General features: G+C 44.2%; 3 protein-coding genes and 1 pseudogene across 3 annotated transcripts in view; 2 read left to right on the top strand and 2 right to left on the bottom strand.

Annotated features, from left to right (window-relative positions):
• Positions 1-816, top strand: part of LOC123441269 — a 6,327-nt gene extending 5,511 nt beyond the window's left edge. The window contains exon 13 of the mRNA XM_045117754.1: positions 1-816. This exon is cut by the window's left edge and continues 980 nt beyond it. Within this exon, the coding sequence (XP_044973689.1) occupies positions 1-439 (439 nt within the window). The 3' untranslated portion in view covers positions 440-816.
• Positions 817-4,133: 3,317 nt separating this feature from the next.
• Positions 4,134-8,056, bottom strand: LOC123441267 (probable glucomannan 4-beta-mannosyltransferase 11). Its single transcript, XM_045117753.1, has 9 exons — positions 7,673-8,056; positions 7,442-7,540; positions 6,143-6,395; positions 5,942-6,052; positions 5,690-5,826; positions 5,473-5,586; positions 5,192-5,391; positions 4,859-5,107; positions 4,134-4,725 (listed from the first exon to the last, which is right to left on the bottom strand). Exons 1-9 carry the CDS (start codon positions 8,054-8,056, stop codon positions 4,560-4,562), a joined length of 1,713 nt encoding a protein of 570 aa, XP_044973688.1. The 3' UTR covers positions 4,134-4,559.
• Positions 8,057-35,945: 27,889 nt separating this feature from the next.
• On the top strand, positions 35,946-48,890 carry LOC123441266 (transcription factor NAI1-like). Its single transcript, XM_045117752.1, has 6 exons — positions 35,946-35,978; positions 36,124-36,198; positions 38,348-38,621; positions 45,711-46,267; positions 46,410-46,802; positions 48,795-48,890. The coding sequence occupies exons 1-6, from the start codon at positions 35,946-35,948 to the stop codon at positions 48,888-48,890; spliced, it is 1,428 nt and encodes a 475-aa protein (XP_044973687.1).
• Positions 48,891-50,353: 1,463 nt separating this feature from the next.
• On the bottom strand, positions 50,354-51,051 carry LOC123441265 (annotated as a pseudogene).
• Between the last annotated feature and the right edge of the window lie 21,038 nt (positions 51,052-72,089).

Raw genomic sequence — 72,089 nt, 5'->3', positions numbered from 1 at the left:
CAACAGAGTCTTCCAACAAGACCAGAGGTGGCCACCATTTTCGGGTGGGACGTGCTCAACGAATCAGCACCAGCACCAGCACCACCACTATCCCCAAAGCAGACAGGATACACCAAGAGGGTCCGACGAGAGATACGCTGCGACCACAAGCATGGGCGCCGGCAGCTATGGCCAGCGGCACCACCAAGCTCCTCACCGACAGAAGCGCGGCGGCAGGAGGACGTACCCGTGGGGTTTCCAGGATTCCAGCAGGCAGGTGCAGATCAACAACCTGCCTCCAATGCAGGCCGGGAGGAGCGTGGTGCTGTCGACGCTGCGTCCCGCTGGAGGCACACAGACGAGCTCCCCGACCACCGGTTCGGATGGCTGCGTCACAAGCACGTTCCTGGCGTGTCCCAGTGGTTACGACCAGCACCCGCCGCCGCACGGGATATGCTGAAGGGTGATGTTATCCAGCGTGGTTTCGTTGGCGCGCTTTTGGTTCAGATTGAAAGTACGGGAAGTAATTTGCAGGCATCATATAGATTACCGATCTTTTGTAGAGATGAATGAAGTTCCTTCTTTTGTTTCGCGCTTCGCCGGTGGATAGCAGGTGCACGGTGGTTTGTCTATGCTCTGGTAGCCTTAGCGTGATGGCTACATTTCTGTCAAGTACCAAGGGTTTAGGGTTTAGGGTTAGGATGGGCTACTGATGTTTTTTGCTTGCAGCATTCTGTTGTCATTGGCAGTTTGGTTGCTTGAGGCTCCTCCTGGGCAGTATCACTGAAATTTGGTGTGGCATTGCATATGGAAAAGATGATGAAAACTCTCTGGTTATCTGGGCAGAGACCTACAACGTATCATTTTGAACTTGAGTATATATATAAGAACTATTTAAAATCCCAGTAAAACTTCAGTTTTGCAAATTTGGCTTCTACGTGTACATGAAAAAGACGACAACTTTCTATGACAGTTTGGGTGAAGATGAAACGAGCATTCTCGATTACGCCTAAAAGTTGTAATATAAGCTGACGCAAATTATTGTAACTCACGGCAGGAAGACCCTATGTCTCCCCTGCCGTTCGTTAAGGTCATGGAGGGCCTTCACCATTTGCTAGGAGCATTAGTCCCGGTTTGAACTGAGACTAGTGTAACTCACGAACTCAGACTAATACGAGCATTAGTCCCGGTTTCAACGGCTAGGAGCGGACGGACGGTACTGTCATTTTTAGTCCCGGTTGGTGTCACCCTTTAGTCTCGAATGATGTCACCAATCGGGATTAAATGTCTGTCTTCAGTATCATCAGTTTTAGACACCAATCTAGACTAAAAAGTAGCCTATATATATCCCCTGTCCGACCTTTTCTTTGTTTTTTTTTCATTGAAGGTGGAAGGTGTGTGTTAGTTTGTTTTTCCTTTCCATGCACAAGACGTTCTTGATGAAATGCCTAAGAGTATGATGCCTTATGAGGTGTCCAAGCTACACTTAGGATGTGTTTGGTACAGTGTATGAGCTTAAAAGTTTTTTTTAACCCACTTTTTGATGTTTGGTAGCTTACATGGAGCCTTCTCAGCATGTATGAGCTCAGCCCAAATATCCTTTTAACATGCACGAAGAGAAAACACCCAATAGTCGTTCGCTGGTCAGCATGCATGAACGAAGTGGGCGATAATGTATTCAAAAAATATTCAGAATATCTAAAAAATAATTTAAATTTCAGAAAATGTTTAGAGTAACATTTTTTTTTTCAAAATTTCCTCAAATTTTCAAAAAATGTCCAGGTTTTCGAAATTTGTTTAAGTTTGCAAAAGTTGTCCAGATATTAATTTTTTGTTAAAATTTTCAAAAGTTGTCCAGGTTTATATTTTTTTTAAAAATGGAGTTATTTAGAATTTTGAATTTTAACAAAAATAAGTTTTCAAAATTTGTTATTTTTTTTTAAAAAAGATCAAACTTTCAAAAATAACTTTAGAAACTAAAAAAATGTTTAAATTTTCATTTTTTTTCCATGTTTCAACTTTTTTGAGGAAATAGATGCAAGCTGCCAAACCGAGTCTCAACTCAGCATGTCTCAACACATACACCGCTATCAAATAATAATAAATGCATGTACTCAGCGATGTCTACACTCAACATGTATCAAAGAAGAACAACCATGCTAGATTGAGAATGCTACCAAATATACCCTTAAGCTTTCTCCTTTTTTCCGCACATGTGTAAGTGTGGTTTAATTTAGGATGCCGTCCTGTTCCTCTCCCCGTTCTCACCGCCGTCGATCGCCCGTGCCGTTCTCGTCGTTGCTACTGGTTGTTGTAGATCATGTGAGTAGAAGGGACGTCACTACTGTTGGTTGTTGTAGTAGCATCGATTGCTGTTGGTGGTGTTGTTGTAGTAGCATCGATTGCTGTTGGTGGTGTTGTTATTAGCAACATGCTAGTAGCCGCTGCTACCACCACTGCCGCCACCTCCATAGTTGCTCGCACCCCCGTTGTAGCCGATGTTGTGACCACTGCTGTAGCCATCGCCGCTGCCTTGGTTTCCACGGGAGCCGCCACCTACGCCGCTGCCTTTTTGCTGGTTGTCGCGGTAGCCTTTTTGAGGGCAGCGAGTAGCAGAATTCGCCGAGGATTTGTTCATAGTCAAGATTTAAACCGGCTATGATGTAGGAGATTAACTCCTCTTCTGATATGGGTTTTCCAGCGACAGCAACATCATCCGAGAGAAATCTCATGTAGCAGAAATCGGTGGCTGCAGATTGTGTTCCCTTTTGGGCATTGGCGAGGGAGGATGTGATATTGTTGGCACGGGATATGGAAGGGCAGAAACATTTTGGTAAGCGTTGTCCAAATAGCATGTGATTTCTCAATCGAGGCTACTTGGATCAACACTTCATTGGATAGGTTTTGGATTAGGTATGCTATAATATGTTGGTGGGAGCGCTTGCCGTTATTTGGTCGCTTTGGCTATGTAAGAAATGATAAGGTTTTTCACGATAAAAGTAATTCTCTTATGCAGGTTATCTACAGATGTACCGGGACTCTTCGTTTATGGTCCTCTCTACAACGCGTGGAGAATCGAGACCTATTTACGGAGGTGTGTACACGATTGGAGGTTACGGCGAGGGATACTTTTATCCAACATGGATGGCAGCATGATCTTAGGATTGGCCCCCCTCCGCTTTAGGCATTATACAGATTCTACATGTTTCATTGTATTTCGCCTTTTTATTTTTCGTTTTAGAGGGAGAGGACATTGATTGGCTGTGTGCATTTTAACTATGCAGATGCCGGGTGTACTTAAATCTTTTAAGTAATAAAGCCCCCCTTTTAAAAAAAATGCTATAATATGTTGGTCTTGGACAAGCCATGGGTTGTAGGCAGGATTGGGAAAAATTTAATCCTTGCCTTCGGAGTTCTTGGTGACAATGATTTTGGTAGGCTCGACAATGGTTTGATCTATGTATCCGAAGAGGCCAGCCCCCAAGATCTGGGAGCGAGATTGGGTGCGCCATAGGATGAAGTTGGTGTGGGTATAGGGTTCCGAGGTGTTGTTGTTTAGGCCGGCCGAGGAGACAGAGCTGGAGGAGCTAGACATGGCGGCTATGGTGGCTTGGAGGGATAATGAGGAAGGTAGCTAGATGAGATGGAAGGGGAAGGATCTGTATACCATGTGAGACTTCTATGAAGCGTCTCAACATCCAAACAAGGTGCCCGCATTGTATTTATTGATTGGTTTGTTGTGGCTTACAAGGCATCGGTAGGGAGAGCCTAACCGAGAGGAGAGATTCTCTCTCTCGAGAGAGGGAGAGATAAGATTACAACAGATGTTTAAACCTCCTCTATCTATTCCCTGACGTGACATATGAGGATGTAAATAAATATCTAATAGGTCTATGTTTACTGGGTTTGCACTAACAAATAAGGGAAATCTTCTTGCCTTTTTTATTTTTATAAATACAGAATTTCAGGGGTCACGTTGATGCCGAGCTACCATTGATTTTCGTTTTGGCAAAGAGACCTAGCAGGCGGGCTATTGAACGGTTGAGCTTCCTGTGCCAGGTTCCGAAGTTGGCAAAGCACTGACCCGTCGTCTATCCCGCGCATATAAACGTGGACGTGCATCTCCCTCCTCCTCCTCACATTAAAGTCAAAACATATACCACAAATATTCCTTATCTGGCTGAATTTGACTGCATTCCAACCAACATTTGTCGGAATTTTTATTACTGCATTCTAAGGTCTGTACGAATTTGACAGAGTTACAAATGGTGCTGAGCAAATGTACATTTACATGTTTTGGCCTACTACATAACACAACTGCACAAAATGCTGATCATCCCCTATTCTTAATAACCTACATCAGCAAGTACATTGTCATATTTTTTTTGGAGAATCTACTGTAAGTAATTGACGGAGCATGTTATTTCATTGGCATATCAAAGAATTAAAGGTTGGATCAGACTGACAAAGAAAGATCTTTGTATAGTTATCTTCTGAGATCGATATGTGCAGAAGTGGTGCTTTACTTGCACACTGTTTGTCGTAATCACGTGTATCAGCTCCATGAATAGCATGGTAGCTTATTCGGCGCTGGGAGGGCGTGTGCCGATGTACTCAAAACCGACGATGAGGAATGCTAGGCCTTGAATGAAGAGGTAGATGTAGTACCCTTTGTTTGCGTAAAGCACGTCGTAGCAACCACATATAATTATGCAGGTTCCAACAAAAATCTCTGAGCAGTTGTACCTGATAAAAAGAACAGATAAATCAGGCATTATTTGACAAAACTAGAAAACATTTAAATCGGTAGTTTATATAGAGTAAACCAAAGTAGTATATCTCATAATGTATTAGCTTCGAGACAATAGACTTTGCTTACTTGTCCCATAATCGTGTTTGCCTCTTCTCTAGTTTTGGTACTAGGGGCGTCGTTAGCTCGACATCTATCACTTCCACAACATCTAATCCTTCCATATCTTGGTTTGCCTTGTTGGCATCTCCCAATTTCTCAGTGACAATCCACTCATTGACTCGTCCAGTCTCGAGAAGGCCAGTTATTGTGGCTTTTATCCGGTGCAACGACATCACATTCTCAAAGAGAACCCAGAGGATCACCAGATGAAATGAACTGAAAGATTTGTTTTATGGTGTTAACTGTTAACTGAATGTAATAAACATTACAACTCTCATTCGATCTTGGGATGCGTGTTACCTTGGTGATCCAAGAGCCTTGCAGAGGGTGATAACAGTTGGAACGTAGACCACGCCCCAGAGAGGTATCTGAATCTCAGGGAAGAAAACGGACACCGGGATCACAAAGCAATAGTAGATGAATGTAACCGTATGAGCAGCGATCTTCCCAACGAAGAAGAAGTCATACAACATGTGGAGTTTGCTCCAAAATGACACTCTCTGCACAAAGGTAACGAAATTTCAGGCAACAAGATGGTGTGTGTGTGGTGATGCATCCTCCCATATCAAATAAATACATACCTTGTTCTCTAGAATCTCTACCAACATTTTCTTGAAAAGGTTTGCTGGTCCACATGACCACCTGTGCTGCTGAAATCGGTATGCCTTGAATGTGCTTGGCAGCTCACTCCTGACCTAACAAAACACAGGTCCGAGCATCGTTAGGTTTGTTTCTCGGTGGCTTTGATTATTACTGACAGAGAAGCAAGTAAACAAAAAAGAATTATTTCTGGCTTACTTTTACCGTGCCGACATACACGAACTTCAAGCCCAGCAGCGCCGTGCGAACAGCCAGGTCCATGTCCTCCACCGTAGTCCGGTCCTTCCAACCCCCGGAATCATTGATCGCCGAGATCCTCCAAACACCGGCTGTCCCTGGAAAATGCAAAAATCTCCAACAAATCACTCACTCAACATGGTTGTGTGCATCACAATTATGCAGAACCCTAGGGTGCATCACAATGATGACGATGAAACCGAATTTACATACCATTGAAGCCAAAAAACGAGTACACTAAGGACCCAGCCTCCTGCTCAAACTTGAAATGGTAGTCCAGTGACATCTCCTGGAATCTTGTCAACAAACACTCATCCGAATTAACTGCACAACAAGCAGTACAAAATAAGCCTTAGATCCAGCTTATTGAGTAAAACAGTAGTTTTAAAACATAGTGCACGAGGGCTGACTGACCGAATTTCCAGCGAGTCTGGACGAGGGCGATGTCGGGGTTGTGCACGAGGAAGGGTACGGTCCGAAGGAGGAAGTCGGACTCGGGCTGGAAGTCGGCGTCGAACATGGCGACGAACTCGCACTCCTGCACGTAGTCATGCGTCATCCCTCTCTTGAGCGCGCCGGCCTTGTACCCCTTGCGGTTCCCTCTGACCTCGTACCTGATGTTCACGCCCTTGCCCTTCCATCTCTGGCACTCGGTCTTCACCATGTCCTGATAAAAATGAAGCAGAAAGCACGGTCGGTTTTTATCTGGCATTGTGCTGCTGGGTCATCTGTTGTCCAAAACTCTGCAGCAGAAACACTGAGCATGCCTTTCGAAACTGCATCTACCACTGGCAATTTGTCTCAAATTATAGCATTAAATCTCTTTGAAAAAACAAGGGTGTAACTACCTCTCAGAATTAACCAAGTCTCATATAACTCCTATACTATTTGAATTTAGATGGAGATCTGAAGAATTGTTTTTGACTAATTTTCATGGTAACCGGGCTAGTTCTAGATTTGTGCTAAGTCAAAACTTGCTTCACTTTTCCCAAATCTGTATTGAAAAATGTGCTAAGATCTAGTACAACGGAAAATGTACATTGTAGGAAAATAAATTTCACAAAGAATACTTTTCCCAAATCTGTATTGAAAAATGTGGTAAGATCTAGTACAACGGGAAATGTGCATTGTAGGAAAATAAATTTCACAAAGAATAGCATGAGACACATACTTTGATACTCTAATAATTTTTACTATAAACTTAGTCAAACTTAAACAAGTTTAACTCGAACTAACGTACTAGTGTGTAAAGTTGTAAAGTTTTTCTTCCTTTTGCTTTTCTGTTAGGCTCCAAATTAAAGATAAGTGAAGCGTTGACTAGGGAGATCCAGCCACCTAACCCACTGCCACGCCTCCTCACGTTCCTTGTTGGTCACATGAACGCCAGGTATTCTGCTTAGTTAATATGCCAAAGAATCGGGGAACATGTTGTGGCGACGCAGGGTATTATCAGATCATGCCAAAGAAGTAGAACCCGTCATGGATCCCAGATTGATTGTGTGCACTGCACATGCATGTGGTTGGCCACCGCTTGCCTACGATCGATCGACGTCTATGTCCAAGACTTCATTTCCACTTATCACGGCTGGCAAGAAACTAGTAGTACGGCCAGCAAATTGCATGCAAAAAACCGACCCATAAGGCCATAACACATGAATAACCTGCACTGCATTGCCCATGGTTAATTGATTGATTGATCGATCGATAGATTACCTTTACGACGGGGTCGGTAGAGTCGTCAAGCACCTGGATCACCATGCGGCCCGACGGCCACTCCAGCGCACATGCCGCTCCGATTGACACCTTGTACACCTTCATTCGTTCATTCCACCCATCGATCGATCCAACCCATCGATCGTACAAGGCATCAGTAAAGCAAATCGCCACGACACAAAATGGGATCAACATTTTCCTATTGAGCACTAGGGAGGAAGAGGAGCTCACCTCGCGCTCGTTGTACATGGGGATCTGGACCAGCACCATGGGGAATTCCTCGCTGCCACTGCTGCTGCCGACGACGACAATGCCGTCCTCCTCGTCGTCACCGCCAGTCTTGCAGGCAGATGTGGCGATCGGCCGCCACCGGTACCGGCGCTCGGGCCTGTGCCCGAAGGCCTTGGCGGCGTAGCACACAGCAGCGACGAAGAGCTTCTCCAGCAGGATCATCACTGTCATGGCCAGGGACAGGAGCACCAGCAGCCGCACGGCCGGCACCACCAGGAACACCCGCGCTTGCTCCCCGGCCAACGCGCATTGCGAGGCCATGGCCGCCCAGTCCACCCGCACCCGCACCGGCACCTGCGCCCACAGCCCCGCTGTCGCTGCCATGACCTCCTCGCCGGCGCCGGATCTAGCTAGGAGGACTGGGTGCAGATGCTAGCACGACTGGCTAGGCGCAGGCTCTTATATAGATAGTGTGGATGGATGGAGGATGCACATGGCAAGGTGGTGATGCACCTCCATATGGCTGCACGCGTATGCGATGTGGTCAATTACTGGTTCATTGGAAGTTCTTGGTCTAGCTGAACTTTTATTTTTCTTCCCACATCGACCGACATGATCTAGATGCATATCATATGTGCATGATGAGTTTTGATCATCTGGTTTGTTGGCGAGATGCATGGGAATGTGGCCACGAGGCCATGGGGTCGGGTGACCTGTCACGGGTGAGTGTGGAAGTAGTAGGAGCAGTACTCCCCCAATCCACATAGAAGCCAAGTAGTCGTCATCTATTATTGGTGTAGAACTTTAGATAGATAGATGTAAAGTATAAGGGGTGAGTGACATGGATGGCAACATATCCTTCCTCGACATGGTGTGCGGCGATCATCCCGGCCCCTCGAAGACAGATTGGCTGGCCGTGTGATGTGGGGGTCAGTAAGATGGGTAGATGTCGGATGCAGGGCGGGATGCGGAGAGGGTGAGCAGTAGGAGATGTAGGGTGGCCTCGCCGGAAGAGCGCGGGATGACCGGGTTGTGGCATACACCGTCAAGACGATGCTGTCGGGGAAGCTGATCTTGTCGCCGGTCACCAGGCTCGCGGCGATGCTGCTGGGGACGCGATGCAAGCGGTGGTGATAGTTCGATAGATAGATAAAATTGCACAGGAATTTGTTTTTTGTATTCTTTAGGAATTAAGAATAGATCCAGGGGACAGAGCTAGGTTCACTACGAACATCTTTTTCAATCATACAACTGTGATGTGTCTAACAAATTACAGTTCGGTGGTGATTAGATTACAATATTTATATTTATGGGTATAATCATCCATGGTATAATTTCATATAGTATTCCGTCTGTGATAAGTAGACCGGTATCCAACTACATCTGGTAGTAAGGCTCCACTTAAAGACCATTATCCAGCATGCATCCTAAAGTATTAAGTTTACAAGAATATATAAAGGATCACAATAAGCATGATGACATAATATAAACAATAAAACATCATGCAATATAACGGGACACATTCGTCTTAACCTTAGTAGTAGCAACAATACGATATGTGGCTTGTCATTTTCTATCACTAGGATATAGAACACCACATGATTAAAACCCATTACAACTTGGACATAGGTTGGTTTATCTACCTTGCACAAGATGTCCTGTGCACTGATCCACTGTCCATTGTTGCTTTGCAATTCATGCTACTTTTTTGGTTGTTTACAAAATCTGCCGCGTTTCAAAATATTTCGTTCACTTTTCCTCTTTCATGTGTATCATCGTGTTTCATTGTGTATAAATAAATAGAAATGCACTTAATTTGAATCGGGCTGGCTGATACACAAGTTCACAGCGAGGCTTCAAGATACACTTTAGAACAAGAAGAAAAACTCAATGTACCACTTTGAAGCAAGGCAAATTCTGAAAACAGTAAAAAATAGCACAAATTTGAAACCAACGATAAGGGTAAGGCCGAACCATGTACCGGGTAGAATTGCTTTTTTTTTTTTTTAACGAAAGGGGTTTCCCCCCTGTCCCATTTTATAAATGAAGCAGACAGCCCGCAATCCAGCTACAAAGCAATTCACAAAAAGCAAACAAGGAACGAAACTAAACACATGCAGAACCCATGGGGCACTGTCCTGGATAGTGCAAAGTAACTACTTATTACAAGACCAAAGTATAGACTACACCATAGGAAGAAGGAACTAGGAATCTAAATCTTCAGATCATCGCCAGACAATCCTCAGAACCTCCCCTCGACGTTTGTCCAGCAGGCGAATGAACTGCTTCAGCTCGGCTAGCTGAGCAGTGCCGCAGAGAACTTCCCAGTGCAGCAAAATCCCTCTTAACTTGACAAGGTTGCAGTCCAGACTTTCCCATTTGCGCCCCTGGAAACAAAATTCGTTTCTCAATTTTCATATACTCCACAAGGAGGCAGCAACCACCAAATTAAGAACATGTTTCTGCTTATTAAATTTCCAAAAGGAAGCAACCTCACTAATGCATTTAATTCTGCAGATTTTAAAGAACTCAGAAATGATATCCCAGATCAGGGTAGAATTCACACAGTCAAAGAACACATGTTGGATAGATTCATCTTCACTACAAAATAAGCAGGTTTTGCCCTCAATTGTTTTCCTTTTAGCCACATTATCTCTAGTCAAAGCCTTATTATACAGACAAAGCCACAAAAACACATGTATTTTTTGAGGACACGGTGTTTTTCATAAAGAATCTCCAAAAGGAGATACCACACCTCCAAAATTGATACACCTATAGAAGGATTTAACAGTGTAAATACCTTTAGCTTCCAAATTCCTGTTGGAATTATGCCCTAGAGGCAATAATAAATATAGTTATTATTATAATTCCTGTATCAAGATGATCGTTTATTATCCATGCTATAATTGTATTGAATGAAGACTCATTTACATGTGTGGATACATAGACAAAACACTGTCCCTAGCAAGCCTCTAGTTGGCTAGCCAGTTGGTCAAAGATAGTCAGTGTCTTCTGATTATGAACAAGGTGTTGTTACTTGATAACTGGATCACGTCATTAGGGGAATCACGTGATGGACTAGACCCAAACTAATAAACGTAGCATGTTGATCGTGTCATTTTGTTGCTACTGTTTTCTGCGTGTCAAGTATTTATTCCTATGACCATGAGATCATATAACTCACTGACACCGGAGGAATGCTTTGTGTGTATCAAACGTCGCAACGTAACTGGGTGACTATGAAGATGCTCTACAGGTATCTCCGAAGGTGTTAGTTGAGTTAGTATGGATCAAGACTGGGATTTGTCACTCCGTGTAACGGAGAGGTATCTCGGGGCCCACTCGGTAATACAACATCACACACAAGCCTTGCAAGCAATGTAACTTAGTGTAAGTTGCGGGATCTTGTATTACGGAACGAGTAAAGAGACTTGTCGGTAAACGAGATTGAAATAGGTATACGGATACTGACGATCGAATCTCGGGCAAGTAACATACCGAAGGACAAAGGGAATGACATACGGGATTATATGAATCCTTGGCACTGAGGTTCAAACGATAAGATCTTCGTAGAATATGTAGGATCCAATATGGGCATCCAGGTCCCGCTATTGGATATTGACCGAGGAGTCTCTCGGGTCATGTCTACATAGTTCTCGAACCCGCAGGGTCTGCACACTTAAGGTTCGACGTTGTTTTATGTGTATTTGAGTTATATGGTTGGTTACCGAATGTTGTTCGGAGTCCCGGATGAGATCACGGACATCACGAGGGTTTCCGGAATGGTCCGGAAACGAAGATTGATATATAGGATGACCTCATTTGATTACCGGAAGGTTTTCGGAGTTACCGGGAATGTGCCGGGAATGACGAATGGGTTCCGGGAGTTCACCGGGGGGGGGGGGGACCCACCCCGGGGAAGCCCATAGGCCATGAGGGTGGCGCACCAGCCCTTAGTGGGCTGGTGGGACAGCCCAAAAGGGCCCTATGCGCCTAGGAAAGAAAATCAAAGAGAAAAGAAAAAAAAAGGGAGGTGGGAAGGGAAGGAAGGACTCCCACCCACCAAACCAAGTCCAACTCGGTTTGGGGGGGAGCCTTCCCCCTTGGGGCTCCTTGAGCCCCAAGGCAAGGTCCCCTCCCTCCCACCTATATATACGGAGGTTTTAGGCCTGATTTGAGACGACTTTTCCATGGCAGCCCGACCACATACCTCCACGGTTTTCCCTCTAGATCGCGTTTCTGCGGAGCTCGGGCGGAGCCCTGCTGAGACAAGGTCATCACCAACCTCCGGAGCGCCGTCATGCTGCCGGAGAACTCTTCTACCTCTCCGTCTCTCTTGCTGGATCAAGAAGACCGAGATCATCGTCAAGCTGTACGTGTGCTGAACGCGGAGGTGCCGTCCGTTCGGTACTAGATCGTGGGACTGATCGCGGGATTGTTCGCGGGGCGGATCGAGGGACGTGAGGACGTTCCACTACATCAACCGCGTTCACTAACGCTTCTGCTGTACGATCTACAAGGGTACGTAGATCACTCATCCCCTCTCGTAGATGGACATCACCATGATAGGTCTTCGTGCGCGTAGGAAATTTTTTGTTTCCCATGCGACGTTCCCCAACAGTGGCATCATGAGCTAGGTTCATGCGTAGATGTCTTCTCGAGTAGAACACAAAAGTTTTTGTGGGCGGTGATGTGCGTTTTGCTGCCCTCCTTAGTCTTTTCTTGATTTCGCGGTATTGTTGGATTGAAGCGGCTTGGACCGACATTACTCGTACGCTTACGAGAGACTGGTTTCATCGCTACGAGTAACCCCGTTGCTCAAAGATGACTGGCAAGTGTCGGTTTCTCCAACTTTAGTTGAATCGGATTTGACCGAGGAGGTCCTTGCATGAGGTTAAATAGCAACTCATATATCTCCGTTGTGGTGTTTGCGTAAGTAAGATGCGATCCTACTAGATACCCATGGTCACCACGTAAAACATGCAACAACAAAATTAGAGGACGTCTAACTTGTTTTTGCAGGGTATGCTTGTGATGTGATATGGCCAACGATGTGATGTGATATATTGGATGTATGAGATGATCATGTTGTAATAGAAAATATTGACTTGCACGTCGATGGTACGGCAACCGGCAGGAGCCATAGGGTTGTCTTTATACTAACGTTTGTGCTTGCAGATGCGTTTACTATTTTGCTAGGATGTAGCTTTAGTAGTAATAGCATGAGTAGCACGACAACCCCGATGGCAACACGTTGATGGAGATCATGGTGTGGCACCGGTGACAAGAAGATCGTGCCGGTGCTTTGGTGATGGAGATCAAGAAGCACGTGATGATGGCCATATCATGTCACTTATGAATTGCATGTGATGTTAATCCTTTTATGCACCTTATTTTGCTTAGAATGACGGTAGCATTATGAGGTGATCTCTCACTAAAATTTCAAGACGAAATTGTGTTCTCCCCGACTGTGCACCGTTGCTACAGTTCGTCGTTTCGAGACACCACGTGATGATCGGGTGTGATAGACTCAACGTTCACATACAACGGGTGCAAAACAGTTGCGCACGCGGAACACTCGGGTTAAGCTTGACGAGCCTAGCATGTGCAGACATGGCCTCGGAACACATGAGACCGAAAGGTCGATCATGAATCATATAGATGATATGATTAGCATAGGGATGCTTACCACTGAAACTATACTCAACTCACGTGATGATCGGACTTGAGCTAGTGTAAGTGGATCATGAACCACTCAAATGACTAGAGAGATGTACTTTTTGAGTGGGAGTTTAGCGAATAATTTGATTAAGTTAAACTCTAATTATCTTGAACATAGTCTAAGTCCACTTTGAATCTATTTATGTTGTAGATCATGGCTCACGCGACAGTCACCCTGAATTTTAATACGTTCCTAGAGAAAGCTAAGTTGAAAGATGATGGAAGCAACTTTGTAGACTGGGCTCGTAATCTTAAGCTAATCTTACAAGCTGGGAAGAAGGATTATGTCCTTAATGCTGCGCTAGGAGATGAACCACCCGCTACGGCTGATCAGGATGTTAAGAACGCTTGGTTAGCACGTAAGGAGGACTACTCAGTAGTTCAATGTGCAGTCTTGTATGGCTTAGAACCGGGACTTCAACGTCGCTTTGAGCGTCATGGAGCATTTGAGATGTTCCAGGAGTTGAAGTTTATCTTTCAGAAGAACGCCCGGATCGAGAGGTATGAGACCTCCGATAAATTCTATGCTTGCAAGATGGAGGAGAACTCGTCTGTCAATGAACATGTGCTCAAAATGTCTGGGTACTCAAACCGTCTAGCTGAGCTGGGGATTGAACTCCCGCAAGAGGCTATCACTGACATAATCCTTCAATCACTGCCGCCAAGCTATAAAGGCTTTGTGTTGAACTACAACATGCAAGGGATGAACAAGTCACCCGGCGAGTTGGTTGCGATGCTGAAAGTCGCAGAGTCTGAACTCCGTAAAGAACATAAAGTGTTGATGGTGAATAAGACCACTAGTTTCAAGAGAAACGACAAAGGCAAGAAGGGTAATTCGAAGAAGAGCGGCAAGCCTGTTGTCAATCCGACGAAGAAACCCAAAGCTGGACCTAAGCCTGAAACGGAGTGTTACTATTGCAAGGGTATGGGTCACTGGAAGCGCAATTGCCCCAAGTATCTCGCAGATAAGAAGGCGGCCAAAGAAAAATCAGGTATATTTGATATACATGTTATTGATGTGTACTTAACCGGCTCTCGTAGTAGTGCCTGGGTATTCGATACCGGTTCTGTTGCTCATATTTGCAACTCAAAACAGGAACTGCGGAATAGACGAAGGCTGGCGAAAGATGAAGTGACGATGCGCGTAGGAAATGGTTCCAAGGTTGATGCAATCGCCGTCGGCACAGTTTCACTTCAGTTACCATCAGGATTAGTGATGAACTTAAATCATTGTTATTTAGTGCCTGCGTTGAGCATGAACATTATATCTGGATCTTGTTTATTGCGAGACGGTTACTCTTTTAAGTCAGAGAATAATGGTTGTTCTATTTCTATGAGTAACATCTTTTATGGTCATGCACCTAATGTGAGAGGATTGTTCATATTGAATCTTGATAGCGATACGCATATACATAACATTGAGACCAAAAGAGTTAGAGTTAACAATGATAGCGCCATATTTTTGTGGCACTGCCGCTTAGGTCATATTGGTGTAAAGCGCATGAAGAAACTCCATGCTGATGGACTTTTGGAGTCACTTGACTTTGATTCACTTGACACGTGTGAACCATGCCTCATGGGCAAGATGACTAAGACTCCGTTCTCCGGAACTATGGAGCGTGCAAGTGACTTGTTGGAAATCATACATACCGATGTGTGTGGTCCGATGAGCGTAGAGGCGCGCGGCGGATATCATTATTTTCTCACCTTCACTGATGATTTGAGTAGATATGGTTATGTCTACTTGATGAAGCACAAGTCTGAAACATTTGAAAAGTTCAAGCAATTTCAGAGTGAAGTGGAAAATCATCGTAACAAGAAGATCAAGTTCCTACGGTCTGATCGTGGGGGTGAATATCTGAGTTTCGAGTTTGGTGCTCACTTAAGACAATGTGGAATTGTTTCACAGTTAACACCGCCTGGAACACCACAGCGTAATGGTGTGTCCGAACGTCGTAATCGTACTTTATTAGAGATGGTGCGATCTATGATGTCTCTTACTGATTTGCCGTTATCGTTTTGGGGTTATGCATTAGAAACAGCTGCATCCACTTTAAATAGGGCACCATCAAAATCCGTTGAGACGACGAACTGTGGTATGGCAAAAGGCCAAAGTTGTCGTTTCTTAAAGTTTGGGGATGTGATGCTTATGTCAAAAAGCTTCAGCCTGAAAAGCTGGAACCCAAAGCGGAAAAGTGCGTCTTCATAGGTTACCCAAAGGAGACAGTTGGGTACACCTTCTATCTCAAATCCGAGGGCAAAGTGTTTGTTGCTAAAAACGGAGCTTTTCTCGAGAAGGAGTTTCTCTCGAGAGAATTGAGTGGGAGGAAGATAGAACTTGACGAGGTTGTCGAACCTCTCATCCCTCTAGATGGTGGCGCAGGGCAAGGGGAAACCTCTGTCGTTGCAACACCGGTTGAGGAGGAAGTTAATGATGATGATCATGAAACTCCGGTTCAAGTTTCTGTCGAACCACGCAGGTCGACGAGACCATGTGCTGCTCCAGAGTGGTACGGTAATCCCGTCTTATCGATCATGTTGTTGGACAACAATGAACCTGCAAATTATGAAGAAGCAATGGTGGGCCCAGATTCCAACAAATGGCTAGAAGCCATGAAGTCCGAGATAGGATCCATGTATGAGAACAAAGTGTGGACTTTGGAGGTACTACCTGAGGGCCGCAAGGCTATTCAGAACAAATGGATTTTTAAGAGGAAGACAGACGCTGACGGCAATGTGACCGTTTATAAAGCTCGACTTGTGGCAAAGGGGTTTTCACAAGTTCAAGGAGTTGACTACGATGAGACTTTCTCACCCATAGTGATGCTTAAGTCCGTCAGAATCATGTTAGCAATAACTGCATTTTTCGATTATGAAATCTGGCAGATGGATGTCAAAACGGCGTTCCTTAACGGTTTCCTTAAGGAAGAATTGTATATGATGCAACCCGAAGGTTTTGTCGATCCTAAGAATGCTAACAAGGTGTGCAAGCTCCAGCGATCCATTTATGGACTGGTGCAAGCATCTCGGAGTTGGAACAAACGCTTTGATGAGGTGATCAAAGCATTTGGGTTTATACAAGTGGTTGGAGAATCTTGTATTTACAAGAAAGTGAATGGGAGCTCTGTGGCGTTTCTAATATTATATGTGGATGACATATTGCTGATTGGAAACAACGTGGAGTTTTTAGAGAGCATAAAGGATTACTTCAATAAAAGTTTCTCTATGAAGGACCTAGGAGAAGCTGCTTACATTCTAGGTATTAAGATCTATGGGGATAGATCAAAACGCCTGATAGGACTTTCACAAAGCACATACCTTGATAAAGTTTTAAAGAGGTTCAAAATGGAACAGTCCAAGAAAGGGTTCTTGCCAGTTTTACAAGGTACGAGATTGAGTAAGACTCAGTGCCCAGCAACTGATGAAGATAGAGAGCATATGCGCTCCGTCCCCTATGCTTCAGCCATAGGTTCTATCATGTATGCAATGTTGTGCACTAGACCGGATGTTAGCCTGGCCATAAGCATGACAGGTAGGTTCCAGAGTAATCCAGGAGTGGATCACTGGACAGCGGTCAAGAATATCCTGAAGTATCTGAAAAGGACTAAGGAGATGTTTCTCGTGTATGGAGGTGACGAAGAGCTCGTCGTAAAAGGTTACGTCGATGCAAGCTTTGACACAGATCCGGACGACTCTAAGTCGCAAACCGGATACGTATTTATTCTTAATGGGGGTGCAGTAAGCTGGTGCAGTTCCAAGCAAAGCGTCGTAGCAGATTCTACATGTGAAGCGGAGTACATGGCTGCCTCAGAGGCGGCTAAGGAGGGTGTCTGGATGAAGCAGTTCATGACGGATCTTGGAGTGGTGCCAAGCGCACTGAATCCAATAACCTTGTTCTGTAACAACACGGGTGCCATTGCCTTAGCAAAGGAACCACGGTTTCACAAGAAGACCAGACACATCAAACGACGCTTCAACCTCATCCGCGACTACGTCGAGGGAGAGGACGTAAATATATGCAAAGTGCACACGGATCTGAATGTAGCAGACCCGCTGACTAAACCTCTTCCACGGCCAAAGCATGATCAACACCAGAACTGTATGGGTGTTAGATTTATTACAATGTAATTCGCATGATGATGTGAGGGCTAGATTATTGACTCTAGTGCAAGTGGGAGACTGTTGGAATTATGCCCTAGAGGCAATAATAAATATAGTTATTATTATAATTCCTGTATCAAGATGATCGTTTATTATCCATGCTATAATTGTATTGAATGAAGACTCATTTACATGTGTGGATACATAGACAAAACACTGTCCCTAGCAAGCCTCTAGTTGGCTAGCCAGTTGATCAAAGATAGTCAGTGTCTTCTGATTATGAACAAGGTGTTGTTACTTGATAACTGGATCACGTCATTAGGGGAATCACGTGATGGACTAGACCCAAACTAATAAACGTAGCATGTTGATCGTGTCATTTTGTTGCTACTGTTTTCTGCGTGTCAAGTATTTATTCCTATGACCATGAGATCATATAACTCACTGACACCGGAGGATTGCTTTGTGTGTATCAAACATCGCAACGTAACTGGGTGACTATGAAGATGCTCTACAGGTATCTCCGAAGGTGTTAGTTGAGTTAGTATGGATCAAGACTGGGATTTGTCACTCCGTGTAACGGAGAGGTATCTCGGGGCCCACTCGGTAATACAACATCACACACAAGCCTTGCAAGCAATGTAACTTAGTGTAAGTTGCGGGATCTTGTATTACGGAACGAGTAAAGAGACTTGCCGGTAAACGAGATTGAAATAGGTATACGGATACTGACGATCGAATCTTGGGCAAGTAACATACCGAAGGACAAAGGGAATGACATACGGGATTATATGAATCCTTTGCACTGAGGTTCAAACGATAAGATCTTCGTAGAATATGTAGGATCCAATATGGGCATCCAGGTCCCGCTATTGGATATTGACCGAGGAGTCTCTCGGGTCATGTCTACATAGTTCTCGAACCCGCAGGGTCTGCACACTTAAGGTTCGACGTTGTTTTATGCGTATTTGAGTTATATGGTTGGTTACCGAATGTTGTTCGGAGTCCCGGATGAGATCATGGACGTCACGAGGGTTTCTGGAATGGTCCGGAAACGAAGATTGATATATAGGATGACCTCATTTGATTACCGGAAGGTTTTCGGAGTTACCGGGAATGTACCGGGAATGACGAATGGGTTCCGGGAGTTCACCGGGGGGGGGGGGCAACCCACCCCGGGGAAGCCCATAGGCCATAAGGGTGGCGCACCAGCCCTTAGTGGGCTGGTGGGACAGCCCAAAAGGGCCCTATGCGCCTAGGAAAGAAAATCAAAGAGAAAAGAAAAAAAAGGGAGGTGGGAAGGGAAGGAAGGACTCCCACCCACCAAACCAAGTCCAACTCGGTTTGGGGGGGAGCCTTCCCCCTTGGACTCAGCCGACCCCCTTGGGGCTCCTTGAGCCCCAAGGCAAGGTCCCCTCCCTCCCACCTATATATACGGAGGTTTTAGGCCTGATTTGAGACGACTTTTCCACGGCAGCCCGACCACATACCTCCACGGTTTTCCCTCTAGATCGCGTTTCTGCGGAGCTCGGGCGGAGCCCTGCTGAGACAAGGTCATCACCAACCTCCAGAGCGCCGTCACGCTGCCGGAGAACTCTTATACCTCTCTATCTCTCTTGCTGGATCAAGAAGACCGAGATCATCGTCAAGCTGTACGTGTGCTGAACGCGGAGGTGCCGTCCGTTCGGTACTAGATCGTGGGACTGATCGCGGGATTGTTCGCGGGGCGGATCGAGGGACGTGAGGACGTTCCACTACATCAACCGCGTTCACTAACGCTTCTGCTGTACGATCTACAAGGGTACGTAGATCACTCATCCCCTCTCGTAGATGGACATCACCAAGATAGGTCTTCGTGCGCGTAGGAAATTTTTTGTTTCCCATGCGACGTTCCCCAACAATTCCAGATAGGAATATTAGGAGAATCATATAAAGGATACTCTTTAATGTGATTAATAAGCATCTCCCAATCACTTAGGCCCCTATCATCTACACATCTTCTAAAGGATAATCTAAGAGTCACCCCATCCCATACCTGGGCCACAACACACTCTTGTTGATTACAAATGTCAAACAAATTCCAAAATCTAACCTTAAGGGAACAATCCCCAGCCCAAGTATCATGCCCAAAACTGACATTAATCCCATTGCCTATTTTCCAATGGTAAAAGTTCCTGGTGGCTTGTAATGCCCAGGACACACTTTTCCAGAAAGGAGAGCCTAAGTGTTGTTTGGTCCAAAAAATATTTGGACAAGCCACATCATATTTATAAGCAATCACTTTTTTCCAGTCCCGAGAGGTGTTCATAAAAAATCTTTTACCCCAGGAAGCCAACAGTGCCATATTATAGTCTCTAATGTTAGGAATTCCCAAACCACCAAATTCCTTCTTTCTAGACACCAAACCCCAATTAGCCAAATGGAATTTATGTTGGTCCCCTATATTGCCGCACAAAAAATGAGCTATCTGGGAATTAATGGCATTGATAGCCCATTTAGGGAACTTCACAAATGCCATTAGGTAAGCAAGAATGCTCACAATACAAGCAGAATTGCTTTTCTCAGGTCGGGCGTGTCTGTCCTCGCGGCTTCCAGGTGGCCGGCGGTGGCGGAGCGGCGGGGAACATGGGCGGCACAACGGAGAACATAGTGTTCTTGTTGACGGCGTGGACGCCAAGGCCGCGACCGCTGTTGGTGCTGGCGACGAGGGCAGCGACAAGGCCGGCGTTGCCCACCAGCGCGGGCTCGTTCTGCGCGTAGCTGATCCTAGCATCCTTGAACTTGTCGTGCTTGTCGGGTCCCCCGACCATGGCGCCCATGAGCACGTGTGGGTCTTTCCCCTTGGCGTCGCCCAACTTATTGTCGTCGGTGCAGGAGTACTTGACGCCGTTGTTGGGTGTGGTCGCCCCACGGTGATGCATCCGCCTCGGGTACTTATTGCTGTACCCCATCATGTAGCTCATTTTCATGGTGTTATCATGAGGGGAGGAGGCGTCCCAAGAGGACACATCAAGCCTTTGGCGCCCCTCACTCACTAGTAGAAAACAGGGCTATCGTTCGGCCCTGGCCAGCCCATTAGTCCCGGTTCTTCAAGATTTACACGTAATCTTTGGAAAGGGTCCCGACGGACTAGCTGTTCCGAGTGACGCTGGGGGACACGCACCCATGTGGAAGAATAAATCTATATTTTGGGACCTACCCTACTGGAAAGACCTAGAGGTCCGCTCTTCGATAGACGTGATGCACGTGACGAAGAACCTTTGCATCAACCTGTTAGGCTTCTTGGGCGTGTATGGGAAGACAAAAGATACAACTGAGGCACGGAAGGACCTGCAACGTTTGCACGAAAAAGACGGCATGCCTCCAAAGCACTATGAAGGTCCTGCCAGCTACGCTCTTACCAGAGAAGAGAAGGAAATCTTCTTTGAATGCCTGCTTAGTATGAAGTTCCCGACTGACTTCTTGTCGAATATAAAGGGAATAATAAATATGACAGAGAAAAATTTTCAGAACCTAAAGTCTCATGACTGCCACGTGATTATGACGCAACTGCGTCCGGTTGCATTGAGGGGGCTTCTACCGGAAAACGTCCGATTAGCCATTGTGAAGCTATGTGCATTCCTCAAGGCAATCTCTCAGAAGGTGATTGACTCAGAAATCATACCAAGGCTAAGGAGTGATGTGGTGCAATGTCTTGTCAGTTTCGAGCTGGTGTTCCCACCATCCTTCTTCAATATCATGACGCACGCCCTAGTTCATCTAGTTGACGAGATTGTCATTCTGAGCCCCGTATTTCTACACAATATGTACCCCTTCGAGAGGTTCATGGGCGTCCTAAATAAATATGTCCGTAACCGCGCTAGGCCAGAAGGAAGCATCTCCATGGGCCATCAAACAGAGGATGTCATTGAGTTTTGTGTTGACTTCATTCCTGACCTTAAGAAGATAGGTCTCCCTAAATCGCGGTATGAGGGGAGACTGACTGGAAAAGGCACGCTTGGAGGGGAGACAATAATATGCAGGGACGGATATTCTTGGTCTCAAGCACACTGCACAGTTCTACATAACTCTACCTTGGTGATCCCTTATGTCGATGAAGACAAGAAAAGTCTGCGCTCCAAACACCCGGAGCAGTGCGACGACTGGACTACATGTGAACACGTCATGACTTTCAGCAGTTGGTTGGAAACACGTCTCAGAGATGAAAACACTGTTTGTGATGAGCTGTACTCGTTGTCCAGGGGACCATCTTCGACTGTTATGATTTGGAAAGGATACGAGATAAATGGGAATACAGTTTACACGATCGCCCAAGATCAAAAGAGCTCCAACCAAAACAGCGGTGTCCGCTTTGATGCAGCCACCGAGAGGGGAAATGACACATATTATGGTTACATAGTGGACATATGGGAACTTGACTACGGAGTAGATTTTAAGGTCCCTTTGTTTAAGTGCAAATGGGTCAATCTGTCAGGAGGCGTGGTACAGGTAGACCCACAGTACAGAATGACAACAGTGGATCTGAACAATCTTGGGTACACTGACGAACCGTTCGTCCTAGCCAATGATGTGGCACAGGTTATCTATGTGAAGGACATGTCTACCAAACCGAGAAAAAGAAAAAATAAGGAAGCGAATACATCATACGATGAGCCAAAGCGCCACATAGTTCTTTCAGGAAAAAGGGACATCGTGGAAGTGGAGGGCAAGACAGACATGTCCGAAGATTATGAAAAGTTTCATGAAATTCCTCCCTTCAAAGTCAAGGCTGACCCAAGCATCCTGATAAATGATGAAGATTATCCATGGTTACAGTGCAATAAGGAAAGGACACAAGCGAAGAAAAAGTGAAGACTTTCTCCACAACTATTATGATGATACCATGCCAACTTTCAACCTTTTTGTAGTTCATTTAAAATGCATGTTGTAACAGACAAGTTTCCGTATGAAATCCTGATACTTCGAAAGAGATTGTCCGTTTTGTACACGAAGTGCATCCAATTTTTGCTGTAACCCTCTCAACTTTCTTGCATATGCTATGTGGATGAAATGATGATACCATGCCAAAATAAAAGAGAGGCGCAACGCTCACCTGCACGTTGCTTAGCTTCAGTCCAACGTGCAGGGCTTATAAACCGCTGCGAGTGCCTCTCGCTTGGCGAGGTGGGACTAAAAAACAGTTGCAGAAATAATCAACTAAAAAACTCTTTTACCGGTTCATGCCACGAACCGATACTAAAAGATGCTCGTGGGGCCCCAGCCTTAAAACCTGTACCAAATAAAATGCCTTTGTAACAACCTTAGAACTGGTACTAAAGGAATCAACTAAAAAGCTTTTATAAACCTCTAGTATTATTGAAACTAAAATTATATAGAATTTTGTTACAAACTTTAATAGCAAAAAGAATTATCATAAAATAAAATAAATAAGTAATTAGAATTTTGTCCAAAACATTAAAAGCAAAAAGAATTATCATAAAAGAAAATAAATAAGTAATTAGAATTTTGTTACAAACTTTAATAGCAAAAAGAATTATCGTAAAAGAAAATAAATAAGTAATTAGAAACAAAAAAGAAAGCAAAAAAGCTGGGAAAAAATTAAAATAAAGGAATCAACTAAAAAGCTTTTATAAACCTCTAGTATTATTGAAACTAAAATTATATAGAATTTTGTTACAAACTTTAATAGCAAAAAAAATTATCATAAAAGAAAAATAAATAAGTAATTAGAATTTTGTTCAAAACATTAAAAGCAAAAAGAATTATCATAAAAGAAAATAAATAAGTAATTATAATTTTGTTACAAACTTTAATAGCAAAAAGAATTATCGTAAAAGAAAATAAATAAGTAATTAGAAACAAAAAAGAAAGCAAAAAACAGGAAAAAATTAGAAAAAGTGCCACCTACACGGCCACCACAGCCTACATACGACTAGAAACCCATTACTAGGGTCAGGATGCAGGCCCGTAGTAGGCCCAATAAGCCCACAAGCACAGAGAGTGATTTTAGGCCCGTAAGCCTGCAGTAGAGAGGAAATCGGAGTGGTTGGTTCGGCAGGGCTTATAAACCACTCCGAGCCCCTCTCGGCTAGCGAGGTGGGACTAAACATAGCACCGCACCGCGCCAGCACACGCCCTTTGGTCCCGGTTGGTGCCACCAACCGGGACTAAAGGGGTGCACTGGTACCGGTTGGTGACACCAACCGGGACCAATGCCCTCTTTTGTCCCGGTTTGTGGCACCAACCGGGACCAAAGGTCTGCTGAAAAGAGGCCTTTGGTCCCGGTTGGTGCCACCAACCGGGACTAAAGGGGTGCATTGGTCCCGGTTGGTGCCATGAACTGGGACCAATGCTCTACCTATATAAGCAGCACTCGCGAAAATTTGGTTCAGTTCGTTCTTCCCCGCCGCCCGACGCCGCCAGGCTGCCCGTCCGTCTCTGCCTCGCAGTCGCCGTCGTCGCCCCGCGCCGTCCCGCGCCGCCCTGACGCCGCCGCCGCCCCCAGCCCCCCGCCCCGTGCCCCGCGACGCCGCCGGCCCCTGCCCGTCGCCGCCCCACCCCGGCCCGCGCCGCACCTCACCGTCGATCGTCGCCGCGCCGCCCCGCCCCGCGCCGCACCTCGCCGTCGCCGTCGCCGTCCTCGACACCGTCGTCGTGAGCAAAATTTTTGCTAATTTAATTTGATGTTAGTAGTAGTTAATTTAGATGTGTAGTTAATTGAGTTAGATTTTGTTAGATTTTTTTAGATTTTTTTGTAGTTCATAGATTTTTTTGTTAGATGTGTAGTAATTTAGATGTGTAGTTCATAGATTTTTCTGTTAGATTTTTTTTCATATTGTGTAATTAATTTGTTCATATTGTGTCAGATTTTTTTCTATTAAAAGATTTTTTTGGTGATATTATTGTTGAATATGCATGTTTGTATGTTCATATATATGCAAAGATCGAATATGTCAAATTTTTATGATTTTTTTCTGTTCATAGAATTTTTATGATTTTTTTTGCTGTTGTAATTTTGTTCATAGAATTTTAATGATTTTTTTGTTCATAGTATTTTCTTTGTCAATTTATGTATATGTTCATATTGTGTATGTATAAGAAAATTGTGCATGATCAAAGTCATTTATGAATATGTTCATATTTAGAATAGAGGAAAAAGGAAAAAATAAGAAGAGAAAGTGTTTAATATAATTAGTTAGAAAAATAAAAGAACTATAGTTAAACTAGTTTATTTTTAGTAAGTACTACTTTATTTTATTTATAGTAAGTGCTTCATATATAGTTTAACTAGCTAGTTGATTTAATAAACTACTTTATTTTACTATATAGAAGTAGTTTGTTTTTAGTAAGTACTACTTTATTTATTTATAGTAAATGCTTAGTAGTTGAACTAGTTGATTTAATTAATAAAACTACTTTATTTAACTATATATAGAAGTAGTTCCCGCATCGACGTCGACGATGCCTATCCCACATCCTCGTCGTCGTCGACTCGGCGGTGGAGGCCTACTTGATCAGGGCCATGTTTGGGACTGGGCTCCGCCGGGCTTGTATTAGGAGGTGCTACCTTCCGGGGGACATAGGTTGGTGAGGAGGCAGCCCGTTGTTGACCCGATCCTTGTTTGGTGGCGGTCGCGTGGGCCAGTGACGGTGCCGAGGCTTCCGGACACCGCGGAGGTGGTACGTCACCGTGTCAGCGAGGAGGACGAGCACGTCCGTCGCTACATGGTTGCATTGGAGGGCAGGTTCAACAATACCTGGCAGGTTCTTCACGGATCTCACTAGAGCTATGATCCTGTGATGGTTCCTTATCTTTGGGTGTCCACCGCCCGCGACAATACCCGTCGGACGCTACGGTTCTAGCTGTATTAGTGATGCTATATGTATAACAAGAGATGATTTAGTTTTGCTTATAATTGAATGCATGCTAATTTGAATACTACTTTATTTTACGAATTGGTTTTGCTTATTGAATGCTCAAATTGGAAAAGTACTTCTATTTTGAATGCTAAAATTGGAGAGCACTATGCAGAAATCTAGGAGCACCCTCCATCATCCACGTCGTCGTCCCCGTCATCGACCCCCCTCCGACCTCGAGTCAGGGTCTATATTGTTTTATGCTATTTTACCTTAAAGAGGGTATTTAATTAGGTCCTACCTAATACTGATGATCATGTTGGTGTAAATGTTGTATGACAATGTTGTAAAGGGTAGTAATTGGTCTGTTCAGCTGCTTTTCACAGATGGAGTTCTTCACAATTATACTTGAGAAATCCTCCAGCAGGCAGGTGCTGCCGGACAATTTTGTGAAGATGCTGGACGACCATCGGCCACAGAACATGAAGCTGAGGCAGGCCGGCAACGGGCTTCGTAAGCTGTGGGACGTGGAGGTGGTGTTCGACACCGATGGAAGCATGTACCTAGATCGTGGCTGGAAGCAGTTCGTCCGTGCCTACGACCTGCGGCACGGGTACTTCCTTGTCTTCAGGTATGATGGCAACGCCACGTTCGCCGTGGAGGTGTTCGACACGACTATGTGTCAGAGGCGCTACCAGGACGACGGCGATGCCAGTATGCTCTGCTCTTCTTCCTCTCCATTAGGCTATGTCTCACACCCATTTTAAAAAAACATTTTTGCATTTGGCAAGGCAATGGGAGCAGGAGCAGCGAGTACTGACAATGTTGTAAAGGATAGTAATTGGTCTCTTCTGCTGCTTTTCAGAGATGGAGTTCTTCACGATTATACTTGAGAAATCCTCCAGCAGGCAGGTGCTGCCGGACAATTTTGTGAAGATGTTGGACGGTCATCGGCCACAGAACATGAAGCTGAGGCAGGCCGGCAACGGGCTTCGCAAGCTGTGGGACGTGGAGGTGGCGTTCGACACCGATGGAAGCATGTACGTAGATCGTGGCTGGAAGCAGTTCGTCCGTGCCTACGACCTGCGGCACGGGTACTTCCTTGTCTTCAGGTACGACGACAACGCCACGTTCGCCATGAAGGTGTTCGACACGACTATGTGTCGGAGGCGCTACCAGGACGACGACGATGCCAGTACGCTCTGTCTCTTCTTCCTATCCATTAGGCTATGTCTCACACCTATTTTAAAAAAAAACTTTTTTGCATTTGGCAAGGCAATGGGAGCAGGAGCAGCGAGTACTGCGACAGGTGCTATGTCTACGGCAGTAGCGACTCTGGCTATAGCAAAATTAGCAGCCACTCTGGCTACAGCAAAAGTAGCAGCGACGATGGCCTCGCGATGGTGATCCCACAGCTGGGTGACAGAGCCATGCCAATTCTGGTAGAGGAGTACATCCCACAGCCTGGCCTGGGGCTTCGCCGCTCTAAGCGCATCAGGATGATGAAGGAGAAGGTGAAGAAGCAATTCCTGCTTCTTCACCTTCTCCTTCATCATCCTGATGCGCTTAGAGCGGCGAAGCCCCAGGCCAGGCTGTGGGATGTACTCCTCTACCACAATTGGCATGGCCCTGTCGCCCAGCTGTGGGACATCCATCGCGAGGCCATCGTCGCTGCTACTTTTGCTGCCAGAGTCGTTGCTGCCGTAGACATAGCACCTGTCGCAGTACTCGCTGGTCCTGCTCCCATTGCCTTGCCAAATGCAATTTTTTTTTAAAATGGGTGTGAGAGATAGCCTAATGGAGAGGAAGAAGAGACAGAGCGTACCGGCATCGTCGTCGTCCTGGTAGCGCCTCCGACACATAGTCGTGTCGAAGACCTTCACGGTGAACGTGGCGTTGCCGTCGTACCTGAAGACAATGAAGTACCCGATCCCCAGGTCGTAGGCACGGACGAAGTGCTTCCAGCCACGATCTAGGTACATGCGGCCATCGGCGTCGAACACCACCTCCACGTCCCACAGCTTGCGAAGCCCGTTGCCGGCCTGCCTCAGCTTCATGTTCTGTGGCCGATGGCCGTCCAGCATCTTCACAAAATTGTGCGGCAGCACCAGCCTGGAGGATTTCTCAAGTATAACCGTGAAGAACTCCATCTCTGAAAAGCAGTAGAAGAGACCAATTACTACCCTTTACAACATTGTCATACAACATTTACAGCAACATGATCATTAGTATTAGGGAGGACCTAATAAAATACCCTATTTAAGGTAAAATAGCATAAAACAATATAGACCCTGACTCGAGGTCGGAGGGGGGGTCGGTGACGGGTATCGTCGCGGGCGGTGGACACCCAAAGAGAAGGAACCATCACAGGATCATAGCTCCAGTGAGATCCCTGAAGAACCTACCAGGTATTGTCGAACCTGCCCTCCAATGCAACCATGTAGCGGCGGACGTGCTCGTCCTCCTCGCTGACACGGTGACGTACCACCTCCGCGGTGTCCGGAATCCTCGGCACCGTCACTGGCCCACGCGACCGCCACCAAACAAGGATCGGGTCAACAACGGGCTGCCTCCTCACCAACCTACGTCCTCCGGAAGGTAGCACCTCCCAATACCAGCCGGGCGGAGCCCAGTCCCGGACATGGCCCCTCTGATCAAGCAGGTGTCCTCCGCCGAGTCGACGACGAGGATGCGGGATAGGCATCGTAAAATGAACTAAAAAAATAACAAAATCAATACGTTGAATGAAACTGTTCTATGCTTTATTATATTTCATTTAAATGTTAATATTATAAAGCATTTGATTTCCGTTTTAATACACCCACAAAAATTAGCACTTTGGTTTTCACATTTGTTTTGAAGGAACTACACACATAACAAAAAAAATCTGACAAGTATAAGACTAACCACCATTTCCAAAATCAATATACTTTCACGAGCCCATTGCTAAGTAACCATGCATTAAAACTAGCCCGTGCAAATGCACGGGTTGTTGACTAGTGGATATTAGTTTGAATCGTCCTTTGCATGTAATTAGATGCATGAATGAGAAAACTAGGGATGGTTGATAGAGTATATTCACTGAACGATCTAGAAACACCATATGAATTATTGGCCACTACACAAAGTGGTTGGGTATATCAGATAACAAACACATGCTGATGATCTATTCATAGCAAGAATGACGAACAATGAAGAAGGTGAAAGCATATAAACAAGGGAGAGATAAAAAGGTATATAAATGTAAAAAGTGGTTGATTGAATATTTTGCTATGTGTTGCTCAATGAACCGTGACCTCACATCTATTTATGATGTTGCTGGACTTCCCATAAAATGGAAGTATTCCAAATCTTTTAAACATTCTTTAAAAATTAACCAAACTCGGATTTAAGTATGGTTGAGACAACAATTTCATTTTTGGGTACCACAGTCCACATATGATCTCGGATGGAGGTGCGCCCAATTTCAAATTTATATATATGGGTGATACAAACAACTTTCTTGTTGAACCTTTTTTGATTTGAGGCCATATTTGTGCCAAATATCGCGCACAAAGAAGGCAACGACTCACGCTACCCATCAGACGTTGGTCATATGGGTATATTTTTGTTTGAAAAGGAGGTTAAGACCCCCAGTCTCTGCAAACATACATATATGAAAAATGCAAACATACATGCATGAAATGAGCATTCTACAACTGTATATTTGTATAGAAATAAAATGTTACAAATCAAAAATTAAAAACAATAAATAAAAAAACATAGCCATGGCGGCGGCTCACATTGGGGGCGGCCGGGGCGACGGCGTGGGCGGCGAGAGCGACGGCGACAGCGGCGGGGGGCGGAGGGCGAGGGCGACGGTGACTGGCGACGGCTCGGGGGCGGCGGAGGGCGACGACGACGGCGGCGGGGGGCGGAGGGCGACGGGCGACGGGCGACGGCGTGGGCTTGGTGGGGCGGAGGGCGACGGGCGTCGACTACGGGGCAGCCTGGCGGCGCCGTGGATGAGCTCGCGGCGTCGTCGGGCGTTGATGAGCTCGCGGCGCCGTCAAATCTAAAAATTTCCAAAGTGTTGGCTTATATAGCAGAAGCATTGGTCCCGGTTCGCGGCACCAACCGGGACTAAAGGGTTGCATTGGTCCCGGTTGGTGGCACCAATCGGTACCAAAGACCTCTTTTCGGCAGACCAAAGGGCGGAAAGCAGAGGCCTTTGGTCCCGGTTGGTGCCACCAACCGGGACTAAAGAGGGGCATTAGTCTCGGTTGGAGCCACCAACCGGGACTAAAGGCATGTGCCTGCCACAGCCGTGGTGCGGTTGGATGTTTTAGTCCCACCTCGCCAAGCGAAGGGCTGGCGAGCCTGTTTATAAGCTCCGCCGCGGCTGCAATGTCGAGCGGTACGAATTTAGAGACAAAATTCAACCTAAATTCAAAGAGCTAGTTAGGCTAACTAGCACTTTAAATTCAAAGAGCTAGTTAGGCTAACTAGCACTTTAAATTTAGGTTGAATTTCTCTCTAAATTCGAATCTATTTTTTATAATTTTTTTCCATTATTTTTGTTTTGTTTTTTGTTTTGTTTCTACTTAAATTCAAAGTGTTAGTTAGCTTATTTTGTTTTGTTTCTACTTACAACAAAATACTTTTTTTTTATTTTATATTGTTTCTAATTACTTATTTATTTTCTTTTCTGATAATTCTTTTTGCTATTAAAGTTTGTAACAAAATTCTATATAATTTTAGTTTCAATAATACTAGAGGTTTATAAAAGCTTTTTAGTTGATTCCTTTATTTTATTTTTCCCAGTTTTTTTTGCTTTCTTTTTTGTTTCTAATTACTTATTTATTTTCTTTTACGATAATTCTTTTTTCTATTAAAATTTGTAACAAAATTATAATTACTTATTTATTTTCTTCTATGATAATTCTTTTTTGCTTTTAATGTTTTGAACAAAATTCTATATAATTTTAGTACAAAGTCATTTTATTTGGTACAGATTTTAAGGCTGGGCCCCACGAGCAGCTTTTAATACCGGTTCGTGGCATGAACCGGTAAAAGAGTTTTTTAGTTAATTATTTCTGCAGCTGTTTTTTAGTCCCACCTCGCCAAGCGAGAGACACTCGCAGCGGTTTATAAGCCCTGAGTGTAGAGACGATGAAGGGAGAAGCGCAGTGCTTACCTGTCTGTTACAACAAGCATTTCAAATGAACTACAAAAAGGTTGAAAGTTGGCATGGTATCATCATAATAGTTGTGGAGAAAGTCTTCACTTTTTCTTCGCTTGTGTCCTTTCCTTATTGCGCCGTAATCATGGATAATCTTCATCATTTATCAGGATGCTTGGGTCAGCCTTGACTTTGAAGGGAGGAATTTCATGAAATTTTTCATAATCTTCGGACATGTGTGTCTTGCCCTCCACTCCCACGATGTCCCTTTTTCCTGAAAGAACTATGTGGCGCTTTGGCTCATTGTATGATGTATTCGCTTCCTTATTTTTTTTTCTCGGTTTGGTAGACATGTACTTCACATAGATAACCTGTGCCACATCATTGGCTAGGACGAACGGTTCGTCAGTGTACCCAAGATTGTTCAGATCCACTGTTGTCATTCCGTACTATGGGTCTACCTGTGCCCCGCCTCCTGACAAATTGACTCATTTGCACTTAAAGAAAGGGACCTTAAAATCTACTCCGTAGTCAAGTTCTCATATGTCCACTATGTAACCATAATATGTGTCCTTTCCCTTCTCGCTGACTGCATCAAAGCGGACACCGCTGTTTTGGTTGGTGCTCTTTTGATCTTGGGCGATCATGTAAAATGTATTCTCATTTATCTCGTATCCTTTTCAAATCGTAACAGTCGAAGATGGTCCCCTGGACAACGAGTACATCTCATCACAAACAGTGTTTTCATCTCTGAGACGTGTTTCCAACCAACTGCTGAAAGTCCTGATGTGTTCACATGTAATCAAGTCGTCGCATTGCTCCGGGTGTTTGGAGCGCAGACTGTTCTTGTGTTCATCGACATAAGGGATCACCAAGGTAGAGTTCTGTAGAGCTGTGCAGTGTGCTTGAGACCAAGAATATCCGTCCCTGCATATTATTGTCTCCCCTCCAAGCGTGCCTTTTCCAGTTAGTCTCCCCTTATACGGCGATTTAGGGAGACCTATCTTCTTAAGGTCAGGAATGAAGTCAACACAAAACTCAATGACATCCTCTGTTTGATGGCCCATGGAGATGCTTCCTTCTAGCCTAGCGCGGTTACGGACATATTTTTTAGAACTCCCATGAACCTCTCAAAGGGGTACATATTGTGTAGAAATACGGGGCCCAGAATGACAATCTCGTCAACTAGATGAACTAGGACGTGCGTCATGATATTGAAGAAGGATGGTGGGAACACCAGCTCGAAACTGACAAGACATTGCACCACATCACTCCTTAGCCTTGGTATGATTTCTGAATCGATCACCTTCTGAGAGATTGCATTGAGGAATGCACATAGCTTCACAATGGCTAATCGGACGTGTTCCGGTAGAAGCCCCCTCAATGCAACCGGAAGCAGTTGCGTCATAATCACGTGGCAGTCATGCGACTTTAGGTTCTGAAACTTTTTCTCTGTCATATTTATTATTCCCTTTATATTCGACGAGAAGTCAGTCGGGACCTTCATACTAAGCAGGCATTCACAGAAGATTTCCTTCTCTTCTTTGTTAAGAGCGTAGCTGGCAGGACCTTCATACTGCTTTGGAGGCATGCCGTCTTTTTCGTGCAAACGTTGCAGGTCCTCCCGTGCCTCAGGTGTATCTTTTGTCTTCCCATACACGCCCAAGAAGCCTAGCAGGTTGACGCAAAGGTTCTTCGTCACGTGCATCACATCTATCGAAGAGCGGACCTCTAGGTCTTTCCATTAGGGTAGGTCCTAAAATATAGATTTCTTCTTCCACATGGGTGCGTGTCCCCGAGCGTCACTCGGAACAGCTAGTCTGTCGGGACCCTTTCCAAAGATTACATGTAAATCATTGACCATAGCAAGTACGTGATTACCGGTACGCATGGCAGGCTTCTTCCGGTGATCTGCCTCGCCTTTGAAATGCTTGCCTTTCTTTCGACATTGATGGTTGGTCGGAAGAAATCGACGATGGCCCAAGTACACATTCTTCCTGCAGCTTCCCAGGTATATACTTTCGGTGTCAGCTAAATAGTGCGTGCATGCGTGGTATCCCTTGTTTGTCTGTCCTGAAAGGTTACTGAGAGCGGGCCAATCGTTGATGGTTACAAACAGCAACGCGTGCAGGTTAAATTCCTCCTGTTTGTGCTCATCCCACGACGTACACCGTTTCCATTCCACAGCTGTAAAAGTTCTTCAACTAATGGCCTTAGGTACACATCAATGTCGTTGCCGGGTTGCTTAGGGCCTTGGATGAGAACTAGCATCATAATGAACTTCCGCTTCATGCACATCCAAGGAGGAAGGTTATACATACATAGAGTCACGGGCCAGATGCTGTGATTGCTGCTGTGCTCCCCAAAAGGATTAATGCCATCCGCTCTTAAACCAAACCATACGTTCCTTGGGTCACGTGCAAACTCAGCTTAGTACTCTCTCTCGATTTTTCTCCACTGCGACCCGTCAGCGGGTGCTCTCAACTTCCCGTCTTTCTTACGGTCCTCACTGTGCCATCACATCAACTTGGCATGCTCTTTGTTTTTGAATAGTCGTTTCAACCGTGGTATTATAGGAGCATACCACATCACCTTCGCAGGAACTCTCTTCTTGCGGGGCTCGCCGTCAACATCACCAGGGTCATCTCGTCTGATCTTATACCGCAATGCACCGCATACTGGGCATGCGTTCAAATCCTCATACGCACCGCGGTAGAGGATGCAGTCATTAGGGCATGCATGTATCTTCTGCACCTCCAATCCTAGAGGGCATACAATCTTCTTTGCTGCGTACGTACTGTCGGGCAATTCATTATCCTTTGGAAGCTTCTTCTTCAATATTTTCAGTAGCTTCTCAAATCCTTTGTCAGGCACAGTATTCTCTGCCTTCCACTGCAGCAATTCCAGTACGGTACCCAGCTTTGTGTTGCCATCTTCACAATTGGGGTACAACTTTTTTTTGTGATCCTCTAACATGCGATGGAACTCCAGCTTCTCCTTTTGACTTTCGCATTGCGTCCTTGCATCGACAATGACCCGGCGGAGATCATCATCGGGAACATCGTCTGGTTTCTCTTGATCTTCAGCAGCTTCCCCCGTTGCAGCATCATCGGGCACATCGTCTGGTTCCTCTTGATCTTCAGTAGCTCCCCCGTTGCAGCATCACCGTATTCGGGGGCACATAGTTGTCATCGTCCTCTTCTTCTTCGCTGTATTCAGTCATAACCCCTGTTTCTCCGTGCCTCGTCCAAACATTATAGTGTGGCATGAAACCCTTGTAAAGCAGGTGGGTGTGAAGGATTTTCCGGTCAGAGTAAGACTTCGTATTCCCACATTTACTGCATGGACAACACATAAAACCATTCTGCTTGTTTGACTTAGCCACTTGGAGAAAAATATGCACGCCCTTAATGTACTCGGAGGTGTGTCTGTCACCATACATCCATTGTTGGTTCATCTGCGTGCATTACATATAATTATGTGTGTCAAAATTAAGAAAATCAGACAAATATCTATCTAAAGTAAGAAAATCAGATAAGTATCATAAAGAAGATAAGAACAAGAGGCTCACCACGGTGGTGTCGGCGACGAGATCGGCGCGGGCGATCAACGGCGGTGAAAACGGGGACGGGGCGTGACGGACCCCTAAATCTAGACAAATCTCGGGAAAAATGAAGCTCCTAGGTCGAGCTTCAAGAGGAGAAAGCTTAACTAGTGTGGCTCGGGCATTTCATCGAACACCTCATGTGCATAGGAGGTGAGCTAGAGCACCAAAATGCCCTTCCCTCGCCGGCCAAAAAAAAACAGAGTGCTCTGCTGCGGCGATGGGTATATATAGGCAACTTATTTGTACCGGTTCGTGGCATGAACCGGGACTAAAGCCACCCCTTCTGTCCCGGTTCATGCCACGAACCGGGACCAATGGTTGTGGGCCAGCAGCGAGGACCATTGGTCCCGGTTCGTGGCTCGAACCGGGACAAATGGTTCTACACGAACCGGGACCAATGCCCGCGAGGCCCCGGCCGGTCCCCTGGGCTCACGAACCGGGTCTAATACCTCCCATTGATCCATTCGATAGCCCTATTTTCTACTAGTGATCTATGTTTGTTTTTATTTTGTGGGAAAAATGTGGTCTTTGACCACGTAGCAGATTGATACGGACACGCGTTAGATGGCATTCGGGGGGTCAGAACCTTTTGGGGTCCGGACCTATGTGGACTGTTTGTGTCTAGCTGGCCGTTGCCAAAAACAAAATTGCACGTGTAGAATGTGGATTGATTCCTCTTATCAAACTAGGGACTAATGCAAAGGTTAGGTGGATTGCATGGATAGATAACCTGTGGCAGAGAGAGGAAAATGACACAAAAATAATAAAAGGGCACGCAACACTTACCATGGAGTACATGATGAGAAGGCTGTTATTCTTGACAAATAAGTCCATGAAGATTGAGCAGGACGGTATCGTCGTTAATTAGCAGCTAAAGATTCCCCAGATGTGCATATGTAGGTTGTGATGTTTAAAGTTTTGCGAAATTGTCTCAAAAAATAACACGGATTAGTCAGAAAGGCGACAATGAGATTATTTTAGACGTAGTGCTGTCGTCAGCCGCTGCTCCTGTAGTATCCATGTAAGCCGTCGTCAGCCGCTGCTCCTGTAGTATCCATGTAAGCCGTCGTAAGCATAGTTGCCATGTTTCCGGTACGATGGGAACGAGGAACGGGAACGGGGGCGAGAGTCGAAGGCTGGAAAAAATAGGGAACAACGGGGTATACATTTCTAGAACGATTTTTCTAAAACGGAAACGTGATCCGATCAATTTCGATACGATGAATCCGGTACGGTATCATGGAACGAGGAACGTGAATCTTTACTAGTGGGGAGCAAGGAGGGAGAGGGACCGATGGAGTACTTATACACGGAACTGGCTGGGTTGGGAGCAACTGGCTGTGTCGTCGATCCATGAAGACTAAAATAAATCATCTCCTTCCCAATGAAAAATTTATTAGCAGCCTTGGAGTAATTGGAGAGCAAAACGAAAAGTTATTTAGGGTAGTGAAAAAGAACTGGACAGAGAGTAAAACGAGGAGTTCGTAATTGATATGACTGACCTTTTGCTTACTCGATCGATTCAAGAACCAAGACTATCGAGTCACGGAAACTGAATCGACGATCTGGCTGCGGGAACGCCAAATCCGCATCAAATCTTACCGAATCAACTCGCGTTTCCGAATCTGATTCTGGACGATGAATCCGGGTCGAGGGACGGCCCACCGTTCCCCGTTTCCGGCTACTATGGTCGTAAGCCGTCCTCAGGCGACAATGAGAAAGGCGACAATGAGATTATCTAATTTTAGGGAATGGACAGAAGTATTCAGACGTGTCCATGTAATGCGTCTGGTCATATGCAAGCTTGTCAAAATGAAAACCATAAAATGGATTCTTTTAAGGACACATTACAAACACAGGTACTCACATACATGCATCAGTGATTTGCCTTTGGATACTCCCCCCGATTTATTGTTGATTTAGTTTGTAAGTTGCATAGCTAATTTTGTAAAATCCAGCAGATTGGCATGCCTCAAACATCTCATCCGTCTGTGGCACAATCAGGTGGACCGAGACCGCCGCGCCGTCGAAGACTACCTTGTTCCGATGCCGCCAAATGCAGCAGAACACAAGGATCAGGCACACTAATGGAAGTTCACCAAGCTACAAGATCTGAATCCACCGCAGGCATGCACTACATCTTGCCCCACCAGAGAAACAGCGATGCCCATACCTGAAGAGCCAGCACACAACCGATCGACCAGTGTAATACTGTATTATTCAGGTGGACGATAATGTCAGCATCAGATGGAACCTACCCATGCGAACAATGCCGTATGACTAGTAAGTTGTAATCGGGGTATTCATGTGACTCTGCATATGACTGATATACTTAACAGTTCCCCGGCCCTTATCTTATAGGGCAGTATTAGTATTCCTTCTGTCTGATAGAGGACCATTTGTCTGCAACCGGGGGCGGTCACACTCTGGACCAATCGTGATTATTACTCAACATGCAAGATACTTCCTCTAGTTCTCTCTAACTACAATTATTTAGGTACAGAGTGAGTAGATCACACCTAACTTGTAGCAACAATTTCCGTAGATTATGGCCAACCTGGCCGTGGCCGCCAATATCATTAGGACAGTAGCTTTTGCACGTTTAGAATGTGTACATGATGAGAAATAAGTCTAGGCAAATTGAGCGGGCCGCTAGCCTTTTCAATTAGCAGCGAAAGATTCCTCGGATATGCATATGTAGGCTCTGATGTTCACAGCGCACCCAATGCATTGTTTATCTGCAACTGTATACCCATAAACATTTTCATTTGGGCAATAAAGTTTGGCACCCCTAAAAAACACAGCTAGTATGCAGATTTTCAGGAAATAAAAACCGTGTGCATCATAGTATGCCATTTTAGGAAGCATTTTATATGATATATAGACTGACATATTGTCCAAAAACAGTTGATAGGCCGAAAACTCGGGAAAGGTCCTTATGACCTAGATCGGGAAGCACTCTCCCCCCTTCCCCTTACTCTACACACCCACCCTCGCAGTCCCGCCATCGCGTCCTGCCATCGCCTCCCTCTGCCTCCCATCGCCGTCGACTTTCTTGCCACCCATTATCAGTGCCGCCCTTGCCTTCCATTGCTGACACCCCCGCCTTCCATCGCCGTTGGCCCTCCCTGCATATGAGCCGCAACGCCTCCCATCCTATTGCCGTCGTTAATACACCAGATCTAGAGTTCCCCAAACCACCTCTTTGACATGGTTCCTTTTCCTTGGTCAGCAGCCATCGCCCAACGTAGATCCTCCTCCTCCGTACCTTCTCCCTCTTCATCGTTAATTAGTCAATTAGCAAAATATTTATAAGATATCATTCTAGGTATACCGACCCTTGTTGTTTGTAGGTGTAGTTGGGTTACTTAATTGGCTAGGTTAGCTAAATAGTACTGTATTAGGTAATTACGTCTAGCAATTTTTTTGATAATACAGAGCTAATTTACAATTTTTTTGTTTGTTAATTCCATGTCATTTGTAAGTCAATTAGCTAAAAATTGTTGTGTGCTAGGTTTCATGTCATTAATTCGTAAATTATATAAGAATTTTTAATTATAGTTTCTGTGTGAGTGAATCACCTAATTATAGGTCGGTATGTAGGTGATTTATGATGATGTCATGTGAGATGTTTTAAAAAAGAGAATGTGTGTGTGTGTGTGTGTGTGTGTGAATATAAAAGTTAGAATAAAACTTCAAATTTTATCACATGTGATGTGTTGTGGAAGTGCAAGTCCAAGTGATCTGATGTGTGTATGTGTGCCATGCTATATAATAAGTGTTGAAATTTGTAAAAGTAAAAGTAAAACTAAAAGAGTTTCCATGGCAGCAGAAATGGTTTCCTGCAACAACAACTAATTTTTGGCTAAGATATCGGGGGCAAGGGGTTTAGGGTATGGATCACTAGACATCGAGTTGTCGAAGGTGAGCCCTCTAGGTTAAGGAGTAGGGGTTTTGGGGAATGTGGTTAGGGGTTTGTCGTTTGGATCACTCGACGTCAAAAAATATTCTTTGTTATTTTATACTCAGGTTATATTTCTTTTGCGACACATTTTTAAAATAATGAATTATTAGGTATTAGCACCGAGTGAAGTTCAGGCCACCGCCATCGAAGTACCACGGCATTAGGCTTCAGTCGGGCCATTGGGTGGAAGATATTTGTGCGCCAGGGGAGACTAATAAGCATTGGCTTTGCACGTTCAGTACCAAGCAAAAAATAGTGCGCTAGTACGAGTCCGCAGCTACCAACCTATTGGAGAGCCAAGGGCAACTCAGCTTCCCCGACTACTACGCCCGGTTCAGGGTCGAATCCTTGGACGGGGACAAGAAGGATCGCTTGACCCATGCGCAATTTATCATCGAGCGCGTCAGTGAAATTTACATGACCTCACTTGTTCAGGCTAACCAGCAGCTCTGCATTGAGAACCACACTCTGATCGAATACGTCAGGGATGATAGGGAGATCCAGGCCAACCGCCAGGACATGGCCTGCCGTCGTGTCGGTCAGGAGAATTACTTCACGAAGCTCCAAAAGTTTAACCACGAGCTAGAGGAGAGTGATAACCCAGTCCTACGGAATTGGCCTACTATCAACTACCATGAGGCGGCGATAACTATTCTCTCAATTTGGACTCTTTGTTGTCAAGCTTCTTGGGTAAACTAACTAGCTAGTCTTATGTACATGTAGTAGGCAATGTAGTGTCTTGTCTACTAAATGTTCGCCTGATGTTAATGTGGTACCATGCTCTACTTGTGCAACGAAGTACTTTAAATTCGCCAGTTCTTATGAATGTGATTTGTGCTTGTGTATGTGATATGTGCCACCACAGCTTGTTTACCATGTTTCTTCTAATTTGAACTATTTATTTAACATGCATTATGATTTCAGACATTTTTTCAATTTATTGTGATGATATTAATACGTGTTTTTTTGTTTTGCTTTTCTTATAGCTGGTAGGTGCTTCATCAAACAAGAAGTGATTCATAAAAACAATGATGCTTCTCGGATGTGGCGGCTGTGACTACCGTTCCTCAAATAATTCTATATCCATGGTCACGAAGGATCATGATCCATACAAGGCTCGAGAATTTCACGGGATAGAGATATGGTATAAGAAATAGTCTATTAAGTAACTCTAAGTGAATTGTGGATACATCTGTATCCTTAACATACCGAAACGATTGCCATTATTCGTATCAAACTAATAGCGATTTATACAAGATAAATCTTCAAATCAATGGTGGGCCAATAAAGAATTTTTGTGCATACTTATTAAGATGCTTGGCTTTCCAAATAGGAGGAGGAACCTAAGTCCACTACCGAACACAATCCATACGCTACCGACGAGAAGGAGGAGAGGTAGAGGAGAAAGTGTGTGAGGATGACCTTCTAGGCTTGTGCCTCCATCTCTATAGTCAGGAGAAAGAACATTGGGAATCACCATATGATGTCTAGAAACCCATGCCCACCGAGCGCCAACATGTTGTTAGACCAATTGGAAACATGTAAATGATGATCTTAAAATTTATTAGCATATAATATTTGAACAATGACACGTGATTTTCCTTCCATTGTGCAATCAGTGTGAACTCATTCAAGTGGGTTTTGACCACCTCCAGGTGAACCACCTTATTATTGCTCTTCCGAGGGCACATTACATCGGCTTGGTAAAGTTGAGTGACAAGGCTCCACTGTCGCCACGTTTCACCAAGGAGCAGTACCTATGACACTCATTGGTCCATATCCAATGCTTAGTAATTATTTAACTACTATATTCACTACTCCCTCCATCTCAGTTTATAAGTCCGGCACGTGTACCTAGATCATTAATTTGACCAACTTAATGATAAGCATATATTATAAAAAATATATCTTTAAAAACTTTAGATGTTCTATTTTCTAATGATATATTTTTATATTAAACAATAGATTTTATATAAGTCAAATTGACGACCTAGGTACAAGTGTGTGCCTTCTAAACCGTGACGGAGGTAGTACTACCTCCGCCGCGGTTTAGAAGACACGGTTAAATTTACGTAATAGATAAGGTTTAAGGCGCATTGCATTTACTCCTAGCATCTAATTAGTACTCCGTTGTACTACTTCTATATGCATGCATAGTGTGAATGCTATTTTAACTTATTTCACAACCAATCAATAACCACCTAGGTTCTAAAGAATTTTCATGCACGCCTTCTAAACCGTGACGGAGGGAATATTGTAGGATCACTTTACCTGTCTTGATGGGAACCTCGATGAGTGTGCCTGGCCGTTGACAGAGTTGCCAAGAAACATCTCTCCAACATGAAGCACATTGTGTGATACCACATGACGGGATGAGAGCTTGCCCCCCCCCCCTAGATGGAGATAGTAACAAGATGATGAAGTGTGTTGCTTGCAAGACCAATATGGTCCGGGCGAGCACTTTTTGGTAAGTAATATTGTTACTTTCTACTACTTGCATCAACAATAGATTGTTCCTTCTACTCGTCATATGATTTATTCTGTCTAAGTAGGTAAGGGAGCCATGGATCCTAGTTGATTGATTGTCGGCGTTGGTGGATATACAACCCGAAGTGAAAAGGACAACGCATTGTGAAAAGGGAGGACTGGCTATGGATGAAGGGTCTATCACACATCTAGGTGAGCCTCACCCTCATAACTCTCCAGCAAAAAATTGTATGTGCAACCCAAAGGTCAATTTTCTATCTAGGTGCATCTATGTTTAGTAATCATGATGCTTTCTCTTCCAGATGAGAAATCCTAGGGGCACAACCATAGGGGAAAGGGGTCAAGGGATATTGCAGCAACTCGACCAAGGAGAAGGTGGATCTGTACACATCTTTCTATCAGGAGAAGTACGAGGACAAGCGTAATCCATAGGACCAAATTCTCGGTCAGGAGTTGGTGATGAGGGTAGGAGGTGGGAAGAAGAGTGACCGCCACCTCATACGCAACATCACGATTGCCACCTCCTCGGGTGTCAAGCTATATCAGATCCATGTTTAGAGAATAAGAATAAGTCCCTTCATAAGGAGTCGTTTGATGCCTCATTCGCGTGAGATTGCATGGCTGCAGTTTGTATCTTCCATACACATGTCTTTACATTATTCCATTGTAACATATATTTGAGACTGCAATGACATATTATTGGCCATGTTTGAGGTGGGAAAAGCCTCTCGGGTCACAAAGATGGAAGAAGGAAGGAGGAAAAGGGAGGAAGTTGAGGCCGTAGAGGCGACACATATGTAAGAAGAAGTGGTGACATGAGAGATGCTCTAGGCAGAGTCAAGTTTAGTACTTTCGCAGAATCAACACTAGTAGTAACTGATCGACCATTGTGATACAATGGTAACAAAAATATATGCAGATGTTCTATCAAAGTCTCGAGGCTATAAAGCATGCCCCACCTCCTCTTCCCCCACCCCATTCCTCCTCCACAAGCATAGAACTCGTATGCATGGAGTTGATGTTCATCACCGAGATGCCGTGTCAGCGAATTGTATGATGCTTTGATGCTGTTAAGTCACTATGCTTGTGTCGGTGAATTGCAAGTACTATGCTTGTGTTGGTATGGACTATATAGGTTTTTATCTAACTTGTTGTTGTGTGACATGTGAACTTTCTATGGTAATTGACTTGTTGCTAGTTTGTGTGGAGTATGTGCGATTTTTGGATGGTGCTAGCTGGATGGCTTTTGCTGAGTACCAAACTAGCAACAAGAGTACTACTAATTCACAAGTAGTGCTAGTTCTTTCACGAGCACACACTACTTCCTAGTCTTGTTCTCGGCAAAGGGATGTTGTGTCGTGAGCCCGTGAAATGAAACTCGGCAAAGACCTTCGCACTCGGTAAACACATATTTTTGGTTAGTGTTTTTTACTATCCCTAACATGTGACTATTCGCCAGTTATTAGGGTCCTATATGTATTTCTAGTTTCAGTTCTCATATGCTTCCTCATAGTTTAACCAATCTTATAACTTTTTTTGCCTTCAACAATAGTTCTCTTTAAAAGGTACCATACTATTTTCTGTTTTGTCCTAGCAGAACGATGGCCAGCTACAAGGTTTGAACCTACATTTGCTAGTTGTTACTCGTTAGCACAATGGTATTCGCACACGAACACGTCACCGTGTACCCTCGACGCCAGGGGTGACGCACCGCAGCTCACATCGAAGGAGACCCGACCGACAGCGCGATACGCAAGACAGTCAGTGGATGCTTTTGCAGACCCAAAACCCCATAGGACCACGAGGGACCCCGTAATGGCGAGTGGTGGCTATGGGCTGCCCTAGGTCGGCCTGACCGCCCCTAGGGCCTCGTGGATCACTGCCCTCCAAACGAAGAATGAACGAAGAATGAGAAAGTAGAAGAACAAGGGAGAGAGATAAAGGTCAAGATAAAAAGTGGTAGATTGATTTGTTCGATTGTGTGTTGTTTCAATCGGCCGTCACCTCCACTATATATAAGAGGCGGCATAATTTACCGTACAAGTAAAGCATTCATCTAGGCTTTTCTTACAAAAAAATTACATTAATTCACGTCCCAGAGTCCTAATTTCAGTCTAACTTGGATTATCCGACTGAACCTTTAGCCTGATCTTGTTTTGCCTCTCCAGGTTGCATGCGACCTCAGATTGACCCGTTATGGCAAGTCATATTTGGTGATGCATGTGTACAATCATGGATATATGACTTTCCAAGTTTGTTTGCATGTATTTCATCATTAACGGTCACTGAATCCTTTCCCAAAGAATAATATACTACGGCTTTCCTAGAATGCACTGTATTGTACGTTCATTTTAAAATATTTTGAACTCTCATACCTCCTTTTGACTGCTAGAAAAAAATGTTGTGTGTACATATATCCATGACATTTTTGGTTATTTGTATATCCTTTATATTTCCCACATTTTCACCGTAGCTGCATTCCAAGATATCCAAGTGTATGTGTATATCTAATGATACAAAATAGTATGTATATAACCTCTAATTTTTAAGGTATTAGATACGGCCAAATAATATGAAATGCCATCCCAAGGTTTGTATGTATAATTATGAAGTTCCTATATATTTTTTGTAATGTTTTACTTTTCAAGGTATCTAGTATTTTTTGAATGATTCAGGAAACTTTTTACGGACTAATTTTTTATAGAAATAAAGGTGACCAAATAATATAAAATATGATCTAGGTGGCCATGTTTGGAGGCCAGATTATATAAACTGTAATCCAGGTTTTTTATATTGTACAATGACATGTATGTCCTCTGTTTTTTAGCTGCAAAGGTAATAATTTAGGTGGATATGTTTGGAGGACAGTGGCTGTGGCAGTAGGTAATTATCTCCAAGTTTTCAAGGATAATGGGTCATTAGTAATCCACAATCTGATTTTAGCTGGGGTAGAGTAGATTATGAGTTTTTAATAATCTGGCCATCTAGTTTTTGTAAACTGCAATATAATCTGTCCTGTTTGGAGACATAATAGATTATAAAAATCAGATTGTATAATTTGGGTGGTTCCAAACAGGGCCTAAGTAACCTACTTTACCATAGCATCCAAGGGTGAAGCGCTTCAGAGGGATGCGGTTGGGAGGAGCTAGGATGGGGTGGAACACCTTCTCGTGGTTGTTGCCACACACGAGAAAGCCGGGGAGGGGTGCCTTCCGGTGGTGGGCACGAAAGCGGCTGAGGAATTCAAGGTCAGTGTCTATGCCAACATGTCACCAACTCTTGCAGATGGCCGTTGCACACTAGAGGGAGGTCGGCTACGACGGGAGGTGGAGTATGACCTCCCAAAGCATACCATGTTGTCCAAAAAGATGTCGCGGAGGCGGCGGCGGTGGATAATTCCGGCTGCACCGTCGTCCATGTGGGTTTGGTGATGGAGATGTGTGCTGGGTTGGCGGACCCTGCAGCGACCTTGTGACTCGCATGGATTTGAGTATGGAGGCATGGGCTACGGCGGCAGCATATTCCGACGTCCACCTCATTGTGTTGGATGTGTTTCATGTCCTGGTACGCCGCCAAGGCAAAAGACCTACATGGAACACATGTATGTAGTACTAGCACAAATGCCTGTGCACTGCAACGGAAAAACAACTATTGTATTGCTATGAAAAAAGGCTAGTACCAGCAATGCGACACAGGCTTCATGGTCAATACACAATTTTTCCACTGATGGATTAAGCCTAAGGAACTTTTAATAAAATTATAGTTTAATCATACTCAATCACCCTTAGTGAATGTACATGATTCAGAAATGAAGTCACACGATTCAAAATTAATAATAGGACACACACAAATAAAAGATTATGATTTCTATAAGTTTGGTCAAAGTAGAGATACTTTGACTTCGGACAAAACTTATATGCAGACTAAAAAGGACCGGAGGGAGTAAGTTTTTCTATTAGAGGTCGTCTTGAGGGCTGAACAGCTCGCGCGACCCATCAGACAGTTGTGTGATCCCTCGCGCCACATTTCACCTTGTGGTAGGGTGGGATTCAGATGACTACAACTTTTGCATACGACCTCGGATTGAGACGATTTGTATATCAAATTCAATCTTTTCGACGACACGAAGATAATCTGCGAACAACACTTTCTCATCTGAGGTCGTCTTGGGGGATCAATCGGCCGAATATCACTCGGGAAGCAAAATTCGGGCATTTTAAATACAATTTCAGCCCTTAAGATGAGATTCGATAATGATGACCTACTCATGAAAATTGTTCCGTTCGGCATTGTAAAACGTCTTTCTTCTGAACACCTTTTTATTTGAATCCATCTCAATAATGTTTTATTCCATGTCAAAATCTGATGTCAACAAATGGAACTGTTCTTTAGGAAGTCTAGTGGAACTGTTATTGGTCCGTTGTCACTTGGCTATCGTGCAGGGTCACAATTACAAATGCTATAGCGCACGTGCTAAAACATTGGTATTTTGGATGATTCACGTGGCCGGATCCACTAGTCCAGCTATGCACTGATCTTAACAACAGGAGAGTCCATTGTACACACAATGTAATTTTGTATGGTTGCGCAACCAGCACCTTTAATTTGCTGGTACACACAGAATATGATTTCCACTAGATCCAGGCCAGATAACAAGCAGGATCTAACGACTCATTTGTTTGTTTAACGTTGGACCATTTGTCTTAGGCTTGAGAGGGGCCTTAGTGTGACCAAATTATACACGGATCTTAATCTTGATCGACAACAGGAGAGTTCATTGTACACGTAATATAATTTTGTATTGTTGCACAACCACTCGCACCTTTAATTTGCTGGTGTCTAGAATATGATTTCAACTAGATCCAGGCCAGATAACCAGGTTGCAACGACTCATTGTTTGTTTAAGGTTGGCACATTTGTCCTAGGCTTGAGAGGGGCCTTAGTGTGAGCACACACTATACTGACAGAGTGGACGCACGCTTCCTTATAAACCCCAAGACTAGACATCAGGTTGCATAGCAGCTACAACGATCGAGTTGATCACCCACCGATCAAGGTAAACAATTCCACTACTACACGCATGGTTCTCTCATTAATTCTAATTCTGTTGTGTCTCATGTCTATCTCGTTACTGAACCAGCTGCCAAGTCAGTCGCTACGGACGGAGAGATGCTAATGGACGACATGGATGACTCACTCCTATTCATGCAGTGGGCGGTGAGCACGCTGCAGCACGAGGAGGATCAAAGAGGAGCCGACGAGAACAGGGATGGCTTCCCATGCGATTCCTCGGAGCTCGCTGAAGCAAACAACAGGCAAAGCTCCGGCGCCGATACCGGCCTCGGTGGGGGGATCATCATCAGTCCATCCCCCGATGCGGCCATGCAGCAAGGCAGCAATTCCACGTTGACGTCGTTCCCAGCCTCGGGCAGCATGAGCAGTACCGGCGCCACCAACACCCAATCCATGAGCTGGAACTTCGACGCAGCACAGCCGTCTAGCGATGGCGGTGGCACACGGGCCACCAGAGCGCCGCTTCGTTGTTCTGGCGCTGGCGTGTCACAGCCGACGAGGAGGGCCGCCGCAAGGAAACTCGCCGCCTGCGCGCAAGACCACATCATGGCGGAGAGGAAGCGCCGGGAGAAGACGAACCAGCGCTTCATCGAGCTTTCCGCCGTCATCCCCGGACTCAAGAAGGTCTTTGACTTCCCCGTGTTTTTCGACGCATCCTAACATACCTTCAGTAAATGCATAGTTCTTTTTTCTGTTTTGCTCGTGGCGTCAATGCTTACTTATAATCTGTTAATGTGTTATTTTGTTTACAATTTATGTCCATCAGATGGACAAGGGGACGATTCTTACCAACGCAACAAGCTATGTGAAAGAGCTACAAGAGAAGGTCAAGTCCCTGGAGGAAGCCGGCAGGAACCATAGGAGCGTCGAGACCATGGTGCTCGTCAGGGAGCCGAGCCGCCATGCCGCCCAGAACTGCGACGAGGGGTCCCGTTTGTTCTACGCGACAGACCGGACGCCGGCGAGGAGCCAGCTGCTGCCCGAGATCGAGGCAAAGCTTTCAGGGAACAAGGTGATGTTGTCGATCCACTGTGAAATAAATGGGAAGGGCCTGGTCGCGAGGGTTCTTGTGGAGTTGGAGGAGTTGCACCTTTGCATCGTGCACAATAATGTGATGCCATTCACGGAGTCCACCGTGATTATAACCACCATGGCAAAGGCAAGTTCTCACCATTACTTTTATGATGGCACCATGAAAACAGGGCAGGGTGTTTGTGTGATTTCATCGAGACTAAGCCCGGCCAGTGGAAGACCACACTAGCTGTATTAGATAATTGTCGCCACCACACGAAAAAGAATTTTCCCTCGCTTTGTATTACAAAGCAATCAACCGATACAACCAACGACAATTGTCGCCATCACATAGCTCCGCATGTGCCACATTAGTGTGGACACTAGACTGCCTAGAGGCCCCTTGGACCAACATAACTGATAGATATACGACATGGAAATGGAAGGATGAAGAACCAAAATTAACACATAGGAAACAAGGATTTAACGTTGAAAACCATCCAACATGAAGGGGACAAAAGTACGGGAGTCAATCAGCAGATCTTCACTATATTGGAAGAGGTTAGAAACGCCGAGGATTTAGAACTGATTGACTTATGTCGTGTTGTGGCTAATAAGATGTACATATAACAGGGGTGACCTTGGTCAATATTGATTCATATCGCCGGTGATCTTTGCGACACCCCCAGGTGTCCTTGACACAAGCCTCCAGGCAACGGCCCTCCAATCTGCTCCGCTCCTCAAAAGTTAGCTTTTATACTTATATATGAATTTGGATCATAACATAACAAATAACTTGGGTGACTGCAGTTATCGCCGACCAGGTCCATCACAACTATACCACGTCGCACTCATTGCTAGATCTACCACACACACACAACAAACACCCTTCCCCGACCGCCACCACCTCCACCATCCCACACATGACATGCCGTCACACAATGTTTTATGGGGAAGTGGAAGGATTAGTTAGGTGGATCTATGGGCAGATACAGCCACACATGAATGAGTTTTATTTGTTCTCGACATTCTTTTATATATTTAGTGCATGTCGCTACAAGATGAAGTTAGGCTGTCCAACAAATAACGTATTCGGTTCCCAATTTGATGATATATCTTGCATTGTAGGTAAAACATTATTTTCTCTCTTTATTACAGGTATAAAAAAGAATTGACATTTATAGTCATCTGATCAATATTTTTCTCAACACTTTCGTGCTTGCGTGAATCGCGTATTAGAATGGATGCTTCTTAGTGATTAATTAGAAATTGGTATTTCTCAGTAAGTGAAATGGGAAAACTGATTTACTAAATTTTTGCTTACTTGAGGTTTTATCTTATTTACCAAGCTATGATGCTAATGACACCATTGGCCATGTAAAATGAAGTTCCTCTGCGAGGATGGACTCCTCTCAATATTCTTTTTCCTCATTCTCCACTGTATGTTCTTTAAATAGATAGATATGCAGACCCAAAGCGGTCGGACCTTTCCGAGGGCCCGGAGCCAGCGGGAGTTATGTGCACCGGGCTATCCTTTTATAGATATGCAGACCATGCTATAAAATGTACACTTGCAAAATATAATACAAAAAGACAAAGAAATTATCAAGTAGCAACGCAAAATCAACTTAACCATAGAAACATTAGATTGTTTCATTTGGAAGTGGAGTTTCAGTTTTTCTGATATCCAATATAGTACCCTTTTTCAAAGACCCAATATAGCACCTTATGCAATTCAAATTAAACGTAAACTTTCTGGTAGGACACAACACATTCTTCAAGATAGTAATTTGACGGTTGTCTTATCTACAATCATGTTATGTCGTATAAATTTTTTATTAAGGTATATTTCATAATAAATATCATAATGTCAACGTAATTCACTATATATTATTTTCTTTGTAGACAGGCAAAACTAGAATTGTTTGACTGATAAAATTGTAGAAATAGTTGAATTTTCCATTCGGAGGCCATAGTACATCACTACTTAAAAGTGTCTATCCGTCATCATTTAAGTTGGAGAAACAACGGAAAAAGGCACACTATTGATATTATGTATAATTCTATTATACATGACCATCCGTGTCCTTAAGAACTTTTGGCTTTAAAGTTGTGTGGATCGACTAACTTTCATATTCAGGTGGAGGAGGGCTTTACCATCAATGCAGAGGAGATAGTAGGAAGACTCAACTATGTATTGTGCCAACATAGCAGCAACAAGAGTTGTTACAAATAACGAAGAAATGGGCCCGAATGAAAGACCACCTCAGACAGATTAAACATCTTAGATGGGCCTTTCTTTCTACCTGCTGAGAATATATTCAAGACGGGCCTTCCTTGCAACCAGACTCGGAAACCAAATATTTTCTAGGTGGGCGCTTCTCCCATGAGGTTTTGAGATGAAAGCATAAAAAATCCTACTTCATATAGCCTTTGTGTGACAGTATTTTTCGGTCAGTGTGAAAAGTCATGTCCAATAAAGTCAATTGTGTAGCAATGGTGAGATGCTTGTTTGTTATATGGTATCTCTCTAGAGTGGTGAGATGCTTGTTCGTTTTAGGGTATCTCTCCAGAGTGGTGAGTTAACTGTTGGTCAAATTTTCCACATAGAATTCATAATGATGTGATGAAGAATAAATGAAGTTATTGAACAAACTTGTTAATTTTTACCTTAAGAATCTATGCATAGGCTCTCTACCGGTGATAATAAACAAAAATGTGTATTCTTTAACTTTTTATTTGAAAACCAAGGCTCTGTAGTGATTTATTCGGTTGAGAATGTTTTTTTAAACTACCCACAAATCAGCACACAATCTATTGGAGCCATGAATCAGCTAGAATAGAAACTCGTCATGAAAACATTATCTTGTAGTCAGAATCATTTCATATCTTACAAAGCCGAATATTCATCCAAAAAACTATTTTCATGTCTTGGGTAACCAATTTTTTTTGTAGAGCAGTAACATAAAAGTAAAAAATATCTTGTTCTATTCGTCTGCACTGTTGGTTGTTAAGGCAGATGTCACTAATTTAATGCCAAGCAAGCCTTCTCTGTAAAAAGAAGAACACAAAACAATGAGTTATCCGTGGTAAACAGAGAAATGTACAAAGAAAAATAAAGATATACAATAGTATTGATGATATTTCGACCTGTGAAGCTTCGCAGTTGTGTTTGGTTCATTTTGTTTGTTTCTCATGTTGATATTATTGACTTGTTACAAGGGCGGATACATACAAATATGTTCTGATAGAAAATTTGGATACTTTGTTTATGTGATGTCCAATCACAATAGAACACATCAAATCAAAGCTGGGATTGACACCCAAATCAAGTGTACAGAAAACTCTAAGTTGAAATTCTTAATAAAAAATAGACTGTCTAACTTTTTATAGAAGATTAGGGATCCCCCGGTCCATTTATCGAGTGAAAACACAAGTCCTATAGGCATGGAAAGTATGTTCGGATCAACTAATAGTGCAAAAGAAACCTCCAAACAAAAACTACGAAGAAGCAGCACTGCGAAGACTACAATCACGCATGAGGTGTTAAGGTTTTTAAACCGATGCCTCATGAATGAATAAAAAATAGATCCACTATAGTGACCGGGGAAGTAAAATAGTCTAAAAAATATAAAGTCAAAAGATAAAATCTAACAAGTTTTGTCTTTTCTAGAAATGTTAGAAGCTTGCTCGCATAATTCAATAACCTTTAATATAAAAAGCAATTTATAAATTATTCGGTTAGTCGTGCGTTGCACGTGCATGCTAACTAGTCGTGTATAAATAAAAAAATGCATTTAATTTGAATCGGGTTGGCTGATACGCAAGCTTACAGTGGAGCGTCGAGATAAACTTTAGAACAAGAAGAAAACTCAGTGTACCACTTTGAAGCAAGGCAAATTCTGAAAACAGTAAAAAATAGCATGAATCTGAAACCAACGATAAGGGTAAGGCGGATCAATGTACCGGGTAGAATTGCTTTTCTCAGGTCGGGCGGGTCTGTCCCCACGGCTTCAATGTTCAGGGTGGCCGGCGGCGGTGGCGGAGCGGCGGGGAACATGGGCGGCACAGCGGAGAACGTAGTGTTCTTGTTGACGGCGTGGACGCCAAGGCCGCGACCGCTGTTGGTGATGGCGACGAGGGCGGCGACAAGGCCGGCGTTGCCCACCAGGGTGGGGCTCGTTCTGTGCGTAGCTGATCCTAGCATCCTTGAAATTGTCGTGCTTGTCGGGTCCCCTGACCATGGCGCCCATGATCACGTGTGGGTCTTTCCCCTTGGCATCGCGCAACTTATTGCCGCCGGTGCAGGAGTACTTGACGCTGTTGTTGGGCGTGGACGCCCCGCGGTGATGCAGCTGCCTCGGGTACTTTTTGCCATACCCCACCGCGTAGCTCATTTTTCATAGTGTTATCATGAGGGGAGGGGGCGCCTTAAGAGGACACATCAAGCCCTTGGCGCCCCTGTGTCTTCCTGGATCGTTTTCTCCTTCGTTTGAGGTTTCGGTAGCACTCGACGTAGCCCTGTCGGAATAGCACCACTACAGCAGTCACCACGTCGTCGTGTTTTCGGAGAACTCAACTACTACTCCATCCACGCTCGCTGGATCGAGGTGGTGAAAGCGTCATCGAGCCGCACGTGTGCTGAACGCGGAGGTGCCGTCCATTCGACACTTGATCGGGACGTTCGTGATTGGATCGCCAGACGGATCGTGATTGGATCGCCAAGATGTTTGATTACATCAACCGCGTTTCTAAATGCTTCTGCTTAATGATCTACAAGGGTATGTAGATACACTCTCCCTCTCGTAGTTGTTGATCTCCATAGATTGATGTTGGTGAGCGTAGGAAATTTTCTGTTTCCCATGCGACTTTTTCCAACAGATGCCACCATTGGGGCTCCGCTACCTACAACACATACTCGACTGGTAGGCGCAACGCCGCAGATGCCATATAAACGCGTGCCATTGGCCGCCTTCCTCTTATTGAGCTTCTCCGCCTTTGCGCCCTTCACTTCGACACGGCGAGTTTACCGCGTCGCAGAGTTGATTGTCCGAGCGAGGGTGATGCTGGGATCCTACTACACCTCCACCACCACCTCCATCTCTGGCAGGTCCTTGTCCGGTTCCTTGTGTCGGCGACGGAAGCGGGGAAGGAAGTGGTAGAAAAGGGCAGGAATTGCTTGGAGGGCAGTGGGATGGATGAAGATAGTGGGGGATTTTTGTGCAAAAAGAGTGCGGGTACTACAAAAACGCGAGCTCCGACTTCTGTTTGGGTGGGCCTTGGGTGTAAGAGATTGATGTGGCTCGTGTCCGGACTTCCGAAAAGCCATTTATGTTTGTATTTATTTTGCGAGAAAAATGTGGTCCTTGACCACGTGGTAGATTGATACCGACCCGCGTTCCATGGCATTCAATTCAGGGTCAGAACCTTTTGGGGTGCAGGCCTATGTGGACGGTTTGACTGTTGGCATTGGAGATGCCCTTAGAGCATGGTTAATAGTACAGCCAGCTGCTGGCTATATGATGTTGACACATTATCTATACCCAAGCTTATAGCCCACAAGTATAATAGGTAGATGTAAATAAGTGCTAATTTATTGATACAAGGCCCATCATCCTCTCTCACAAAGTGCCTAGGAGCATGTGTTACAGCCGGCTGTTAGTTTGTGGCCCGCTTCTCTTCTCTCTTTTCTTTCTCTCTTCCAACTCATCATAAATATATTATTTTAGGTCTTACAGCCCGCCTACGTCATCCTATTGTACTTGCTCTTAGTCATGTGTCTAGCTGGCCGTTGCCAAAAACAAAATTGCACGAATGTGGATTGATTCCTCTTATCAACTAGGGACTAATGCAAAGGTCAGGTGGATTACATTGATAGATAACCTGTGGCAGAGAGAGGAAAATGGCACAAAAATAATAAAAGGGCACGTGACACTTACCATGGAGTACATGATGAGAAGGCTATTATTCTTGACAAATAAGTCCATGAAGATTGAGCAGGACGGTATCGTCGTTAATTAGCATCTAAAGATTCCCCACATGTGCATATGTAGGTTCTGATGTTTACAACACACCCATTGCATTTTTTTATTTAGAAAAGGAGGTTAAGACCCCCTGCCTCTGCATCAATCGATGCATACAACCATCTTTATTACTTATTCAACAAATGTCTGACAAGAACATACATCAAAACACCTGAAACTCTCTCTCACACCTACAAAACGCGATAATTTGGAGTGCTCTCACTCCCCATATCTAAAGTCGGTGTCGTCGCTGATCCATCCACATAACGTATCGGAACTAACAACCGGTGCAGCTGACCTAAAGCGTACACCACATGCACACGTTTTAGAAGCCGCCATCATCATCGAACCGCTGACCCATCTTCAGGAGAGAGATCCGCATCATCCTTGCCAGTCCGGCCATCCGTCGACGCCTCCACGGCGCCCAACGGCGCCACCTCCCTGCGCTCGTCCATCCAGACGCGAAAACTCTGTAAGACCTATCGTGCGTAGCACCTACCGACCAGGCATGACAAAGCGTAGCACCTGTCGGCCAGGCATGACCTGACATCACCAACGAACTCCGTGCAGGACGAAGACGCTCCACCTCCTGCCTCTGTCTTCCATCGCTGCTCCACAAACAATGCTCCCTAGAGAGGAACGGCACCCCAATGCCGCCATCGTCCGATCTGGAAAACCAGATCCTAGGGTTTCCCCCGGAGCAGCACGAGTGGATCAAGAGTAGTTATAAAACGAAGACTTCATCAAAGTAACGACGCAGAATGCCACCATCGTCCGCCGTCGGCTCGGTTTTCACCGGCAACTATGTCTCCCCACTACCTGGCCCGTCATCCCCGACAGAGGGGACGCCGCCAACACCATGGTCGGATCCGGGTTAGCCGTCACCGCCAAGACCAGATCCGGGCCCCACCTCACCCAAATGCTAGATCCGGCCAGCAAGCACTAGGAGAAGGTTGCAGCCACATGCTGCCCGCACAGCCATGGAGGACGCCCACCAGTACCCCCCGACGACGCGAGGGAATACCAAGATAAACATGGTCTTCAGAATTTTTTTAAATGAGTATCAAGATATTTGTTGGTGAGTAGTTCCACCACACATCAAACTTGATCCTCAATAAATGGGGAAAAACCCCTGAGCATCACCTGTCAATTCTAGAAATTGAACTCGGGTCGTTAGGCTGCACAACCGCATGTCCAACCATTGAGCCAAGGCTCTCTTTGCATTATATCATTGCATGGTTTAAATCATTGTTAATAATAATACAACCAGTTCATGGCTATATAATGTTGTGATATAATGTTGCCTTATTATCTATATTCAAGTTCATAGTCCGTAAATACAATAGTTAGATATATAAAGATGAGCTATTTTACTAAAACATGACGCTCACGTAGTGCGGACCATCATGTGTTGCACCTGGATCTTATTCTGTAGCCGGCTCCTCTTCTTTCGCTTTCATGTCAGCAGGAAAATAATATATTAACTCTTATAGTCTGCCTACATAAGCTTATAGTTTGGGAAATGGATTTCTAATAATCAACATGAACCAAGCGGATTCAGTGCACAAAGATTTACAATCATTTCAACCAAATGTGCTTTTCATATCTCACGCCAACGCTACCAAACTTGTGGCTAACATGATTTTTCTCAGACCTGATATACTTCACCTGAACCGTCCTGTCCCCTCTAATTTTGTTTAAACTAAAGCATCATCCCAGGATTGCACTGCTTCGCTGGTGGATAGCAACGCGCACACAGGGTGGTTTGTCTATGTTCTCGTTCTTTGGTAGAGTTAGACATATTGTGAAGTAGTATCCGCGTACATTAATATAAGAGATTCTTTAAATTTATTTTAAACTGCAAAAACATGTTACATTAACTAGCACATATGCCCGTTGTAAGAGAGATAATTGACGTGTCCATTGACAAAAATCTGACTTAAAACTGAAGTATGAGTTGATTACGAAAAACATCAAGAGATTTCTGCAACAATAAAAATCTGACTTAAAACTGGACTGCAGGTTGATTATCGAAAACATCAATTGGTTTTTTATAAAATAGCATGACGGATCAAAAATACTTATTTACTTAATAGTAGGGATACAAATACATAATATATAGTATTATATACATAGTCCAAACCGGTGGTTGGCTGTTGGCTCTAGTCTGAGGCGGACGGACGCGTAGACAAAATGGTTTCAGTTACTTCAGGCCTGGATATGGAATTATTAGTTCAACAACTGTAGCTCTAGGACAAAAGTCTAAACTGAAGGTTATTTTGTGGAGTATAAATTGAGAAGGACCAAAGACTAGCCTTTTTTCAAGAACCGCCCTTAAGACTTTATTCCTTAGGTAGAGTACCAATCGAAAAAGCAGGGACTACCATAATCTGACACCAAGGGCCAGTTCTTTTAGTGATTTTCCTTTTTGCTTCTAAAATAAGCTGTTCTCTATCCAGATTATTCTAAAAGTCCAATCAAATATATATTTTTAGATAGAAGCCTAGTTGTCAAGTCTTAATTAGTAAGCTTTTAAATAAATAAATTTGATTGGGTTTTTAGAATAAGCTAGTTAGATGATGGGCAGCTTATTTCAGCTTATTCTATAAGTTAGTAAAAGTACGTATCCCAAGTATTGAGATGAAGCTGCGGCTAACATGAAGGGCAGTTGCCCATCGTCTTCGTTATGCATGCATGCTTGCAGGTCTTTGACAACCTCGTCTGACTTGCGGACCACAATGCGACATCGACAAGGCTATATGATCTTTGATGCACGAGTGGCAAAACATGCAACTGGGCACATATGAGTGATATCCTACTTAGTTTTGACATGAGTTTGGTGGCCCCATGACTTGACAAGATTACATAGAGTACGACCAGACCATCAGGAATGAGATGTGGGAATTGAATTCCCGATCCTTCCCAAGCCTAGTGTATATATGCAGGCCCCAGTTGGCAGCCAACTTGGCACAAAGTGTTGTCAATTATGTTGTCTCTGCCTATACTATACCAAAGTGTTCCCATGGTAGCTCCTTTATATACCATCCCGGTGTTGGATGGATGTACTTACAAGGGCCTTCAATATGAAGATGACATTGGTGGGTGCCATAAAACTTAGTGTGGTTTGGTCCTTCTCAACAATTCTTGTGTCTTGATCAGTTGCCCCAAATTCACAACGTTTGGAAATAAAGTGGAAACAATTGTAATCTGTATTGGTTAGGTAAGGTGTGACATATAGGGCAAGTTTGGTAGGTCATCCAACAAGATGAGGGGCGGATCGAAGGTCAGGCAAAGCTCAAAACTTATGAGAACATATGACCCTTTATGAGAACATATGACCCTTTATGAGAACATATGATATTCCGCAATTTACGGTAGAAGAGAATGATATACTCAAGACAGTTTCCTCTGAAGAGTAAGTGAGAGTTGACGTGTTCCAAATGGAATATAACAAAACTCCACGCCATGATGGTTTCCCCGTGGAATTTTATCACAATTGTTGTGATATCATCAAGATTGACCTTTTAAAGTTGTTCACTTGTTTTCGTGCCGGCCATCCTGACCTATCTAGACTTAATTTTAGCAAAGTTGCTTTGTCGCCAAAAAATAAGGATGTTGAGCAGATCCGAGAATATAAACACATATGTCTCCTTAATGTTAGCTTCAAGATTTTCACCAAGTTGCCTACTAATATGCTCAGCACAATTGTTGACAATGTCCTCAGGCCATACCACACGAATTTCATGCAAGTAAGAATCATACTCTATGGAGTTGTAATCCTACACGAGACCATTGACAAGATGCATCGAAAAAACTTGAGCGGAGTAGTTGTCAAGATAGTCTTTACAAATGCCTATAAAAATATCAATTGGCCGTTCCTTCATTAGACGCTAAGAATGAAAGGATTCTTCGATAAATGACGCTAGTGGATCCAAAATTTTGTTGCTAGAAGAAGTGTTGTTGTAAGGCAATGATGACACAGGATGGTACTGACAAAAAAGGAAAGGACTATGTCAGGGTGACTAATGTAAACAATATTGTGACCCTATGTATCCAATACTATTTAACATTGTTGCTGACATGTTAGCTATTATGATTAATCATGGCAAACAAGACATAAAATTGTAGGATTAGTGCAACACTTTGTGGATGGTGATCTCTCTATTCTGCAACATGTTGATGATACGATTTTTTTATAGAAGATGAAGTAGATAAGGCTCAAAACCTGAAACTCCTGCTTTCAATGTTTGAGCAGATGTCCGGCCTTAAAATTAACTTCCATAAAAGAAATTGTTCTGGTTTGGACAACGCAGTGAGGCGGTGGATATAATTACGTTGACCTATTTGGTTGTGCACAAGGTCATTTTCTGATTAAATATTTGGGAATTCGGATTCATTATCGATGTCTCACTAATGCAAAGTGAAAACATGTAGAGAAGTGATTTGAGAAAAGGTTGAGCAGTTGAAAAGGCAAGTTGCTCTCTCGTGAAGGACAGCTGGTCTTGATTATTTTTGTCCTCACAAGTATGTTTCTCTATATGTTTTCTTTTTTACAACTCCCAAAAGGGCCTTGCATGGAAAATACTATTTGTATGTGTATGTGTGTGTGTGTGTGTTCACAACTACTCCATCTGCCATGTCTTATCTTTTGAGCGAGAGGGAGCACATAACAATCAAGTACAATGTATCATATCTATTTCTAAATTTCATCCAGAAAATATTGCTAGAGACCTCCACAGCAGTGTGCCGTTTGAACTATTTGTCACCTTCAACTCGTTTGGACATGGCCACACTATTTTGGCGGTGCAACATATTCTGTTGATGCACCATTGTCTTAATGTGGGAGCGGGCGCATATAAGTGGTACCCTACTCAGTTTCTAATATGAGTTTGGTGGCGCCACAGACAGACAGACTCACAAGATTCCACCAATTACGAGTAGGCTTAGCAGAATGGATGGTGGTAATCAAATTCTCGATGCTTCCCAAGCCTAGTTGCATATATGCATACACCCAATTGGCTGCCAGCTTGGCGCATTGTGTCATGCACGTTATTCTCTCTATCTAAACTACACCGAAGTAGTGTCATGAGAGCTTATTTATACACCATCGTCCCAGCCTAGGATGGACCACATTTACATGTGCGTTAAATATGAAGATGGGCATTTGTGACTGCCATCAAAGTGGTCTAGTCCTTCTCAACTACGTTGCTCCTATGTCTTATTTAAATAGCTCAAATTCATAAAGGTTTGAAATAAATTGGAAGTAATGCATGACCCTGCATTATAGAATGATGTGTCAAAAATATATATGACATTGCGTATAGCCATTGAAACGATTGTGTACACTTTTAGTTACGATATAGACTTTCCTCAGTTATGTTTCTTCTTCTCGAGAATGACACTTTTGCTAATTCTGAGATTTATATCAGACGCCTTATGTTTCTTCACTTCACTATCTACATGCCATTTTTTCAGGTAACGTACTAGTGGCTTGTTTTTTTTAGGTAGGAGTAATATTTCCCTCTTTTTTTGGTAATAACATACTAGTTTTGTTTTTTGAGGGAAAGGTAATAACGTACTAGTGGATTGGTCTTTTATATTATTTTTTGAGGGGAGAACCAAAAAAATTATTCATAAAAAATCACATGGTGTGGGATACATCTTTGGTCATGGGGTTCACCAAACCAGACATGGCGATCCGGGCCTCTAGATAGAGAAAACTTTGCTAAGCTATGTGCTTCATAGTTAACAACACGACTCTCAAAAGAAAAATTACAATGAAAAGTAGATGCTCTAAGATTTATTTCAGTAATAATTGCTCCATATGTTTCCTGTGCACTTCTATTGATATCTGACACCACTTGCTGGCAATCTGACGTCACCACAAATTTCGGATACCCAAATCTTCTGCTAAGCAGAGAGCCTCCCGGCAAGCTACCGCTTCTAGAGTCGGTGGATCAACGATTCTTTCGATCACTAGTGCTGAGCTCCCCATATAATTTCCTCCCTCATCTCTGCACACTGCCACAGCTGAACCTCCTCTCCTTGTTAAAACTCCCGCATCCACATGTATCTTACAAAAACCCACAGGTGGCCTTTTTGGCATTTGCTGTCCGAGGCGTGCCACGGCAACGCTATGAACCCAGCTTCTTCCCTTGTTGCTAATGAGTAACTTGGGGGCTCTGGAAGAAGGCTTGGTTTTTTGGGAGCTCCTATACGGCGCTGCAGGCACCGGTTCGTGCTTCTGACGCCTGCAGCGCCGCCCCTAGGACGGCCCATAAAACTTCTCCTGACGCCCGCTGCAGGTCCTGAAAAAATTTCATTGATTTTTTAAAACGTTAATTACAAAACATGCATTATAATTTTATTAAATTAAAAAACACTGAATTTGCAAAAAAGTTTAATGATTATGCAAAATAGTTCACAGATTTTTAGATTATGTTCATGGATTTTCAAAAAGTTTACAAAATTCGCAAAACAATTGACGAATTTTGTAAAATAATTCATAATTTTCAAAAAATAGTTCAATAATTTTGAAAAAAAATCAGGAATTTTCAAATTTGTTCACCGATTTTCAAAAAAAGTTTACAATTTTTAAAAATAGTTCATTTATTTTGAAAAAAGTTCATGAATTTTAAAATATGTTCACAAATTTTTAAAAGAAGTTCAACAATTTCAGAAAAAAAGTTCATAAATTTTGAAAAATTGTTTATTTATTTTGAAAAAAGTTCACGAATTTTAAAATATGTTCACCGATTTTCAAAAGAAGGTCCCCGATTTCAAAAAAACGTTCATCGGTTTTGAAAAAAAGTACACGAACTTTGAAATATGTCACCGATTTTCAAAAAAAGTTCATCGATTTAGAAGAACGTTCACAAATTTTAATTATACTTACAGATTTTCAGAAAGGTCCACCAATTTCGAAAAAAAGTTTATCAATTTGGAAAAAAGTTCACCAATTAAAAAAAGATTCCATCAAATTTCCTAAAATAAACGATTTGAAAGTAAATTTACATATTTCCAAAAATAAATCAACGAACCAGGATGAAAAGAAAAAAAAAGGAAAACGACTAAGAAAAAAATAAAAAGGGAAAATAACAAATAAAGGAAGTAAAAAAGTTCAGTTCTATCACATACCGTTGGGGTGGCGGAGTGGTTGCAACACTAGAATATCAGTGACAGGTCGCTTGTTCGAATATCGCTAGGACTCTTTATTTTTACGGAAAAACACCTAGATGGGCGGGCCCATCACCGAGCGCTGCAGGCACCGGTTATGAAAAATGCACTTTAACCGGCATCTGCCGCGTCAAATAGGATTTGCCTGGTTTTTATATATACTAGCAAAAGGGCCCATGCGTTGCAACGGAAGAAACAATTATAATCTCCAATGCTGCTGGACATATTATATCTTTAAAATTTTAGCACATTTTTTGAAATGCATGAACATTTTTTGAATTAGCAAACATCCTTTTCAATTTCACTCAAAAAATTATACCTAATTTTTTTCTTCAAAATCATGGAATTTTATTATTTTCACCAACATTGTTCTCAAAATGATGAACATTTTTCTGAATATGCGAATATTTTTACAAAAATCCCGAGCATTTTTTGAATTCACAAACATTTTATGTTTTCTTCAAACTTTTATTTCAAAATTATAAGTTTTATAAATTACATAAATTTTTCAAAGTTCTAAATTATTTAAATTAAAAAATGGAACAGAAAAATGAAAATATAAAACGAGAGTAAAAACAGAGGGACGAACTGTTTTTAAGATTTTTACACGGACTTTTGTTTAAAATCATTGACTTTTTTATTTTATGGACATTTTCTCAATATTTAAACATTTTTTGCATATGCAAACATTTTTCAAAACTCCTGAGTAGTTTTTGAATTCTCAAAACTATTATGTCTCTTTAAATATCTTATTTCGAAATTCTCAATTTCTTAAAATTGAAAAAAGTTATTTGAAGTTTTAAATTATTTAAAGTAGAAAAACGAAATGAAATGGAAAAGAAAAATTTAAAACTAAACTAAGAAAAACAGACGCCCACGCATGGGCCGGCCCAAACAGGTGTGCTGCATTTTTTCCAATGCCGAGAGCATAATATATGAGACGCCTACATGGGCCGGCCCAGTCCGGTGATTTTTCTGTTTTAAACGATTTCTGTTACTTATATGTGGCATTAGTGGGTAATTTTAGCCAAGTGTAGGGGCATTTTGAATGACGTACGGCAGAAGCAATATTTGCTTTATTAGTAGGTAAAGATATGAGCAGTCCGCCGTTCCACAATCGAATCAATTCATGGACTGGCCCAGCAATGAATTCCTATATTGTTCTCATTGCCCATGTCTACATGGGAGCCCTACCCAACTCACGCTTATCCCCAAAGGGGAAAGCCACCTGCAACTGGTCCCTAGCCGGCAGCCGACCGCCGGCGAGTTCTGACTCTGGTGACGCAGTCAAGCTGTACCTTCCTGCCGGAGGCCGTCCTGCTCGCGCAGCTCGCATTCTCCGCCGGGTGGGCGAGCTCCTCGTCTTCCCTGAGTACCTCGCGTCTCCCCGGATGGGCAGAAGCAATCCTTTTAATTTTAGAACAGAAATGCCAGCGTTTCTACTTTCCAGTAGTAGCTGGGGTAGTGGCATGCACTAGTAGGAAAAACCTTATAGGTAGGAGTCTAGTAGTAGCGCTGGAAAACATCACACGCTGATGATACTTAGCAGTAGCGCTGGAAACACTACGCGCTACTGCTAACGTCCGCAGTAGTAGCGCTAGATGCATTAGCAGCGCCACTGCTAAACGGGGCCCAACGAGGTCACCCACAATATCTGTAGTAGCAGCGCTGACACCAGTTGTAGTAGCAGCGCTGGCTGGGGAAAAGCGCTACTGCTAAGTGCAATAGCAGTAGCGCACCTCTCGAACCAGCGCTACTGCTACACGTGGCTGTGGGCAACTTTTTACCCCCACACACACCCCTCGACCCCTTCACCCCCTTTTCCCTCCTATCTCCTTTCCTCCTCCATTGTTACTTCTCCACCATTCTTGCCCTTCTTCTCTCTTCCTTCTACTTATCACCCACACACACACCCTCTCCCCCTCCCTCCCAACTTTGCCCCTCCTTTCTCCTTTCCTCCATCATTGTTGCCCTCATTTCACCCACACCTGAAAAGACCTCGATGACGCCTAGAGGGGGGGGTGAATAGGCTATTTAAAAACTTCTTCGGATTTGTCTTGAACCTAATGCGGAAATAAACTAAGAGGGTACTTGTCAAGCACAAATCCTAAATGCATTAGGCACTGCAACGTGTATCAACAACACGATCGACCAAGATGAACACAATACAGATACTAACAAGCACAAGTAAGTTACACAAACTTACTTGAGCTATATCACTCGACAAGTAGGTGAACAACGCAAGATACTAGATCACACTATATCAACACAAAATATCAAGGGCTGCAAGTATGGACGTGTGGATATAGAGGGTATGCTTGAATGATTAATCTTGTACAAGAAATAGCCAACACAATATAATGAGCACAAATAATATGCAATGTATGTATGCTCAAGTAACACAAGTAAACCACAAGTAAGGAGTTAGGGTTAAGGATAACCAAGGTCACTGAGATGAAGATGTATCCCGATGTTCACTTCCTTGGAGGGAAGCTAGTCACCGTTAGAGAGGTGGATGTTACCACGAAGGCACACCAACGCCACGAAGGCTCACCCTATTCTCCTTTTGAGATAACACCACGAAGGCGTTTCTCAACCACTAGTGGTAAGCCTATGAGGTGGCTTCCAAACCCTCACAAAATTTTCCAGGGGAAATCACACGGATTGATTCCTCTCCGAAGAACTCCTACCGCCTAGGAGTCTCCAACCTCCAAGAGTAACAAGATCACGGGGAATGCTCAAAACTTGCTCAAATCACAAATAGCTTGGGTTGAGAGAAGGAGAGGGAGACGATCTATCTTTTGATTGAAACAACTCTCAAAGGGGCTCACAAATGCTCTTGGGATCTAAGATTTGGAGTGAGCAAATGTGTGTGAGGTGGAAATGTGTTCTTATGAGGATAAGGCTGTGTTAGGCAACCCTCTCACGAAGTGGGAGGGGGGTATTTATAGTGGGGAGAGAAAAAGAGCCGTTGGGGACACTTTAAGTCACACAGGGTCCGGACGTCCGACAGTTGTCGGAAGTCCGGGCGTCCGCGAGGGGTCGGACGTCCGACAGGGGTCGGTCGTCCGAGGCATGTAGATACGAATGAAACTATTTTGAATTAAACAGCGACCGGACGTCCGACAGGGGTCGGTCGTCCGAGGCCTGTAGATACGACTGAATCCTATGTTGAATTTATCAGCCACCGGACGTCCGGAGAGGACCGGAAATCCGAGTTATACAGCTCAACTTCTACTGGTGGTAGGTTCCGGATTTCCGACGGGTGTCGGACGTCCGGCGCTCGGACGTCCGGAGGGAGCCGGATTTCCGAGATATAGAACTCAACTTCTACTAGTGCAGGCTTCCGGATTTCCGGGGCTTGGCCGGACATCCGGGCCTCGGACGTGTGGAGGGAGCCGGAAGTCCGAGTTATATGGCTCTGATTTCTCTGGTATAGGATTCCGGATTTCCGAACTAGTCGGTCGTCCGGTCCTCGGACGTCCGGAGAAAGCCGGATGTCCGAGGCACTGGTTCTGTTTTCAGATAACAACACAACAGTGGAGATGTGGACTGAGCAGAAAGTGATGATGTAATTTGAGCAAGTTCATCGCAAAACCTGTGATCCCCTCTTAATAGTGCGGGATCCCTAAGGACTCAAGAATCATAAAAGAGTACTGATGATCCATACTTGACTGTATACTTTTATTCGCTGATCATCACTCCGCACCACTAACGTCAAAGGAAACTGATACCTTTGAGTTAGCCCTTTCACCTGAGCTTGATTTTGTTGTTCCTTCTTGGCTCAAGTTGAAAGCAAGACATGATGAAGTCTTCAAGTAGCTTTCCCATACACAACGCGGAAAGCCTAGCTTATGTATTTATCTTCATTTGTCCACCATGTGCACATCCACAAGAATCAAGCATGTAGTGCTCAAGAATGCTTATCTTGATCTTGTCCTTGTTAGCACATGAGATTGTCCTTATCAACACATGATCATTGACAATAGTTTGAATGATATATTCGTGCTGATCCACTTGAACTTGCACACAACAATCTTGATGACGATCACCACTTGACGTCATCCTTCATGGGTTGTATGAGATCTTCCTTTTGACGCAAGCCCAATGGAAACACACCTAACCCCCACATAGGAGTCTCACAAAGACCATGGGTTAGTACACAAACACGTAATGGACAATGCTTACCATACCATGGGTTCACTTGATCCCTCTCGGTACATCTTATACGCTTTGTGTGTTGATCATCTTGATTTATTCTTAGTCTGAGATCTTGATCAACCTAGTGTTTCTATGACCATTCTTTGGATAATACCTTGAATAACATCTTGGTCAACATATAAACTCCTTGAACCCAACAGATGGACTTCAAGAAGTGCCTATGGACAAATCCTATAAATATAACTTAAGGCAACCATTAGTCCATAGGAATTGTCATCAATTACCAAAACCACATATGGAGATACATGCTCTAACAACACCCCCCTCTCCCCCTTCCTCCCTCCTTTGCCCTATCCCCTCCTTTCTCCTTTCCTCTCTGTAAGTTACTTCTCCATCATTGTTACTTCTCCAGTATTTAGCCGTGCACAATCCCTCTCGGGGTATATATAGGTGAGTAAAAAGTTGTGCATTTCAATAATGCGAATATGTTTGTTGGTGATACGTCTCCAACGTATCTATAATTTTTGATGGTTTCATGCTATTATCTTGTCAAACGTTGGATGTTTTGTATGCCTTTTATATCTTTTTTGGGGCTAACTTATTAACTCAGTGCCAAGTGCCAGTTCCTATTTTTTCTGTGTTTTTGACCATTTTCAGAGGAGGATTTTAAACGGAGTCCAAACGGAATCAAACTTCCAAAAAGATTTTTTCCGAAACAGAAGACGATCGGGAGACTTGAGAACTAAGACAGAGGGTCACCAAGGACCCCACAAGCCCCGTAGCCGCGGCCAGGGGGCCCGCGCCTCCCAGGCTTGTGGGATCCATGGGCCTCCTCTGTCCTAGGTCTTTTGCCTCTATATTGCCTAAAATCCCAGAAAAAAAATCCTTGTAATTGTGGATTTATGATCAGATTATCTATGAATTGTGGATTTATGATCAGATTATCTATGAATCTTATTTGAGTTTCTTCTGATCTCTTTTATGCATGATTTCATATCCTTGTAATTCTCTTTGAGTTGTGGGTTTTGTTTGGCCAACTTGATCTATGATTCTTGCAATGGGAGAAGTGCTTGGTTTTGGGTTCATACCGTGCGGTGACCTCACCCAGTGACAGAAGGGTTAGCGAGACACGCATCGTGTTGTTGCCATCAAGGGTAAAAAGATGGGGTTTTCATCATTGGTTTGAGTTTATCCCTCTACATCATGTCATCTTGCTTAAGGCGTTACTCTGTTCGTCATGAACTCAATACACTAGATGCATGCTGGATAGCGGTCGATGTGTGGAGTAATAGTAGTAGATGCAGAAAGTATCGGTCACTTGTCTCGGACGTGATGCCTATATGTATGATCATTGCCTAAGATATCGTCATGACTTTGCGCGGTTCTATCAATTGCTTGAGAGTAATTTGTTCACTCACCGTAATATTTGCTATTTTGAGAGAAGCCTCTAGTGAACAATATGGCCCCGGGGTCTACTTCACACCATATTTTCAGCCTTACACTTTTACTTCGTTGCACTTTCTGCCTTCAGTTCTCACTTTGCAATCAATCTTGAAGGGATTGACAACCCCTTTATAGCGTTGGGTGCAAGCTCTTTTGTGTTTGTGCAGGTACACTGGACTTGACGCGATTCTCCTACTGGATTGATACCTTGATTCTCAAACTGAGGGAAATACTTACTGCTGTTGTGCTGCATCGCCCTTTCCTCTTCAAGGAAAAAACCAATGCAAGCTCAAGAGACGACAGAATATTTCTGTCGCCGTAGCAGTTGGCGATATGAAGGAATTTGTGTGAGTGATATGACCCGTGAGTTGCTTATGTTTTGTCGAAATGTTGATTTATTTCTGTTTCGGCAAATTTTGAGCAAACTCGATATGTCCTATTTTTAGGCACGGTCATGCCAAATTTTTATATGCATGCAGTTTTTATAACCCTTTTTCTTGTTATACCTTGCAGTCACGAAGGTGGTTGGTAGGAAGGTGGAGCGATACTTGCAATCCGCGGTGATGGACATGTATGAAAATAAACGGACTGGGATTAGATGTCCGTGTACAAGGTGCAAAGGAGTAATTTTGGACCCTTTTGATCATGGCAGTTTGAAGGCCCACTTGTTGATCAATGGTTTCATGGATGGCTATACTCTTTGGATAAGTGAATATGATGATGATGACGTCCACATGGCAGGGAATAACAACATGGGTCTAGACGAAGAGATGACCGATCAACACGAAGACGATGGTGCCGGACACGACGACTGTGAAGAGTCCGAACACGGCGGCGGGGAAGAGTCCGGACATGGCGTCGGAGCACACGGCGAATAAGCAGAGTTTGTACATTGCGGAGAAGAGTCGATGGACACGCTGCAGACTTCGACGCTACTAAGTTCAGTCGTGTAGGACCTTCATGTTTGAGACCTCCTTCGCAAGAGTACGAATAGAGACACACTTGCTTCTAGAGAGAAGGCTAGGTTGGCGCAACTTGAAGTAGACTCGAATACTCCACTATATGACGGTTGCGATCCCGAGGTTACCTGATTGAGTTTCACGATCGAACTTCTAAAGACGAAGGCCAAAAACAAATGGACAAACAAAAATCTCGATGATCACTTGAAGTATCTACAAAATAAAGTTCTTCCCGCAGGGAACCTGTGTCCTACTAGTGTCGATGAGGCCAAGAAAATCGTTTGCCCTCTGGATCTGCTGCACATTAGGTACCACACATGCACCAACGATTGCATCATTTATCGGGGTGAGCACGCAGAAAAAACCACGTTTCCAGTGTGTAATGCTTCTCGATACAAGAAGGTAGGAAAGAAAGCTCCTCAGAAAGTTGTATGGTAGTTTTCGATCACTCCACGTCTGCAGCGGTATTACGTAGATCCTAAGGAAGCAAAGCTCACACTACTAGAAACTAAAGTTTTCCTTAGGGTGAACAATTTTCCTGTGAGGCCCGAAGCACCTCAGAGTAAAATGTGTTTTTCCTGGCGGGCTTTTCCTGGCTGCGAGGAAAATAGCTCATTTTCCTGTAGGGTAGAATGCAACTCACAGGAAAAAAACATTCTCCTGTGAGCCGGGCCACACAAAAGAGTCAGCCAGCCCGTTCAAAACAAGCCCGTGTTAGCGCCAAAACAATTTCTACGCGCGGAAAAATTGTGGGGCTATTTGGATTGTGACTATCTTTGCCATATCTTACCACATTATTTTTGCCACACTTGCCACACTTGCCTTACTTGAGTTGCTCAAATTGTTAGCCACACATTGGCTTGCCTAAGGAAATCTTGCCACACTTTTTGTGTCTATGACATGTGGGGTTTAGTACTCATTAAAAAATGCTTGCCTTAGGTGTGGCTAGAACCAAACACCCACCTAACTTGGTCAAACTTGCCTAAGGTAAGTTGTGGCAAAGTGTGGCAAGGTGTGGCTAGGAACCAAACAACCGTTGTATCTCTCGCGCGAATAGAGGAGAAGGACAGGAAGCTTCGCGCAGGTTCCATTTTCCTGTCCGTAAAAGCCCACGGGAGATAAAAATAAGGGGACTGTTACGCATCTACCGATGGATTTGTAGAAACCATCCACGACCTTTTTCACCGTCCGATGCATACGCGTGCACCGTTCGATAACCAGCTCGGTCGCATCCGTTCACCACACAAAATCCTGAAACAACGCTCCAGTTACGGAAACAAGCACGTTGTTACGTCGTCCGGCTTGTTACGTCATCCGGTTGATGGGTTAAAAAATGACTGACGAGTCTTTTGCAACATAGATTATGTTGCAATTTTTTTGCAACAAAAAAGCATGTGGCGAAAACGTTCGTATATTTTTTTGCAATAGATTTTGTTAAGAATATTTTCTGCAACAAGGATCGTGTTGCAATATTTTTTGCAACAAAGGTCATGTTGCAAAAAACTTTTGCAACGTAGGTCAGGCTGCACAAATTATTTGCAACAAAAGATTTTGTTCTAATTTTTTGAAACAGAGACGAAGTTGCAGAAACTCGTCATTACGCCCTACTTGCACTATGCGATCGTAGAAATCGACCAGCTGATGAGAAGAGTTTTCCTTATTATATAATATTTTTCACAACAAAAGATCGTGTTGCGGAAACATATGTAGAATTCTTTCTGTACAACAAAAGTCTTGTTGCATAAATATTTTGCAACTAGGTGTTTATTGTAGATTTTTTTTTTGCAACAGTAGATAATATTTTTTTTAACAAAAAGTTACATTGCAGATTTTTTTTTCAGTTTTCCCTTTTTTGCAACACATGTGTTGTTATGGAAATAAGTTCTATAACATATGTAATGTTTTAGGAAAAAAATAACGACGTTGCAATCTAGATTCTCACCCGCACCGTCCGTCATCGACTTCATAGTCGCGGCGCAGCGCATGGGACACGTGTCACGCGCACGAGGAGACGGATGGTAAATGTCCGATTTGGATGATTAGCATCATTTCCCTAAAAATAACGAGAAAGAAAACGAAACATATCGAAAAGTTCCCCATCCATCCCCTCCCAGCTCACATCGAGCCTTCACAGTCCAGCCGCCGCTGCCCCCGATCCCGATCCAGCCACACCTTGCCGCCCCCACCGCCGCCGCCACCGCATCCCACCTCCATTGCCGCCCCTTCTCACCACCACCGCGACTCCATAGTCCTGCCACCGCCGCCCCCGATTCAGTCACACCTCTACGGCCTGTCACCACCGCCGCCGCGCTACCCCGCCTGCAGCGCCCCCCAACCCACGTCCATCCCCAGCTCCCCGCCCTCTCTCACCACCACCGCGACCCTTGCACCACCACCGCTGGTCTCCATCGTGGCCCTCCCGCCACCACCGCCTCTGCTCTATCCCGCCCCACCTCCCATTGTCTCCCACCTAGTCACGGTAACTTTGCTCCTCCCCCCTGCCCTGCTCATTTCCATAATTTCTTCTCTTTGGTCATCCCAGAGTGGGTAGTTGTAGAAATCTTGCTGACCTGCTGCTGCTCTATTCACCTCATTTCGCAGGATCCATTTCATCCGGGAACTGCATCATCTCTCCTTTTGTCCAGAACAACTACTCCACTTGTTGTGGTAAGTCTCCGCCTTGGTAGTCAAAAGCAAAAAATACGTGATATATTGCTTTATTCACTTGCTTATATAATTTATTTACAACCTAGGTCTGACAACAGCAAGGCTAATTCTACGAACACAGCGCTATTATGGCAGACCGTGTTGCGAGGCTTGCTGACGCCTTGCCGTGAGGCTTGCTGGTGCCGCTGCCAATGACCGTCATCTTCATGAGATTGGAGACGACAACGACGTGGTGAGGGGCAAGACACCTCGCAGATGATGGTGGACCATCGAAGACAAGCACCTCGCTAGGGTACTCGTCCTGCGCAGGCACCTCCTCAAGGGTGAGCGTGCTGAAGGTAGCGCAAAGCGCGTCGATGTCGATGCCCTCGCCGAGGTACCGAGGCTCATCGTCGAGGCGCAAGTTGCTAAAGAGGATGCCGAGGTTCGCAACCGCAGCGATGACGACGCTGGGGAGCAACTCGTCGTCAGACTCCTCGTCGGAGTCCATGAGATGGACTGGAATATCAACCAACATCGCAGAAACCTCCTCGAGGGCAGGCTTCATGGGCATGCTGCTCGATCCGGACGCGAGGCATCCGGCGGTGTTGGCGAAGGGCCCCGCCCAGAGCGTAACTCTGGCCGATGCCGCGGACGCCCCACGATGGGCTCCAAATGTCGGTGTTTACTCATGACATAAGCCATGTGTAGGCTAAAGATATGAGGTGGAGACCGAAAGGACACCGACGGGCTCTGGGAGTGGGGTTGGTACAAGCGAGGGACACACGATGTACCCAGGTTCGGGGCTCTCCGTAGAGATAACACCCCTAGTCCTGCCGGAATGTATAATGCACCAGAGTGGTTAAAATGTGCTCCTTGAGCTGTTCGACAGAGGATGAAGAAGGAGTCGTCGGCTCGCTACTACCTCTCCTGTATGGGTCTGTGTGTGCGCGGTTGGCCGACCCTGTGCATGGAGGGGGTCGGGGGGTTTTATAGACGAACTCACCGACCTACAATAAGGATAAAAGTACAAAGGTGGGACCCGGATGGCAGCCCCGCCGGCTGGCCAGGGGGTCCACAGTGGTCTTCTCTTGTCGCTGGAGGGGCCCGCCAGCTGCGAGGTCCCATCTGGCTATGGGACCCGCCGGCCAGCCAATGAAGCTCTCCCGTAAGGCCGACGCAGGACACGTGTAGTACGTCCAGCGTCGTCTTGCGAGATTCGTCATGGGTTTCTAGTACGGCCGTCTCCACTGTTCCCACGCCGAGTGTGGTAATGGAGTGGGTGTTTGACGGGCTGACACTGTGCGGGGATGATGGATCGGAGCAGGAGTAGGTCAGCGGCATGGCCGCTGACACTGTACCTGCCGCGCGCTCCAATCTTGTACCCGCGCTGACGCGTATTCAGCTTTAATCGTAGGGTCTCGTCATGACCTACGATCTGATGTGACTTGAGCTCCTCGGCCGGCTAGCGGCCTCGCCAGCCGGCCTAGGAACGCCCATCTCGCCTCTAGCCAGTAGATGCCTCCCAGACGGCCAGAAGGAGGTAGCCGTCTCGCCCCTAGCCGGCAGGTGATTCCTAGCCGACCACGAGAAGTTGACCATCTCGCCCCTAGCCGACAGGAGCTTCCTAGCCGGCCAGGGGGATTCGACTGCATGGAAAGAGTTGTGATTTTCCTTCAATACAAAAGGTAAAGGAGTAGGCTCGATGAGCCTATCCCGGGGTTATCCCCCGTCAAAAGTTGTTCGTAAAGATTGGCCCATTATCATCTGAGGTAGTACACGGCCTGCAGGAACGCTACAACACTCGGGCGGTCCAGTCCGCTACATGACCGAGGCTGATTCAAAGATAAAGATGACCTCATGGAGTATTCGAGATGGCTTTATTTGGGAAAGTGATCAACATATGGATTGTTGGCCTCATTGAGGTGCACAAAATTGGTGTTTAGACCGTCTCCATCAGAGGTCATATGCAGATCCCGCGGCCCACGCAAGGAGCGGGACAGAAGATTGGGCCAGATTTGGGCTGAATCCGAATTAGACTAGAGTTAGGACTCTAGGACATGATGTGCTATAATTTTCTTGTAAGGAAAGCCTAGATGAGTCTTTTGCTTGTACGGGAAGTCCAGCCGCCTCTTATATATATTGGGGTGATGGCCGATTGAAACAACACATAATCGAAACATCAATATACTACTTTTTCATCTACGTTTTATCTCTCCATCGTATTTTATCTCTCGTTCTTCGTTGTTCCTCGAGTTTGAGATCTGCAAATCCCGAGGTTCTAGGGCGAGTGAATCAACCTAAAGCAGCCCATAGCCGCCGCACTCCCTGACGGGGCGAGTGAATCTACAAAAAAGCTCTTGGATCAATGGATGGCTTGAGAGTTCAATATGCTGGTATAAGGGAAAGTACTGCATGTGGTGCATTCAGGTATATATATATTACTCTTAAGCAAAGTTTCATAGTACTCCTTTATAAACTAATATAAAATTATTTAGATTATTAAAGTAGTGTTCTAAATGCTTTTATATTAGTTTATGGAGGGAGTATATATTTGCTTTCTGTCTTTTGGTGGGGTTATTAAATTGCCTAATGAAAGATAGTGCTCGGTTCATGCAGTGTGAAATTGCTCTGAATTTATTTTTATGAAGTCATCAACAATTTTATTGCTTTGAATTCATTGTAAATATATAGCCCAACACGCTATAAAATAAATTTTTAGTATAGATGTTAGCTTTACTAGATTAATTAGGACCATAATAAAGTAAGAAAAGAAAGAATAATGTTGTAAACGAGTGCAGATGGATTTACGGATCAATGGAAGATAATGTCCAAACAATTCTCATAGAAAACATTAGTGATTTCTACAAATATATTCTTTGAATATTATGTTGAACAAGCAAAAAAAAACCTTAAAACTTGCACAAAGTTCATTCCAAGGAAAGCTTTTCAACATTGAAAAATATTATTTTGATGTTCATATTTAGAGGCCCCAGGTTGTCGTTTCGCCCCGGGCCCCCGAAATCT

This window comes from Hordeum vulgare, chromosome 3H (assembly GCF_904849725.1).
Source record: "Hordeum vulgare subsp. vulgare chromosome 3H, MorexV3_pseudomolecules_assembly, whole genome shotgun sequence".
Taxonomy (NCBI): domain Eukaryota; kingdom Viridiplantae; phylum Streptophyta; class Magnoliopsida; order Poales; family Poaceae; genus Hordeum; species Hordeum vulgare.
The sequence above is the reverse complement of the archived record's forward strand: the minus strand, read 5'-3'. Positions and strand labels throughout refer to the sequence as shown.

Bases quoted from the DNA above. Each gene is read 5' to 3' on its own strand.
- LOC123441266 (XM_045117752.1), top strand. From the start codon at position 35,946: ATGGATTCTTTTAAGGACACATTACAAACACAG. The intron at 36,199-38,347 runs GCACACTAATGG...ATAGTGCGCTAG, and splicing joins CAGCAGAACACAAGGATCAG to TACGAGTCCGCAGCTACCAA. The intron at 46,268-46,409 runs GTCTTTGACTTC...TATGTCCATCAG, and splicing joins TCATCCCCGGACTCAAGAAG to ATGGACAAGGGGACGATTCT.
- LOC123441267 (XM_045117753.1), bottom strand. From the start codon at position 8,056: ATGGCAGCGACAGCGGGGCTGTGGGCGCAGGTGCCGGTGCGGGTGCGG. The intron at 5,392-5,472 runs GTATGTATTTAT...ACCTTTGTGCAG, and splicing joins TAGAGATTCTAGAGAACAAG to AGAGTGTCATTTTGGAGCAA. The intron at 5,108-5,191 runs GTAACACGCATC...CAAATCTTTCAG, and splicing joins AAGGCTCTTGGATCACCAAG to TTCATTTCATCTGGTGATCC.